Consider the following 72,089-nt stretch of genomic DNA (forward strand, 5'->3'; position numbering starts at 1 on the left):
ACATTTTCTTTATTCATGTTTCAGTTGAGGGACATCTAGGTTGTTTACACTTTCATGATATTATGAATAAAGCTGTTATGAACATAGTTGAACAAGTGTCCTTGTGGTATGATCGAACCATATTCCCAGGAGTGGTATAGCTGGATGTTGAGGTTGATCAATTTCCAATTTTCTGAGGAACCACAATATTGATTTTCAAAGCGGCTGTACCAGTTTGTACTCCCACCAGCAATGGAGGAGTGTTTCCATTCTCTGTTTAGACCTGTGCTCCATTTTTAATTGAATATTGGGCTTGTTGATATCTAGTATTTTATGTTCTTTATATATCTTATATATTAGCTCTTTATTAGATATAGAGTTGGTAAAAATCTTTTCTCGTTTTGTAGGCTGCCATTTTGTTCTATTGATGGTATCCTTTGTTTTACAGAAGCTTTTCATTTTCATGAGTTCCCATTTATTGTTTATCTTAGTGCCTGCACTACTGGTGTTCTGTTCAGGATGTTGTCTTCTGTGCCAGTGCAGGGTGATGCATATGGATCTATTTGCATTCTTCTACATGCAGTTAGTTATCCAGTTTTTGCAGCACCATTTGTTGAAGATGCTGTCTTAAATTTTAAACTTTTATTCAAGGATAGACATTCTCCAGAAACATTTTTCTGTAATAGAGAACTGATGTTTGTGTCTGTCTTGCGGCTGCTTGCTATTTTCCCATGAGTTTGACTTGAGACTTGTTTGTTCACAATGTATAATTTTGGAACACAATCTTTCACTTGTGTCATTAACGACCTTGGGACACAGTAAAACCTATGATGTAGTCAGTTTTGTGATAAAGATACCTTTTTACTTCCAGAATAGGATCTTTGGGTTTTACCAACTCCAGGTCATTATCAAGATAGTACAAACTAAAACCCCAAACCTGTTTGAAAACAGGGTTTTCTTCTTTTCTTTTATTTGCATGTCAGTTTAGTCATAAATGACTCACTAGGAAATTAATGCTCATTAAATTCTTAATTCCCAAAGGGTGTGATGCACCTGACCTGTTCACTGCTTGCCCTAATCAACCCAAGCAGCAATAAACTGATTGCTAGTCACCCAGCCTTTCATAACAGTAAGGAGGCAGCAAAGGTCAGCCCCATAGATACTGCCAGAATGGTGGGGATATGCATTTTGAAGTCAAATATCTGCAAAAAGTTACCAGTTATTTGCAAAATTTAACTATCTATTACTTTTTTTGATATAGTTGTAGGCAGTTGGGATGTGAGCAATGAAAATAAGAGACACAATAAAGAATTAAATAAATCTTTATGCATTATTTTTGTACAAGAAAATGACTTTTTAGTTCTCATGTGGAATCAGGTATCAATCACCCACTTTAGAGCTGAACTGCATCTCTCTGCATCCTCTTTGAATTACAGCAACCAGAGCCCACATGACAAGTCATGAGACAATGTTCTGCTCTGGTCGAAGAAGCTGTTCTGGCTCACCCGGCTTTGCCATGCACTGCCTATAGCACACAGTCAGAAAGCTGGTACACCTTACAGAAGATAGCCAGAAGGTTTTGATAATTATTTTTAAAAAACAGTGACAAATTTCATTTTAGTTAGGCCTTGCAGCTCTCATAAATGATCATTTTCTTCATGAAAAATTACTTTTAATATCCCAGTGTCAGTGAAGAGGAATTATCTAGGGGACCCTTCACACTTCTCAAGTATTTAGAGTCTGTGAGCAGATAAAAACAAATGTATGAAACACTTAGTGAGCTGTTACGTTTGAGACCCAAAGTGATAGCTGGATCAGAAAACAAAGATTTGTGGTAATGGGGGCTGCTAGAGGCTTCTCCATGAAGTTCAGGTTAGGTTTGACTTGCATCTATGTTTGTAGAGAGCCAGATGATGTCCAGAGACCAATGGACATTTAATTTTTCTCTCAAATTTGCTCATAGAGGAAGGACTATAGCCACATCCTTTTGGAAGAGAATCTAGGCTTGCTTTTGCCAAGATAACCCACTGAGTTTTTGTCTTGATTTTGAAGATTGAGAAGACAGAAGAAATACATGACCAATTCCAAAAGCTTTTGACTGAAATAAGCAAATTCCCTAATGATTATGAACTCAACATAAGCAACAGGCTGTTTGGAGAGAAAACATACCTCTTCCTTCAAGTAAGTTCTGTTGTGCATGCCACATCTATGTGTGGTAGCAACAAATGACCAATATCCCATTTAGGACTGAGTTCTTGGGCCATGCGCCAAGTTGGCTGTTACCATGGTCCTGTTTTACTAGTCTTTCTGGACTGCTCTCCAGACATGCAGTTCCTTTTTGAGTCCAGAGAGCCTATACCTGACTTTTGCCTTAATCACATTGCCCCTGAATGACAGTATGTGGAAGCAATAAGAACCATCTTCCTAGGACCTAAACATTCACATTTTGACATTAGTTTTCCTAATGAACAGACACATTTATTAAGAGGTATTTGTACCTGACAAATTCTTCAATCTCTTTCTATTTCTTCCCCATCTCTCCTAAAGAAATACATAGATTATGTTGAAAAATATTACCATGCATCTCTGGAGCCAGTTGATTTTGTAAATGCTGCAGATGAAAGTCGAAAGAAGATTAATTCCTGGGTTGAAAGCCAAACAAATGGTAGAGTATGGATGGATTTTTCACCAAAAATCACACTTCTTGATTACCAGCTATGACAAAAGTCTTGGGCTTGAGGCTTCATAGATACCCGATGAATGAACTTTGGGAGGAGCTAGAGATGGGTTCAGGCAAGGATAAGCATAAAGGTTGGATAGGGTACTGCAAGGGATGGGATGGTCTTAGCATATATGGAGAGAAGCAACAGTGGAAAATTGTTTGCACAAGCTGTGAGTCACACTTACCAGTTCCAGGGCTGGCATCATGTTTATCGTTACTTTATTCTTTATATAATAGACTTCCTCTCTGAGTCTGGAGCCCCAAGTGTGAATGGCATAGAGCTCCCACTCTCTTTGTTAAGTGAGGCATACACAACTTTTTCACCAAGACTTGTCTGTACCTACAGCTAGGATTACTCAGGCCTCTTGCCCACTTGAGCATCTGGTAGGCATGATTAAATCTTCAGACACCTCCACTGTAAAGATTTGACGACTATCTTTCCCATCCTCCTTTCATCATTCTCTAAATATATTAGAAATAGTAGAGAAACATTGAGAAGTAGATAGTGTCTACCATTTTCTAGTACCACTATTTGTGAGATTTGTCATGATGTTGAATATTTTATTCTTTGTATTTTATTTAAAGAAAGAAATTAAACAACCAGAAAACAAGGGTATATTGAAAGGTTGGCTGAACAGAATTTTTCAGTATTTAGTGTAATGTGAACTGAATAAAATGCAAGTTTCTGGTACTGAGGAGATGCCCAAACAACATGAATACTACAGTTTGGATTCCCAGAGTCTTTGTATGTAGTCAGAGACTGCTTGTTTGTTTCTTGGCCTCCTAGACCTGAATATTCCCATAGAAACTATTTTAATTTGACTGGTGTCTCAGGTGTATTCCTAGATAACTCTTACATCTTAAATTAACCCATTTCTATTATTTTATATTTTATTCCTACGCTCATGGTTTGCTAACTCTTGCTTCTTGGGCAGCTACATGGAGTATGCCTTCTTCGGCAGCTACATGGCATCTCCTTGACTCCACATACTCTTTCTCTATATCTCTTCCAGCCTGGCTATATTCTGTCCTGCCATAGACCTAAGCATATTTGTTTATTAACCAATAAGGGCAGCAATATACAGAAGGACATCCCACATCACATATAAAAGCTGAGCATAGTGGGATATGTCTGCAATTAGCATTGGAAGTTACAGGGTGGAGAGAGGTTGGCCAGCTAACCACTTGAATTGGTGAGTTCCTTGTTCAGGGATCACCTTTATCAAGGTGGAGTGTGATAGAAGAAAACAATTTAATGTTGAACTTGGGGTGCACAGGTCAGTACTCCCTCTCATACATGCACTTTAAATCTGTTTCTTTTAAATAACTTCTGAACCACAGGTGAGGATTCTGTTGAATAGATAAGAATAATAGCTAAAACAGAATGCTTAAAATATGCCAGGTAGTGATTATAGGTCCATATTAAACCATGTATTCATTTCAACAATGCCATTAGGCATGTTCTATTTCTGTTTGATAACCACGGAAACTTGTCACTCATAGTGTAAACAAGTTGCCTAAGATTTCTTAGCTGATAATAAGTACAACTGCGTGGAAACAGAGACAATCTGAGAATTTCCCTGCTGACTCTGTCAGCAAATCCTTGGTGCACAAGGCCCCCGGGTGTTGACGTGGCTGCAGTGTCAATGGTTCTCCAAGTCCACCCGCATCCATATCTGTTACACTATAGTCTGTGATTTGCAGGACAGACCACTCTTTTCTGTTTCTCTGTTTTCAGAAAAAGTCAAGGACCTGTTTCCAGAAGGCTCCTTCAGCAGTTCCACCAAGCTGGTGCTCATTAATACAGTTTATTTTAAAGGCCTGTGGGACAGGGAGTTTAAGAAAGAATATACCAAGGAGGAGGAATTCTGGCTGAATAAGGTATGGTACTTTATATATGTGTCTGCTTACTTCTGGCATGTACAGTCTCTAGAGTCATTTGGCCAAATGCCTATTCAGTAGCTCAGACTTTGTGGTTATATTATTTTCAAGAGCTACTTGGGTGCCATATGATTTTCTTAATGTTTTTATCTCTGATTATTTGTTGCAGGAAACAAGTAAACCTGTTCGGATGATGACTCAGTGCAGCTCCTTCAGTTTCACCCTCTTAGAGGACCTTCAGGCCAAAATTGTGGGGATTCCATATAAAAACAGTGATCTCAGCATGTTCGTGCTCCTGCCCAATGACATAGACGGTCTGGAGAAGGTAAACCTTGATACCTCGTACCTATATCATTTTTTAAGACTCTGTATTGCATCTCTTGTACCCGGGGAGCCTGGGAACATGGCTTCTGAATAAAATTTGATGCCTGGCTGTGCCACTTTGGAAGTATTTCTCACTTTGTGCAGTGACTTCCTACTGATCTCTATTGAGAAAGAGACTTGTTGAGAATAACTAGAATGCACTTGTGTTGAGATGAGCTAAATGAATATTTTAAGTTGTATGGGGGTGTTTCTAAAGAGTCTCAACCATTCTGAGCAGTCATTAGTCTCTATGAAGTCTTTGCGTGGAATAAAACATATATGCATGAATACAGAGCTTTTGCATGGAATTCAGTAAAGCCCTTGGATTTTGCATTTCTTCTTTTGATCCTTTTTTTTTGATGTAGGTCTATCCACTTTCTTTTCAAAACAATGACAAGGCTAGTGTTTTGGATCCTGGACACCAGGAACGCATAGCTTCAAATACTTATTCTTTAAGATGTTTCCCAACCATAAATCCTCCAAACTGTCTGTTTCTCAACATTCACATCTACAGCACTGACCTCCCTGGGACTTGATGTGTGGCATTTTGTTGTGTATGGAAATGCAGCCTAGATGTGTGGAGGACACAGAAACACTCGGTAAAATTATAAATTGAAAATATTTTGGAATAACGTGAAACATGTATTGAAGCTTTACACACACACACACACACACACTAATACAAAAGCCCCTTTCTGGGCAATGCTGAAAGGAAGTGATTCAGAAGAAAATTGGCTTTGTTCGCCAAATCAGTAGTTCCAACACTGAATACAGTAGGATGCCCAGTTTGAAATTTATAGTAAATGTTAATTTTCTATCTTCAGAATTTATGAGCATATATTATAATGCTTTAAACATATTAGTCTGTAAGGGAAATGGATAATGTTGACTGTTGTTGAAACATAACAACTTGACAGAAGTGTTATCTAACTTTATCAGTTTATGAGAGATGTGGTGTGAAGTTAAATACATATAAAATTGACATCCACTGTGAGTAATTACATTCATGCTCATATAGAAACCAGAAGGGAGCAGAAACTGAAATGCAAAATTCAAAATACCTTGCTTTTAGTTTGAAAAAAATCAGTTCATGCTATATATAGATAATATAATACAGGCAAATATAATAGAGATCTTTTTCGTAGACAACAGACAAATAAAAATTCTGTTTATTAGTAAAAGTAGTGCTTTCTGTCTTTCTGGGGTCAGTGTGAGGCTTTTAAAATGTTCTTGGATTTACCTTTCCTACCATAGATAATCGATAAACTGTCTCCTGAGAAGTTGGTAGAATTGACTAGCCCTGGACACCTGGAGCAAAGGAAGGTGGACCTGCACCTGCCCCGCATGCAGGTGGAGGAGAGGTATGAACTGGAGCCCGTGCTGAAAGGTATGGGCATGCTCAGTGCCTTCAGCGAGCATGCGGACTACTCAGGAATGTCTGCACGCTCAGGGCTGCACGCCCAGAACTTTCTGCATAGATCCTTCCTGGTGGTGACCGAGGACGGTGTCGAGGCCACTGCGGGCACCGGCATGGGCTTCATGGTCTCGTCAACTGCAGACTGCGAACTTGTGCACTGTAACCACCCGTTCTTGTTCTTCATCAGGCACAGAGAGTCGGACAGCATCCTCTTTTTCGGCAGGTTTTCTTCTCCTTGAGATGATGAAGCTAGGACATGGCTTCATCAAGCGGCACTCGGGGTTGACAGACCATGGAATTCATTCATGTGCTCCAACCTCAGGCACAGTAGCAGCGACAGCATATTTTCATATTTTGTTTAAAAGTGATCCCATCGTGTGTGCCACGCAGAAAGTCCAGTTTAGTTCTCCCCTGATTTCCTTCGAAGGTCCATCAGTACCAGGAACATTTTTTTTTTTTTGATAAAAAGGGTGGACTCTATGGAAAAATTCAGGGTTCATCTAGTTCTAGTATTCTGGCATATTATAATACATAAGTAAAATAAAGTAATAACTTACTCAATTAACGTGGCATTCTTTTTTCCTTTCCTGATAGATACTGGGGACTTGTACTCAGAAAACAGAATTTAGAAACATGTGAATGGAATATACCTCACATGCCGGAACAAATTAAACAACAGTATGCCAGACAGAGAGATTTCCTTATTTTCATTCTCCATGCTAACATTATATCCCCCACATTCGTTTCAGAATCAATCATTTTAGTATGATTGCGAAGGTAAATGTACCTGATCAATACTGCTACCCAGTCTTTCTTTCAAGCTTTGGAAAGTGAATATTTGGACTCTCCTTTAGAAGAGTGGCCCTTTTCTTTCTTTGTCTTCTTGAATTTTTCTGTTGGATTCTTGAGTGAGGGATGGCTTTGGCCAGATAATATCTCCTTTAAATTTTTTTTTCTTCTTTAATTCTTGGGATTATAATACAGTATTTCTCCCTCTCTTTCCTCCCTCCAAATACTTACACATACCCCTTCTTACTCTTTTTCAAGTCTATGGCCTCCTTTTTCATTAATTGTTGCATACATATATGTGCATGTACGTAAATACACATTCCTAAATACAATCTGCTTGGTCGTTATAATGCTAGTCCTGTATGTTTTCGTGGTTGTCCCTTGGGTGCTGGGTAATCAGTTGGTGGGCTTCCCTCAGAAAGGTTATTTCTAGCACTCCCAGCATTCCTCCCTTGACTGGAGTTCTTTAGGGCTGAGGCCTCGTGGGCTTCTCCAGTCCATCGCCTCCCGAGTGCCTGGATTAAAGGCATGCACCACCACTGCCTGGAGACTCTTTCTATTTCTTTGTCCATTAACTAACAGAAGCAATCATTCTGTGTCTATTCTACGTATTTGTCTATTCTGGATATGTAACATAACACTGTGTAATAGATGGTCTTTTGCTATATGATACTTTATTGCTTACCTCAACAATTTAAGATTCTCCCAAGTCATTGCACATATCAGTGCTCAGTTCTGTATTATGTTTAAAATTTCATACAGATGTATTATGTTTTGTTTAGTCATTCATCAGTTAATAAACACTTATTTTTGAGTTATTAACCATTATTAATAATACTGATAAGGACATTTTGTGTATACTTTTTCCCTCATGGACATATATTTCCATTTCTCTTGGATTATGCTGGGTCATATGTTATCTTTATGTTTACCATTCTGAGAAAAGGCTGAATTACCCTACTTTACAACCCTGAAACCAACCATGATAGATATAATCTGGGGATGGTGGTGCACATCTTTAATCTCAACATCGGGTAGGTCAAGGCAGGCAGATCTCTGGGAGTCATGGCCAGCTTGATCTACAAGTAAGTTCCAGATCAGTGGGACACTATCGAAAGAAACAAAAACACAAAATGATTTAGTTTTCCTACAATATTTATAATCTATAAATTTTAACAAGTCTATTTCAGTGAGTGTGACATTGTATCTCACTACAGTTTTGTTCCTTCTTTCCTTCTTTCCTCCCTTCTTCCTTCCATCCCTCCTCCCTTCATCCCTCTCTCCCTCCTTCTTCCTTCCTTTGTTCCTTCCTCCTCCTTCCTTCCTTCCCTTCTTCCTTTACTCCTTTGTTCGCTCATTCATTCCTTCCTTCCTTACTTTCTTCTTTCTTTCCTTTTTGTCCTTCCTTCTTTCTTCCTATTTTTGAGACAGGGTCTCTCAACATACCATTGGCTGTACTCACATGTACTCACATGTACTGGGATTAAAGGGATGTGCCACCATTCCCGGCCTGTGGTTTCAAGTGTGATCAAAGACCAGCTCATCAGTGTTATTGCTTGAGATTACTTGTTTGGTATCACATCTAAGGAATCTTTTCCTAACCAAACAATGAAACATTTCTTTTTGCTTTATTCCAGAAGTTTTGGTTTTAGTTCTTCAATCTAGGTCCAGCGTTGATTTGCAGTTTTTGTATATGTGCTGTAGGGGTGGGATTAGGGCCTCAGATTGCTTTATTTGTTGGACATAGATATGAAATTGTTCATTTTTTAAAAGGGTAACCACATTGACATGGAACTTATTTTAAAAATCAACTGATTAAAAATATATTTTTTTGCTTCTATACTTTTAGTTCTATTCCATTGATTTATATTGCTACTTGTCAGTAGTGAGTCTTCTAATCCATGAATGTAAAATAGTTTTGTTTGCTTATTTAGCACTTTCATTTCTTTGATGAATATTTATAAGGGATAATATGTATATTCAGCATACATATCGTCTGATACTGTCAGAGGTGACATTTCTTAATTTCTCTCATTGATTTTGTTAACTTGTAGAATTGTGAAATTTTCACAGATTGTTCTTATCCTTCAATGTTGATGTACTCATGTACTATTATAATTAGTTTATTGTGGGTTTCAGAAGATTGAAAGTTACTTTTCTAAGTGCTCCTTATTATTTTCTTTGCTATCCCTATTTTGTGGGGATTTTAATGATTTTTTTGTAAAATAATTTCCCCCCTCTATTTATATGCACATTGGATGTTAAATAAAGCACCCATTCCTGGGAAAATACACTGATCATAGTGTGTAATGTTATTGGATTCACTTAACTACTACCTGTTGGTGGATATTTGCATTTAGGCTTGTAAAGGATGAATGCTCTATTTACATAAGGTTCTGAATCATTGGGACCACACATCTTCTTAGGCTAAGCACGAGAAGGTTAAATCAGGTCTGCTGCTTCTACCATCCACATGGTAACCTTTTCCCAGCCTATTAAAAAAGGCAGGGAGGAAGGAGAGGGAGTGATTCATCGTCATTATTAGTAATCAGCCTTTACAAAGTGTAGTAACTCAAAATGCAATAGGGACAGGCCAATAAGTAAACAGATGTAAGTGGACCGTTGCCAGCTGTGCTTCTGTCACTGCTCTGCTGACAGCTACACATAAAGGCTCTCTTCAGTCTACACACACATTTATATTTGGGTTCCCTTTCTTTGGGTTTCCAAGTGTCTTCAATGGATATGAGCATCTCTGTAAGTTGTAAACAAGTGATTTTGGAAAACCCCAAGTAATATAGTTTGACAGTATACTACCTGACAAAATCAGAGGACTTCTTGTTGCACAGATGTGGGTATCAGCTGGTACTAAGCTGGTTATGTTGCTAATCATACACAGCAAGGCTCTTGGCTGGTCAAGGCTGCTAATTCTTAGCAAGGCTCTTTCTTGATTGATCAAGGCTGATTATCACAGCAAGGCTCTCGACTTGTCTATTTGACCATTGTAGTCATTCTACTTCAGAGGTGGGAATGGGCACTGGAACTTCATGTGATGATTATGGGAGAAAAAAAATTCTTTCCTTGGGGTTTCCAGGTGCAGCACAGTAATGTTGACTAAAACTAGATATGCTTTTTCTCATCATTGAAAAATCTTTTCTTAATACAGTTGATGCTAATTGGTATGGAAAGAACACCACAAGGAGCATACAACCTCCCTAGATAAGTCTTGACAACATGGGAACATTCTGGGTGATAGCTGAAGTTCTAGCAGCTTGGAGCAATTAATAGAAAGCAGATTTATATGTAGAAATTACTGGCATGAGTGGCAGAACTAAAAATTTAGAGAATGAAAGTCTTAGCTTCTATTTTTTACTGGGCATAAACCATGTACACCCACAGATGGAATAAAAGCGGGAAGTCATTTTCAAACTAAACCTCAAACATTTGCAAATTAAGTGATGTTTTCAAATGAAAATTTTTGCTTGCTTCCACTTAAGACAATTTACATTTTGGACACTTCACATTTTCTTCAAAATAGTCTTGTTTGATTTGCAGTGAGAATATAGGATGAATTTGGAAACATCTCCTGAAAGAAACACACTACCTAGATGTTACTTTGTCTATGACATTTTTCAAAAGTTCCTCTCCCTGATCCCTCATGGATACAGCTAGAATTGTTCCTTCTTTATTGGTGCATAGTTCTTTGCTTGTACATTTTTACCTCCTGGGACACAGGCTAGTTAGTAGTATGTTTATCCCTTGACAGACTACTATGCTCTTGAGGCTAATAATCATGTCTTGTTCTCCATTTCCAAATACTTGCACATGGTAAATAGTACCAAATTATCCTTCTGACACTGTTTGCTAAAGCCCATGAAAGAGCGTTGTTTAGAAAGGATTTATTGCAGTTTGTCCAACTTTATGGATAACAATATTCTTGTAAAGGAATATAAACTCATCCAAATGAGCTCTGAGCTTCATAGAGAGAAATAAGACCCATGGTGACTGAGGAATGTTCTTCCTGCAAGTCGATTTAAAATAATGTGTCTAGGTTTGGGTGGTGACGAGTCACGCCCAATTTAGAGAAGTATTTGGGTCAAATATAAATGACTGGCCATTTTACATTCTTTACAAGTTAGATCCTTCTGAGAAATGGGCAGAGTGGCTTAAAGAATTGGGTGCTTTGGAATGGGAGGATTATGACTGTGAGACAGGATGAAGATATGCTTCCAAAGGAAGATTCCAGAAGCTTATTAGCCAAGTCTGATTTCTAATTCTACCTCTTACCGTGTGTCATATCATCTAGTAGTATGTCTCAATTTTGACATCCATAAAATGCCAATGACTCTAAAATAGCATATAGGGCAGTTTTGGAGGTTAAATAACATTATTTTCTCATAAGTATTGTGACTCAAACATGAGCATTTTCCATAAGATCATGTATTTGAACACCCGATCCCCAGCTACTGTTGCTGTTTTGGGAGGGTGTGGAGCCTTGAGGAAGTGGGTCCTCACTGGAGGAAGTTGCTGGTGCTGAGCCTTGAGGTTTGATAGGCAGACCCTACTTCCTATCTGTAGTCTACCCCCGCCCCATGGTCTCAATGTGACATTCCCGATGCAATGGACAGTACTGTTAAACCATCAGGCAAGACAAACCCTTATTCCTAGAATTTGTTTTTAGTAGGTATTTTTGTCTGAGTAACAGTAAAGGTAACTAATACAAAAGGGCTTCAGAAACCTTTTTTAACTGCTTGGATGCCAGGCCTCATAAGAGTTCCTGCAGCCCATTTCTGTATTAAGATGCCTGTATGTTTTAGTGGACTGTTTTGCTACAATGGCTTTGTTTTATTGGGAAAAGGATGGGACATAATTTTAAGTGTTATTGCAAACTTAAGTAACATTAAAATCAAACAAGATACTTCACTTAATATCAAAAAAAGTGCCTTGGAATTAATAAATACTCAAATGTTAATTGCTACCTTCCTCTTTCATGTTACTTCTTGACATCTTCACCATCTCCCTTGCTCTGTTATTGGCTATAAAAAATTAGTTTAGTAAAGTCTATTAGTTTGACTTCCAGAAAGAAAACATAATCAACCAAGGTGTTAAAGTAGAATTTAGAGCATAAACATTTTATTTAGATTATCTTAGAGTTGCAGATACAGTACAACCGGTTGCCAAACACCACCACCTACTGTCCCTTAATTATTATGCTATATTTAGCGGTATATAAGAGAGCATCATTTCTAGATTCCCCTGGCAGACAGAGTTTTAGATCGAACTCTAGGCTTCAGGCTTCTTCCAGTTATTTAGGCATGTGATTACCTAGCCATTACTGACCAGGGGTTTTGTGAAAGTAATTAACATCCTGAGCTAATTATTCTTAAGATAAACTATCAGAATGGGATACAATCTTCAATTACACAAACTCTTTAAATATGGGTTAGACTTCGGAGTCAGGAGATTTGGCATGAGTGAAATCCCCTTGCTACCTTTAAAGACAGCACTGTGCCCTCTGTAGAGGTGTTGTATCCCATGGATTTTGTCGCTTTCATTACTATAGTGAAGAATTCGAACCAATCTAGTTGTCCATCAACAGATGAATGTGTAATGAAAATTTGAATGTATATATATATATATATAATCATATATATGGTTTTACTTTCTTCAAAGTGTTGTTTTGATAAGTAGTTTTAAATTTTGTGAAGTCTAACTTTGTAATTTTTTGTTTCACAATGTCTACTTTTCCAAATCTTACCTAAAATTTTTTTTTTAGCCCATTTCAACTTCACTATGACCCATGATGTTTTGTTTCTAGACATCCGTAGTCTCACTTTTATGTTCAGTCCTATGGTCCTTTTGTGGATATTTGTGAAGGAAGGGTTAAGATTGTTTGCCTTCCACATGGATATCTGGTTGCTCTAGTCTCCATGATTCAAAGGAATTTCTTTGAATGGACAGTTGCCTTGAAACTGTGTGACATGTGAAATGTGAGGTCATCTTTGGCATGACTAATGCTTTTATTGGTCTCTGTTATTCAAGTTCCACCTCATGTCTCATCATGATAGGGGTTGTTCTAAAGCTGTTTGACCTCTATCAGCAGCCATTCAGGCCTTTGTTTATGAGTGTTAGAATGATAGGTATCTTTTCATGTTTTGTTCAGGATTCACATTTTACCTCATGTTTATTAGGAAAAAATATACTTGGATGCAGTGATGACTCTTGAAAGTTGAAAGATTCTAGCAACACAAAGCTGGTGGGATGTGACTGCTGAATGACGCTTCACATGGACCACGAGGGTGTGAAGAGATTGTTTTATGCTGAGGGTGTATGGGGAGAACATAGACAGGCACAAGAACATTTGAGAAGCTCAATAGGGCCAACTGGTTTTGACTTCTACTAAGGTTAAGGTTGGAACAAAGGTGAAGTTTTTATTTATTTATTTATTATTGTCAAGACTTGCTCGCTTTGAATTTTTCTTGGCTGCCAATTGAGGAAGCTCCAGTGTTTTCTTACCAACATTATGAAAAAAAAAGGTTGAGATTAGAGCCTTCAGTAATGCATCAGAAAGTGGAATCTGTTGTGGGTTTCTGCATCTGCTCCCATCAGGTGCTGAATGATGCCTCTCTGATAACAGCTGGGCTAGGTGCCAACCTATGAGTATAATTTCATTATTAATAATATTTTTTCCAGCTGTGTTTGTTTCTATGTAGGATCTCTGGGGCTATTCAACCTCTGGTTCCTGGCCTGTCAGGCAGTATCAGGCATGGGCTCCCTCTGGTGGTGTGGGTCTCAACTTGGACCAGTCATTAGGTGGCCACTTCCACAAGTTCTGCTCCGCCATGGCTTCAGCGTATCTCACAGGCAGGCAGATTTTGTGGCTGGGTTGATGTCTCCTTCCCACTGCTGGAAGCCTTGCCTAGTTACAGAAGATGGTGGGTTCAGGCTCCTAGGAGTCTTCGGTAGGCTGACTAGGGCAGATTCCAGGGACTTCCCACAACACTCCTCCCAACTCTAATGTCACTCTCAGCACTCTTTCCCTGCAACCCACATTTCCTACCCCGACACCTGATTCCTCCTGGTTTCATCCCCACAAAATCCATTTTATTTCCTTTTCCCTGGGATATCTATGCATAGTTCCTTGAGCCCTTCTTGTTTCTTGACCTATCTGGGTCTGTGAACTGTAGCATGGCTATCCTTTACTTAACAGCTAATGTTTACTTACAAGTGAGTACACACCATGTTTATCTTTCTGAGTCTAGGTTACCTATCACTTAGGATGATTATTTTATATTTCCATCATTTGTTTGCAAATTTTATGATGTCATTGTTTTTAACAGCTAAGTAATACTCCATTATATAAATGTATCACATTTTGTTTATTCATTCTTCGGTTGAGGGACATTTAGGTTGATTCCAGTTTCTGGCTATTAAAAATAAAGTCACTATGAACAAAGTTGAGCAAATGTCCTTGTGGTATGATGGAACATCCTTTTTTTTTATATGCCCAGGAGTGGTCTTGAGGTAGATTGATTTCCAAGATTTCTGAGGAACTGCCGTATTGATTTTCAGAGTGGCTGTACAAGTTTTGCCTTTTACCAGTAATGGAGGAGTTTCTCTTGCTCCACATCCTCTCCAGCATAAGCTACCATTTGTGTTTTTGATTTTAGCCATTCTGGCGGGTGTAATATGGAATCTCAGAGTCCTTTTGATTTGCATTTGCCTGATGGCTAAAGATGCTGAACATTTTTAAAAGTGTTTCTCAGTCATTTTGGTTTCCTCTGTTGAGAATTCTGTTTAGGTCTGTACCCCATCTTTAAATTAGATTGTTTGGTTTATTGATGTCAAGGTCTTGAGTTCTTTATATATTTTGGATATTAGCCCCATGTCAGATGTGGAGTTGGTAAAAGTCTTTTCCTAATCTCTATGCTGTCTTTTGCCTTATTGACAGCGTCCTTTGCTTTTTTAATTTCATAAGGTCCTGAAAGACCCTCGGGGAGGACCTTCCCTCAGGAGGAGACCCCTGAACCCAAGGAGCAGTCTGAGACCACTGGCTGTAAATAGCAAGAGGTTTATTGGGTGTACACAGGTACCTGCAGGCGGCAAAGTCTTTCGGAGGACTTGCGCGCCCCCTGGCTGGGCAGGGGGTCTTTTATATGGAACGGGCAGGCGGAGCAGGCATATAGAAGCAAAGGCATGGATACAGGAATCCTATTGGTCAATTCGAATGAGGAGATGGGTCAATTTGGGGACAAGTTCCTCGGGGACAAGTAGATCTGATAATAATAGCTGACTTGGCCCTATCTAGGGCACATGTAGTTTTTCCCAGGACTGTTCGTTCCCCTCCTACGCCTGGTGTCTGACCATAGATATCCTGTTTGACCGCCTAGGAGTGCTGACTTTACCTTGAACTTACATCTATTTGTGTGAAAGCTTTGCAAAATGGCATTACAGCAGCTAAGCTGGGGTCTTTCAGCCCATTTATTAATTGTTGATCTTAGTGTCTGTACTAGCAGTGTTTTGTTCAGAAAATTGTCTCCTATGACAGTGTGTTCAAGGCTATTCCTGTTGGAGGAGACTGCTTGTTGATTTCTGGCCGCTTGCCCCCAAAATAGCCACACAGAAACTATATTATTTAAATCACTGCTTGGCCCATTAGCTCTAACTTCTTTTTTTTAAATTAAATTATTTATTTATTTATTAAAGATTTCTGCCTCCTCCCCACCACCACCTCCCATTTCCCTCCCCCTCCCCCAATAAAGTCCCCCTCCCACGTCAGCCCGAAGAGCAATCAGGGTTCCCTGCCCTGTGGGAAGTCCAAGGACCACCCACCTCCATCCCGGTCTAGTAAGGTGAGTATCCAAACTGCCTAGGCTCCCACAAAGCCAGTATATGCAGTAGGATCAAAAACCCATTGCCATTGTTCTTGAGTTCTTGAGTTCTCAGTAGTCCTCATTGTCCGTTATGTTCAGCGAGTCCGGTTTTGTCCCATGCTTTTTCAGAACCAGGCCAGCTGGCCTTGGTGAGTTCCCGATAGAACATCCCCAATGTCTCAGTGTGTGGGTGCACCCCTTGCGGTCCTGAGTTTCTTGCTTGTGCTCTCTCTCCTTCTGCTCCTGATTTGGACCTTGAGATTTTAGTCCAGAACTCCAATGTGGGTCTCTGTCTCCTTTCATCGCCTGATAAAGTTTAATATTCAGGAGGATGCCTATATGGTTTTCTTTGGGTTCACCTTCTTATTTAGCTTCTCTAGTATCACGAATTATAGGCTCAATGTCTTTTATTTATGGCTAGAAACCAAATATGAGTGAGTACATCCCATGTTCCTCTCTTTGGGTCTGGCTTACCTCATTCAGGATAGTGTTTTCTATTTCCACCCATTTGCATGCAAAATTCAAGAAGTCATTGTTTTTTTACTGCTGAGTAGTACTCTAATATGTATATATTCTATACTTTCTTCATCCATTCTTCCATTGAAGGGAATTTAGGTTGTTTCCAGGTGCTGGCTATTACAAACAATGCTGCTATGAACATAGTTGAGCATATACTTTTGTTGTATGATAAGGCATCTCTTGGGTATATTCCCAAGAGTGGTATTGCTGGGTCCAGAGGTAGGTTGATCCCGAATTTCCTGAGAAACTGCCACACTGCTTTCCAAAGTGGTTGCACAAGTTTGCATTCCCACCAGCAATGGATGAGTGTACCCCTTTCTCCACAACCTCTCCAGCAAAGGCTATCATTGGTGTTTTTGATTTTAGCCATTCTGACAGGTGTAAGATGGTATCTCAAAGTTGTCTTGATTGCATTTCCCTGATCGCTAAGGAAGTTGAGCATGACCTTAAGTGTCTTTTGACCATTTGAACTTCTTCTGTTGAGAATTCTCTGTTCATCTCAGTGCCCCATTATATAATTGGGTTGATTAGCCTTTTACGGTCTAGTTTCTTGAGTTCTTTATATATTTTGGAGATCAGACCTTTGTCAGTTGCGGGGTTGGTGAAGATCTTCTCCCAGTCAGTGGGTTGCCTTTTTGTCTTAGTGACAGTGTCCTTTGCTTTACAGAATCTTCTCAGTCTCAGGAGGTCCCATTTATTCAATGATGCCCTTAATGTCTGTGCTGCTGGGGTTATACGTAGGAAGCGGTCTCCTGTGCCCAAGTGTTGTAGAGCACTTCCCACTTTCTCTTCTATCAGGCTCAGTGTGTTCGGACTGATATTGAGGTCTTTAATCCATTTGGACTTGAGTTTTGTGCATGGTGATAGATATGGATCTATTTTCATTCTTCTACAGATTGACATCCAGTTTTGCCAGCACAAGTTGTTGAAGATGCTCTCTTTTTTCCTTTGTATATGTTTAGCTCCTTTATCGAAAATCAGGTGTTCATAGGTTTGTGGGTTAAGGTCCGGGTCTTCTATTCAATTCCATTTGTCGACTTCTCTGTTTTTATGCCAATACCAAGCTGTTTTCAATACTGTAGCTCTGTAATAGAGTTTGAAGTCAGGGATGGTAATGCCTCCAGACGATCCTTTATTGTATAAGATTGTTTTGGCTATCCTGGGTTTTTTGTTTTTCCTTATAAAGTTGATTATTGTCTTCTCCAGCTCTGTGAAAAATTTTGATGGGATTTTGATGGGGATTGCATTGAATCTATAGATTGCTTTTGGTAGAATTGCCATTTTTACTATGTTGATCCTCCCAATCCAAGAGCAAGGGAGATCCTTCCGTTTTCTGGTGTCCTCTTCAATTTCTTTCTTCAAAGACTTAAAGTTCTTGTAAAATAGATCTTTCACTTCCTTGGTCAGAGTTACCCCAAGATATTTTATGCTATTTGTGGCTATCGTGAAAGGTGATGCTTCTCTGATTTCCCTCTCTGCTTCCTTATCCTTAGTGTATAGGAAGGCAGCTGATATTTTGGAGTTGATCTTGTATCCTGCCACATTACTAAAGGTGTTTATCAGCTGTAGGAGTTCTTTGGTAGAGTGCTTGGGTGCGCTTATTTATACTATCATATCATCTGCAATTAACGAAAGCTTAACTTCTTCCTTTCCAATACGAATACACTTGATCACCTTATGTTGTCTTAATGCTATTGCTAGAACTTCAAGCGCTATATTGAAGAGGTATGGAGAGAGTGGACATCCTTGTCGTGTTCCTGATTTTAGTGGGATGGCTTTGAGTTTCTCTCCATTTAATTTAATGTTAGCTGTCGGCTTGTATTATATTTAGGTATGACCCTTTTATCCCTAATCTCTCCAAGACCTTTATCATAAAGGGGTGTTGAATTTTGTCAAATGCTTTTTCAGTATCTAATGAAATGATCATATGATTTTTTTTCTTTCAGTTTATTTATATGGTGGATTACATTGATAGGTTTGCATATGTTGAACCAGCCCTGCATCTCTGGGATGAAGCCTACTTGATCATAATGGATAATTTTTCTAATGTGTTCTTAGATTCGGTTTGCCAGTATTTTATTGAGAATTTTTGCATCGATGTTCATGAGTGAGATAGGCCTGTAATTCTCTTTCTTGGTTGGGTCTTTGTGTGGTTTTGATATCAGGGTAACTGTAGCTTTATAAAAGGAATTTGGCAATGACTCTTCTGTTTCTATATTGTGAAATAAATTAAGGAGTATAGGTATTAGGTCTTCTTGGAAGTTCTGGTAGAATTCTGCATGAAACCATCTGGTCCTGGGCTTTTTGTGGAAGGGAGATTTTTGATAACAGTTTCTAATTCTTCACGACTAACAGGTCTATTTAGATCGTTCACCTGGTCTTGGTTTAGCTTTGGTATATGGTACTTATCTAAAAAAATGTCCATTTCTTTTGCATTTTCCAGTTTTGTGGCATACAGGCTTTTGTAGTAAGAGCTAATGATTCTCTGAATTTCCTCTGTGTCTGTGGTTATGTCCCCCTTTTCATTTCTGATCTTATTAGTTTGCGTGTTCTCTCTCTGTCGTTTAATTAGTTTGGATAGGGGTTTGTCGATGTTGTTGATTTTCTCCAAGAACCAACTTTTTGTTTCATTGATTCTTTGGACTGTTTTCTGTGTTTCTATTTTGTTGATTTCAGCCCTCCCAGTTTGATTATTTCCAGTCTTCTACTCCTCCTGGGCATGTCTGCTTCTGTTTTTTCTAGAGCTTTCAGGTGTGCTGTTAAGTCCCCAATGTATGCTTTTTCTGTTTTCTTTAAGTGGGCACTTAGTGCTATGAACTTTCCTCTTAGCACTGCTTTCATCGTGTCCCATAGGTTTGAGTATGTTGTCTCTTTATTTTCATTAAATTCAAGGGAGACTTTAATTTCTTTCTTAATTTCTTCCTTAACCCAGGTGTGGTTCAGTAGTTGACTGTTCAGTTTCCATGAGTTTGTCAGCTTTCTGGGGGTAGCATTGTTGTTGCCTTCTAACTTTAATCCATGGTGATCTGATAAGACACAGGTGGACACTGATATTTTTTTGTATCTGTGGATGTTTGCTTTGTTTCTGAGTATGTTGTCAATTTTCGAGAAGGTTCCATGAGCTGCAGAGAAGAAGGTATATTCTTTCCTATTTGTGTGGAGTGTTCTATAGATGTCTGTTAAGTCCATTTGCTTCATTACCTCCAACAATTCTCTTAATTCTCTATTAGGTTTCTGTCTGATTGACCTGTCCATTGGTGAGAGAGGTGTGTTGAAGTCTCCTACTACTAGTGTGTGTGGTTTAATGTCTGCCTTAAGTTCTAGTAATATTTCTTTTACATAAGTTTGTGCTTTTATATTAGGGGCATAGATATTCAGGATTGAGACTTCATCCTGCTGAATTGTTCCTGTTATGAGTATAAAGTGTTCATCTCGATCTCTTCTGATTGATTTTAGTTTGAAGTCAGTTTTGTTAGAAGTTAGTATGGCCCCACCTGTTTTTTTCTTAGGACCATTTGCTTGAAAAACCTTTCCCCAACCTTTTACTCTAAGTAGATGCCTGTCTTTGTGGTTGAGATGTGTTTCTTGCAAACAACAGAATATTGGATCCTTTTTTTCGTATCTACTCTCTTAGCCTGTGCCTTTTTATAAGTGAATTGAGACCATTAATATTAAGTGATATTAATGACCAGTGGTTGTTTACTCCAGTTATTCCTATTGTTTTTGGTAGTAGAGTTCGCATGTCTCCCTTCTTTGTGTCGTGCTGGTGAAGGGTCGCTAGATGCCTGAGTTATTGTAGGCAGTGTTGGCTACATTGGATTTCTTGGGTTGTGATTTTCCTTCTATTACTTTCTGTAGGGCTGTATTCATGACTATGTATTGTTTAAATTTGTTTTTATCCTGGAATGTCTTGTTTTCTCCATTGATAGTGAATGATAGCTTGGCTGGGTATAGTAGTTTGGGTTTGCATCCATGGTCTCTTAGTTTCTGCAGTACCTCTATCCAGGACCTTCTGGCTTTCATGGTTTCCATAGAGAAGTCAGGTGTAAGTCTGATCAGTTTACTTTTATAAGTTACTTGCCCTTTTTCCTTTGCAGCTCTTAATATTCTTTTTTTTAATCTGTATATTTTGTGTTTTGATTATTATATGGCAAGGGGATTTTTTTTTGATCCAGTCTGTTTGGTGTTCTGTATGCTTCTTGCATATTCAAAAGAATATCTTTCTTTATGTTGGGAAAGTTTTCTTCCATAATTTTGTTAAAAATATTTTCTGGGCCTTTGAGCTGTGACTCTTCTCCTTCTTCTATCCATATTATTCTTAGGTTTGGTCTTTTTATTGTGTCCCATATTTCCTGAATGTTTTGTGATGAGAATTTGCTAGTTTTGCTGTTTTCTTTGATCAGTGTGTTTATTTTTTCTACGGTGTCCTCAGAATCTGAGATTCTTTCTTCTATCTCTTGTATTCTATTGATTATGCTTGTTTCTGTAGTCTCTGCTCATTGACCTAGATTTTCCATATCCAGCTGGTCCTCAGTTTGTGTTTTCTTCTGTGCTTCCATTTCAGTTTTCAATTCTTGAACTGTTTCCATTACCTGTTTGATCGTTTTTTCTAGGTTTCCCAGGGTATCATTTACGTATTTATTCATTTCTTCAAACATTTTGTTATACTTCTCATCCATTTCTATAAGGGCATTTTTTTCATGTTGTTTAAGGGACTCTATTGCTTTCATAAAGTCAATTTTTTCCACTTCTTCTGTGTTAGGGTGTTTAAGTCCTTCTGTTGTAAGATCATTGGGTTCTGGTGTTTTCATGTTGTTTTTCAGATTGTTGGGTGAATTCTTGCCTTGGCGCCTGCCCATCTCCTCCTATTGATGCTATCTAATGGGTCTTTTAAAGCAGGATCACATTTCCCTGCTGGTCAGGGGCCCCACTTATAAGATGCCCTCGCTCTGTTTCCTGGCTCCTGCCGTGGGGTGAGATCCCTCTCACCACTCAGAAGGGTCTTCAGAAACAGGACCAGGCTCCCTGTTCGCCAGGGACCTCACCAACAAAAGGTCTACCACTCTGCAGGCCAGCCACCAAAACAGAGAAACTCCCGCTGCCCTCTGTCCCAAGCTCCCGACCCAGAGCCCAAACAGGCTAAACTGGGTGATCCCACGGCCCTGCAGAAGGGAGGGGGAGTGAAGGAGGCCCCTGGGCGCAAGCTGGGATGGGCCAGGGAGAGAGAGGTCACAGCAGAGGAGGAGCAGCCCCAGCAGAAGGGATCAGCCCTCGCAGACTAACCGGAGGTTAAAGGGGGTCGGGGAATGCCCCTGCTCCATTTCCTGTGTCCCACCGTGGGCCAAGAACACTCTCCCCACCCAGGAAGGTCTTCAGGGACAGGACCAGTCTCCCCGTTTGCCAGAGGACCTTGCCAATAAAAGGCCTCCCACTCTGCCGGTTAGGCCCTAAGAAACCTACTTGATTTAATTGTAGTGGGGCGATCTGCTCTCAGTGTGGGCTTCACTGTTTCATGCTTGGACTATCCCACATCCGCCACGTCGTCTGCTCGCCTGTCTCCGCCTGGCGTGTGCATCTGCCCCTAGCTCTAACTTCTTATTGGCTAAGGCTTACATCATAATTTAACCTATTTCCATTAAGCTATGTATCGCCATGTAACTGTGACTTACCAGCAAAGTTTCAGCATGTCTGTCTCTGGGGGTGGCTCTATGACTTCTCCTTGACTCTGCCTCCTTTCTCCCAACATTCAGTTTAGTTTTTCCCACTTACCTAAGTTCTGCCCTATCAACAGGCCAAGGCAGTTTCTTTATTTACCAATGGTATTCATAGCATATAGAGGGGAATCCCATATCACCTTTCTGTTTAAATAAGGAAGGTTTTCACTTTAACATAGAAAAATTACATTCAACAAAATTACATTCAACAAAACAGGTATCAAGCAAGAATTACAGTTATAATAGTTATATCTACTTTATCTTTTATGATATCTAAGGAAAACTATAATAATAAGTTCTTCAACTCCATCAAAGACGCCATAAGTGTATGTGATACTACCTAAGGAAACAGGAAGTACATTATAAGCAACTTCCAAAACTCTAGAACTGACAGAGACATCTCGCTGCCTGGACAGTCACCCATAGTTATTCTGTACCATTGGGGCATCCATCTTTAGCCTACAGGCCCATAGTATCTAGCAGACTTTTCATGAAGCAGGAAATTTCAAAGACAGTTCCACCAATATTGGCAGTTTGTCAGTCACTTTCTTCTGTGTCCTGAAGAATGTCTAGCAGACTCTTTCATGAAGCAAGAACCCCAAAGGATTGTTTTACCTTTAGGCAAGTTTAGCAGTCATTTCTCTGTGGGCCCTGCATGTCCAGTTCACATAGGAGTCCAGGCAAAAGCATTTTCTTGCCCAAATGTCTAACCAAATCCATAAGGGGTCTCTTCGATGCCCATCATCCTCTTGAAGTAGATTGGTACTGCTAGGAGCAGATGTGTCTCATTGTCATGATAAGTCCTACAGTCTTAAAACATCTTAAATGCCATATTCTCTAGTCTTTGAAAGATTTGAAGAATACCTATCTAACTGAAATATATCTCTATATATTTAGAAAACCTAACTAACATGACAATAAACTTGACTGCTATGACTATTAACTTATATATCTTAATTATACATTACATTTTTAAATGAGCTGCACATACAGTACCTTAATCAAGAGCAGAAATACACATATAACAAAACTGTCCTTAAATTTGTATCAATAAACCAAGATCCATATCAATGCAAATCTCTATAACATATCCTCTTTTAAATATAAAGAAATATTATATTAGGGAATATGAGCTAATATCCCTGAGCCTAGGTAATTTCTCCCAACCCCCAACCCTATGCTAATTATAATCAACGCCTAAATAATGTCCCTAACACTGAGGACAAACTTTGTTGGGAGAGGGAATGTTGTCTTCTAGAATTACTTCCAGCTGTCATGGGATCCTGTGAAAGTAAAATGATGGTTAATTTTCAAGATTACTGTGTGGTATAATTGAGAATAGTCTCTGAGTATTCGGTAGGGTTTTTCCTGAGGTTTCCATTTGGAGTTCTGGCCAGAACATTGTAAAAAAGTACACCATTTCAGCTAACCAATTTAGAACCATCTTGAGCAGCTGGTACCCAAAACAGGTCTTAAAGTAGCACTATCAGCATCATGACATCATATCAACCAGGTGGAGTTGTTGTGGGGCCCCATTTTCTTCCTGGAAACTTCAAAAATCACTACAGGAAAATTCATTGGTCATTGTGGAAAACTTAAACATTATTTATATAGACATATGTATTCAATTAAAGGTACGATAGAGACAAAAATAGGTATAAAAAAAAGCAAATTTTTTTCTAAATTCTTTTTTCTTTCTGTCCTACACCTTGGCTCCTGACATGAAACAGAAATTCTAAATTTTTATTGTAACAACATGCTTGTATTTAGAGAAGGACAGGGCCATTGTCCAACTCCAAAGCCAACCTTGATTTTTAAGTGAGTCATGACTATTTTATTTAGTATTCAGAGATTCTTACCTTCAGATGATATGTCCTCACAAGTGATAATTCTCTTTGCTTGGTGATCCTATCTGGATAGTCATCATTTCCTCTTCAGGCATCTAGATGTCCAGGCTCTCTTAACATTTTGAAGATGAGTATTTTCCTGTAAAAATAAGAACAGAACCCTGCCCCAACACATATGAGGTTTTCTTACCACCTGATTGGTTGTCACCTCTGTGGATGAGTCATTATTTCTCTTCTTCAAGAGATTTCTTTTTTTCAAACCAAATCTTTATTAATTTTGATGGTATCTATAATGTTTCTTCTTCTGTTGAAACAAGAACAAAACCTCTTCCCCGACGTAGCACACCTCCTGGTTTCCATTGTGAAGTCAACACATCCTTGAAATACACCGGCTGATTTAATTCAGAAGATTTTTCTATTATCCAATCTCTCTCTGCTGCTCCCTTTCTCATTAGCATTAAGAAAATTCAAGGTCAATAAGGCATTATGTAAACTATTTCTGGGAACATCTCTCATCCTTTTCTATTTGTTTAACATATCCTTTATACTTCGATTTGATCTTTCTATAACTGCCTGACTTGTAGAATTGTTTGGTATACCTGTAATATGCTTTATATTATAATAAGAAAAAAACTGTTTCATTTTTCTTAGAGATATGTGCTAGACCATTATCTGTCTTTATTTGTGCAGGTATATCCATTATGGCCATAACTTTTAATAAATGTGTCATTACTGAATCAGCCTTTTCTGAGTTCAAAGCAGTTGCCCATTAAAATAAGTATCAATGGTGTGGTGTACATATTTTAATTTTCCAAATTCTGCAAAGAGGAAGACATCCATCTGCCAGATTTCATTCCTTTGAGTACCTTTTGGGTTACTCCCTACAAGGTATGGGCCAATTCTGTATTTTGTCAATTATGGTTTACATAAACACTGATTGGCCAGTGACCAGGCAGGAAGTTTAGGCAGGACAACCAGACAGGAAGTAGAGGCAGGTCAAACAGAACAGGAGAATTCTGGGAAGGAGGAAGCCAATTCCTCCCCAGTTTTGTCCAGACACCAAAGAAGCAGGATGTGACCTGCCCTGCTGGAAAATGTACTGAGCTATGTGGCTAACATAGATAAGAATAATGGGTTAATATAAGTTATAAGAGCTAATATATAGCCTGAGCTAATGGACCAATCAGTTTATGATTAATGTAAACTTCTGTATATTTTCTTTGGGAATTTTCTTTGGGATTTACCAGCTGTGGGAACTGGGCAGGACAGAATCCCCAACAAGCAGGCCCTTGTAACTACGTAAATGAATGCAGACAGATTATAAAAATATATACAGCTTTAATGGAGAAATAGACTTACAGGACCACAGGTTCGCACAGAGAACAGGAAAGCAGAGAAAAAAGGGCTGCTGGGAACATGCCCAGCAGATTTATCAGTAAACATTAGCCCGAGGCGAACACGCCCCCAATGGGTGCGGCTTATCCCTACATCTCCCCCTTTTGTCTAAATAAGACAGAACTAAACCAAATACAACTATATACAATAATAACAAAGAATAAATATAACAAACAATATTGAGAACAAAAGTTTTGCTAAACATTCTATCTTGAGGAGTCTAAATAACATAGAGAGTAACTACAATTATATAATCTTCAACTCCATCAAAGATCTGAGAAGGGAATAAATATTACTTAACAAACGAGAAATATCCAAAATGTGCAACAATTAACAGAGACAACTGACTACCTGGGCAATCACCCAAAGTCTCGTTTGCAATGTTGAGTCAACCAACTTTGGCTAAGGCCTAACATAACTGACATACCATTCTTAGAACTATCCTACCCTGTCTTGGCAGGATAAGACAATCCTGTTTCATCCACTTAGGGATATTCTGTATCTTTGTCAGAAGTTGAGGTATGGGCTTTTCTTAACCCAAAGGCCAGTTCTGCCAAGAAGACAAGCTCCCAGTGGAGTGTCTTTGGTGCTCAACGTTCTCTCGGGAGTAGAGTGGCGTTGCCAGGAGTAATTGTGTCTCGTTGGCACAGAAATTTTAGGTTAGATTAAAGGCCATTCTCTACAGCTCTTCGAAGAGGCTGAAGATCATACTATCTACACTAAATATAATCTCTATGTATCTAAAAGACCTGATTAACCTAAAAATAAATATGACAAACATATAATTCTCAATACCTATCTAACTTGAAGACTAAAAGAATAAACAACTGTGCAATATGTGAAGACAATGATCTTCAACTGTAAACAATGTCATAGTATCAGAGGTAGAAATGTACATTGTAATATGGTAGATGTATCAATACAATATAGACAAAGTTATAAGCATACTCATACAAAAATAGAAGTAGGAACATTCACATTCAATATTCAATATATCAATATACAAGAAACAGTACCAATACAATTTTCTATAAACAGTAATTCACAAATACCAATCATCCCATAAAACCAGTTAATCCCCCTTCTTCTTCTTCTTCTTCTTCTTCTTCTTCTTCTTCTTCTTCTTCTTCTTCTTCTTCTTCTTCTTCTTCTTCTTCTTCTTCTTCTTCTTCTTCTTCTTGAAAATACCCCTAAGTCCATAAAAATATCATCCTGTCCCCTCAACCCTAAACCAACCACTAAAAGATGTCCCTAACCCTGAGGGCAAACTCTGTTGGGAGAGGGGATGTCGTCCTCTAAGATTGCTTCTAGCTGACATGGGGGTGACGTTCTTCTTAGGGGATCCTGTGAAAGCAAATGATGGTAAAATTCCCAATTTAACCTTTGACCTAAGAAAATTGTAACTAGTCTTAGAGCGTTTTGAGAAGGTCCGGCCAGAGTGTTGTCAAAAATGTGCACCATTCGAAATTTTCTCGTGTAGTTGGTACCAAAAAACAGGTCTAATATTAGCGCTTTAAAAAAAAAAATTTATGATGTCATAAAAACCAGATTGAGTTGATGTCGTGGGGCCCCATCTTCATCCTGGAAACTTCAAAGATTACTGTAGGAAAATTTGATACTTGTTATGGGAAATTTAAACATTAACAACAAGGACATATACTGACATATAAAGAAAGACATAGATATGAGGAAAGGAAAAGAAAGTTTAAGACATATATATATATATATATATATATATATAAATTAATACTTACAGAACATGTCCCTCCATCAGTAATTAAATATTCAGGGTCCCTTAAATTCTTTGAAGATGGGTATTTTCCTGTGGAGATAAGAAGAGAACCCTGCCCCCAACCTATCTGTATTACTTACCAGCAGTATGATTGTCATCCATGTGATTGAATTGTTATTTATCTTTCCCAAGTGGCTTCTCCTCATCAAAATGAACCTTTATTAATTTTGACGGTATCCACAATTTTTCCTCACCTGTAATGACGTTTTCCTGCCAGTGGTGGCGATAGAAATGCACCTGAGTCCACGTGGTCTAAGCCAGAGCCGGTCTGAAACAATTAACTCAAAATGAAAATTATTGTACTGCCTGAGAAGTTAGATTGGTCGTGGAAGGGATCACTTTGTCTGCTGTTGTGGCGGCTTTTGCTTCAAAACCTCAGGTGCTTCCGTTAATTCAGGCAGTGTGGCTTAGCCAAGCCAAACAGGGAGTGGTTAACTGCTCTGGCCTGAGTAAGTCTGAAAGAAGGGGCAGGCCCACCGGCTAAGCGGCTAAGCATAAGGGGCCAAGTGGGGGTCACCGCTCTGTGACTGTATCGTGGCCTGGAGTGGGGGAAGGGAAAGCGAGCAGGGAGCGTGCTGTGAAAGCTAGCAGGCTATGCTCGCCCAATCGCACTTTGAGCTCCGGTAACTAACTTGATCACAAAGGCTGGGAAAGATGGAGCTTGCGCCCCCCCCCCCCCCCGTGCCAGGGCTGGGGCAAAATAGCCCGATGTTGGATGCCAAAATGTAATGACGTAAATGAATGCAGACAGATTATAAAAATATATACAGCTTTAATGGAGAAATAGACTTACAGGACCACAGGTTCCCACAGAGAACATAAAAGCAGAGAAAAAAGGGCTACTGGGAACATGCCCAGCAGATTTATCAGTAAACATTAGCCCGAGGTGAACATGCCCCCAATGGGTGGGGCTTATCCCTACAGGCCCTCATGTTACACCTTCAGGTAGCAGTGTTTGATTATAGAAAGAGAAAGTAGGACATTTCTTTATAATCTCCTTAGCTTGTTGTCATGTAATAAAAAACTCTTTAAACTTTTTCAATTTACATAATGTTCTTAAGAAATTCTGAGGCCTTCAACATACTTCCTGTAGTAGGAGAGAAGGCCTGCTTTTAGTCCCAGCTGCCCCACTAGCTTAACCCCGGAAATAATCACACAGAAACTGTATTCATTTAAACACTGCCTGACCCATTATATCTATCCTCTTATTGGCTAACTCTCACATATTAGTTTAACCCATCTCCATTAATGTGTATCGCCACTTGACTGTGGCTTACCCGCATGAGTCTAACCAGTGTCTATCTTACACAGGAGAACCATGGTGTCTGCCACACTGCCTTCTTCCCAGCATTCAGTTCATCTACTCCACCTATCTAAGTTCTACCCTATCAAAAGGCCAAGGCAGTTTCTTTATTCAACCAATGAAAGCAACACATAGACAGAAAAACCTCCTATACCAACTTCCAATCAGTAATAAATCAATTTCTGCATTACCTAGTGCTAGAGGACCTTGTAGACCCATATGGGATCAGATGTGTGTTATGTATATGTGTCAGAGCCTATTCCTGATTATATCTTGAAACTGTATAAATAATGAAGTCAATTCTGTATCATCTGGTATAAATTCAGAGGTTTCAATATGTAAGTCAACTCTTTCTGCATGTTGTGAATCAGTAATTATATTAAGAGGTTCTTTAAAATCCCTTAGCACCATGAGAATAGCATATAATTCTGTCTTTTAGAAAGAATCATAAGGGCTTTCTTCCATCTTACGTAAATCTTCTGATTTGTAACCCGCCATTCCCAATTTATTTGCATCAGTATAGAATGTAAAGGCTCCAGTTATTGGTGTGTTCCATACAATGCAGGGAAGAACCCAAGTAGTTCCCTTTATAAAGTTAATTCTATCACTTTTGGGATAATTGCTATTAAAAATTAACATAAGCTTTTTGCCAAGGTTCATTGTCTTCCCATATTTTTTTTATTTCATCACTAGTAAAAGGCACTATAATCTCTGCTGGGTCTATCTATACCTGCTAGTTGACAAAGTCTCAATTTTTCTTTTATAATTAATACAGAGACTTTTTGACAAAAGTTTTTAATTTTTTACTTGGTTTATATGGCCAAAAGATCCATTCTAAGAGAATATCTTCCCTTGGCATTAAAATTCTTGTAGGGGGAATTCTGGAAGGCAATGTGACTAAAATGCATTTAAGATTTATATTCACTCTGTCCACATGTGCCTCCTCTAAGTTTTCTTCATCTATAATCAATTCCATTTCTGCTTCAACTGTTAATTCTCTGGGACTAATTTGTCACCATCTAAGGTTTTCTTTAAATAAACTATTAGATCAGGAGTTTTCTCAATAGCTGGTCATAGACTGGAAATGTCTCCTAACAATCTTTGTAAGTCATTCAGAGTCCACAATCATTCTCTCCTAATTTGTGCCTTTTGTGTTCTAATTTTCTGTAAACCTATTTTATAACCTAGGTCATTGACAGAATCTCTTCTCTGTGTTTTTAGGAGCAATTTCTAATCCCCATTTTGGAAAAACTTTCTTTACTTCTTCAAAAATTCTTTCTAAAGTATCTATGTTTGAATCAGATAGTAAAATGCCTTCCATGTAATGGTAAATTATATATTTAGGAATCCAATGGCTGGCTTACAAAGTATTGGCACAGGATGGGACTATTGAACATTACCTGGGGAAGGATAGTCCACTGGTATCTCCTAGTAGGTTGAGAATTATTATAAGTAGGCACTGTGAAGGCAAATTTTTCTGTCCTTTTCTTGTAAAGGTATAGTGAAGAAACAATCTTTTAAATCAATAACCACATTGGGTGCCAATTTGTTGGAGGAAACTGCTTGTTTGTTCCTAGCTGATTGGCCCCACAATAATCACACAGAAACTATATATTTAAATCACTGCTTGTCCCATTAGCTCTAACTTCATATTGGCTAACACTTACATCTTAATTTAACCCATTTTTATTAATCTGTGTATTGTCATTTTGCTGTGGCTTAACAGCAAGTCTGTTTCCAACAGCAGCTCCATGACTTCTTCTTCTTTTTTTTTTTTTTTGGTTTTTCAAGACAGGGTTTCTCTGTGGCTTTGGAGCCTGTCCTGGAACTAGTTCTGTAGACCAGGCTAGTCTCGAACTCACAGAGATCCGCCTGCCTCTGCCTCCCAAGTGCTGGGATTAAAGGCGTGCGCCACCATTGCCCGGCTCCATGACTTCTTCTTGACTCTGCCTCCTTTCTTACAGCATTCAGTTTAGTTTTCCCTACTTATCTAAGTTCTGCCCTATCAACAGGTCAAAGCTGTTTCTTTATTCACCAATGGCATTCACAGCATACAGAGGGGAAACCCACATCATATTCCCTAATTTTTCTCTTATTGGTTCAGTGTTTCAGGTTTAATGCTGAGGTTTTTGATCTACTTGTACTTGAGTTTTATGCAGGGTGATGAATATGGGTCTATTTGCATTCTTCTACATGCAGACATTCCATTAGACTAGCACTATTTGTTGAAGATACTTTCTTTTTTCCATTGTATATTTCTGGCTTTTTTATAAAAAATTAGGTGTCAATAGGTGTGTAGATTTATGTCTGGTTTCTAGATTCAATTCCATTGATCAATCTGTCTTTTATTATGCCAATACCATTTGATTTTTATTACCACAACTCTGTAGTAGAGCTTGAAATCAGGGATGGTGCCAGGGGCACTCTGAAGAAGAAAGAAAAGATTGTAGGAGTCAGAGGGATAGAGGATGCTGCAAGAACAGGGATCATAGAATCAACTAAGCAGGACTCATAGGGGCTCACAGAGACTGAAGAGACAAACACGGACCCTATGTGGGTCTGTGATAGATCCTCCACTTACATGCATGGTTGTGCAACTTGGTATTTTTATGGAACTCCTAACAGTGGGAGTGGGGAGTGGAGGGGGTGTTTCTGACTCTTTTGTCTGCTTTTGGGATCCTTTTCCTCCAATTGAGTTGCCTTGTCCAGCCTTGATATGAGGATTTGGGCCTATTGTAACTTGTGATGCCATGTTCAGCTGATAACCCTGGGAGTCATGCTCTTTTCTGAAGGGAAATGGAGGAGGAGTGGTTCTGAGGAAGAGGAGAGGTGGAGGGGTGGTTCGGAAGAATGGAGGGATGAGAAACTAAGGTTGTGATGTAATGAATGAGAGAAGAATTAAAAAATGGAGTCAAAGCAGCTGCCCTGGGATCTTGTTTGTAGTGCAGTCTGACAGCATGCACTGTAACTTCTGTAACATGAGGGCCAGGCTTGTTGGGGTTTCTGTCCCACCCTGTACCCCATAGCCAGCAAGCCCCAAAGAAAATCACACAGAGGTCTCCATAAGATTATAAACTGATTGGTCCATTAGCTCAGGCTTGTTATTAGCTTTTGTAGCTTATATTAACCCATTGTTCTTATCTATGTTAGCCACATGGCTCGGTACCTTTCACAGTGGGGTAGGTCACATGTTGCTTTTTCGGTGGTCTGGGCTGGACTGGCAGAGGGAACTTCCTGCTTCCCAGAATACTCCTGTTTTCTTTGCTCCACCTCTACTTCTTGTCTGTTTTTCCTGCCTATACTTCCTGCCTGGCCAATCAGCATTTATTTAGAATATGATTGACAGAATACAAATAATTCTCCCATACCAACACACCAAGGTGGACATTTGCTGTGACCATTTTGTGACTGTTTGTATTTCCTCTTCTTCTTTCCTGGGCATTTTCATTACCTCTAGTGTTCACTTTCATCCTTGTCACAGCCATGACTGTGGTTGTTTAGGGATTATAGCACATTTAGCTGTCTTTAATAACACCAGACACCTTAGTTTACAGCAGTGCAATTCACCTTGGTGTCTTCTGTGTGTTGATTTTATTTCTACATTTATCATACATTCCACAGTGATGGGGGTGGTTCTTGTATTTTATCTGTTGCTTTCATTGGTTAACTAATAAAGAAAACTGCCTTAGCCCATTTGATAGGCCAAACCTTAGGTGGGTGGAGTAAACAGAACAGAATGCTGGGAGAAAGAAGCCGAGTCAGGAGTCGCCATGATTCTCCCACTCCAGACAGACGCAGGTTAAGATCTTTCCTGGTAAGCCAGCTCATGGTGCTACACAGAATATTAGAAATGGGTTAGATCAATATGTAAGAGCTAGCCAATAAGAGGCTGGAACTAATGGGCCCGGCAGTGTTTAAAAGAATACAGTTTCCGTGTAATTATTTCTGGTAAAGCCATGTGGGCGGCCGGGTGCCGGGGACGCAGCCCTGCTGCTCTTATTACAACACCACAGTAAGTACTTAACTGTTCTTTTTGCTTCAAATAGTTACTTTTAAAAACTTGACCACAGTATCTTTTATATTTGCCCACATATTTAATATTTTGTTTACTCTTCATTGTTTGAAAGACTAAGTCTTGGGAGAAATTCAGTTCACTTACTGATTAGAATCATAGAGTGACTTGGCCTCTAAGGGTATTTAGGAGGGAATCATAAGGAATATGTCACTGGAAATTTTTTTTTTCATCATTTGAAAATCTGAATTCCTGAGCTTCAACATGAAAGAACATGTTGAAGGGGTAACTCTTGCAGGGTAGCTGGCAGCTCTGAGAGATCAAATCATTGTAAAAGAACTAAAGCTGAGTATTCTGTGCTTGCATATGTTGTCTATTGGTGAATGAAAAGCCCACTGACACATGTGTAAGTTTTATTTGTTAATCATAACAATATACTTGGAAAAAATTAAGTAAAGTTTTTAAGATACAAGTTTAGAGTTATAGAAAGCAGGCTGGATGGAGGCTACACTAGCATGTTTATTATCACACATTAGCCATGTGCTAATTTGCTAAGCTCTCAATAATCACCCAAAGGTGGCTGAAAATGCAGACTCTCCCCCAGGAGAGCACCATGTGACCCAGAGGGACAAGGAAGCTAAAGGACCAAAGCAGCAGGGGAGCCCATTGTTTCAATTCCTTTGTTCAAATGAGACACAGCAGCCTGAAGACATCAGCAGCCTAACAGAAAACCTTTACATCAGTTCAGTCTGGGCTCAGGCTGTTCATCTTTAACTGGAGTGTCACGAACCTGCTCTTCCTCGCCCTCAGAACTCCTGGATTTTTCTCCCCATGGGTCAGTTAGTATTTTGTGACTGAGATACAATACTTGACAGACACAACTGAGGAGAAGGAACTGTCCTTCCTAGTCCCTCATCAGGCCATTGAGGGAATGGGGTATTGGTTGCATTTTAATTTGTCTCACATGGTGCTAAAAGTTCCTTTACAGAAATACCATAGTCTACATAGAATCAATGGATATTCCAGATGACATCTTAAAGAGCCTGAGTTTACTCATAAATTCTGAGACAATAATTCACTTGTAATTAACCACCTCTTCCAAAAACGTTGTTTTATGATACAATGTCCCATCATATCAATTTTACATAACTTTGGAGAATTTGAATGTCAGGAAGTGATAGTTTTTGACTTCGACTTGAGGTCAATAGTTCTCTAGAGATTAGCTAAATATATTCTCTGTTTTAAAACAAAACCAGGGAAGATGGCTCTTATGTTTCATGACAAGAACAGAGTGGACTATCTCCCCAGGTGAAGTTGGCCTTTTCTCTTTTTTTCTTTTCTTTTCTTTTCTTTTCTTTTCTTTTCTTTTCTTTTCTTTTCTTTTCCCTTTCCTTTCCTTTTTTCTTTTAATTTATTTTACATACCAATCAGTTTCCTGTCCTCTCCCCTTTCCTATTTATCTCCTTCTCCATCCACTCTCAGGGTTTGTGCAACACACGTTGCATCAAGTTGAGGCAGGACTGAGCTCCTCCCCTTATGTCAAGGCAGGGCAGGCAATTCCACATGGGGAACAGGATACCAAAAGTCTAAAGCTGTCCTTTTCTACTCCAGAGTTCACACTATGAACATTCAGCTATGGAATCCCATGATATATTGTGCAATTTCTGAACAAATAGAATCAATTTTATAAATACATTCTAATTCTGAATCATATTTCTTACTCCAAAGATAACTAAAATAAAAATCCCTATTATTTTTGCTTGTTTGAAATACCTACAAATGACTTATAATTCCAAAATCAAAACAGAACAAAAAGCAAATAAAATAAAAAAAATAAAATAAAATAAAACAAAACTTTCTGATGCTTATCAAGTTGTGCCCAGATAGCTGTGACCTCTCCCATGTAAGATCTTATTCTCTTCTAAGCAAGTTTGCCCCCGACTCTGCATGTTCCTACTACATGTAGAATTTTCAGAACAATGAACAGAAAGTTGGATTTCTACTGATTTTGAAAGTCAAAGTTTCCCTGAACCACACCACGGAGGAGAGGGGTAAACCTTTGTAACCAGACAGATTCATCAAACCTAACACCTTTCTGTAGCCAGTGAATGTGAGCTGAAGAAAGTGGGACTCCTTTCAAGTTTAGAACACAGGATGGGTGGATAAAAGATGAGAGGAAGGATTACAGAAGGCAAGCAGGTTTTTCCTGCTCTGTCAATTTGCATCCAAAGTACATCAAAAGAGATGACTAGCCTCTTTTGCCAAAGCACTGTGAGAGAGAACATGCTCATTTTCACTGAACCCTGAACATCAGGGGAGCTATCCCAGATTCTTTATTTCTGTGTGCTCTGTTGGGTTGCTGTAGTTTAAGTATTTCTCTACAGATAGGGTCTATGTATCCACACTGGTACAGGCTACTATTTTTTTCTTTGTAAAGACACAAACTATGCCACATTCTACACACTCCTTGGCTTTTTAAATGAACTCATCTGATATTGTTAAAAGTTAAAACCATTGGTTTTCTCTTATAGTTTTTGGGCTCAATGTTTCTAGTGATTCTTATTCAATCTGAGTTTAGCTTTGAAATTTGGGTAGTTCTATTTTAGTTGTTAAAGAATTAACCCCTTCTATTTTAATTTATGAAGAGCCCTTGTAAGGTACTTATATTAAATTTTGTCACATAATTTTCTAGATTATTAAGATGACCTACAGAGTGTTCTGTGGTGATGGAATTATGATGCTAGAAATATTAAAAATTGCATTGTACAAGGTACTACACGCTAGCTGTTATGTTCAAATCCACGAAGGCCCCCAAAAGCCAATAAAGAGACAGAGTCCCGTATGTAAAATCAAAGAGCCTTTATTTTATGTTAGTTTGCAAACTCGGTCTCTCCGCATGTCTAACATTAGAATAAACAAAGAGCCTTGAGCTCACTTAGAGTTCGGTTTTCATAGTAGTAAAGGTGGGGGTGAGGGGTTTCTGAGGTTCAGGACCCCTGATTGGCTGACATTTGTCTAGGGGTGTCCTGGTGAGTGTGTGCTCACAGGTGGTCCTATCTACAGCGACTGGAATGCTAGGCATTTCCTTTGGATGGTCTGCTCCTGGGTGGTGCTCAGGTAATCTCAGTTTGTGGTTCCTCCTGCAGCCAGGTATTGCTTCAGGGTACATATTAACTAGTGAGATAAGAAAATGTACTAATTTTGCTTAATGTGACTTCATTTAATTTGTATGTGGCTACAGCTGGCTAATGATTATTACATTGGACAATACAGATCTCTAGGGATCTCTTTCCAGGGCTGCTGATAAAGTAAATTATATTAATATATTCCTAATTTATCTTTGCTAAAAATATTCCTTTGCATTGTGGTATTTTAAATTTTCTTTGTGTTGGATCCTTGGTTCAATGGTAGAGAACTTATCTAGTATGTAAGGCCTTGAGTTGAATTTTTGTACCACAATAAACAATAAATTCATGAAGTTTTCTTACTATTAAAATAAAATAAGTATATATCTGCATACCATCCCAGTTTAGCATAGCTGTTTTTAATATCTCCTTACATATGATTAATACATTTCTACCTTATATTTATTATGTATGATTAACCTCTTGCAATTGAAAATACAGTAAAGTAATATAAGTTGAAAAAATCATTATTTTATTGATAATATTTTCTATAAAATCACAAAATTTAGAAGCATATGAAGATCCCAAGATATCGCTTAAAGTCAAAGAAGTGTAGGTGTTTTTAGTAATCAGTTTAAAGAGAATGCATAGTTTCCTTTAACTCATTTAAAAACAGCTCATGAACAGATAGATGTTAGTTTAAAATAAACAGCCCCTCATCTTTTCACTGAACATTTTTTTTCAGAGAATGCTTATATGTGTATATATATATAAAAAAATAGAGGCATTCTGCTTTAACCACTACATTCTCAGTGATGATTCTGAGATGGGAAAGCAAAGCAAAGCAAAGCAAGAGAAACTGTTATTTCCAGGTCTCGATTAACTACAGCACTTCTGCTAATTTCCCAGAAGTATGGTAGAGCTACAGCCTTAAGGAGAAGACATTCTGCCAAAGAAGAGGATGCTGTTGGTCTTGTTTTGCTTGATGAAGAAGAGGAAAGGGTGATCACAAGAGAAATCTTCAGTTATTAATGCTGATGTTAAAGACACTTCTACCCCCGTGGCAGCTGCAGCTTCTGTCCCCTCTTCATTTACTTCTACAAAGGACTTGTGTAAAACTTTAGACACCACGAGATCTCGATTGTCACTGATGCCTGAGAAGTCGGCATTCTGTGCACTGAAAGCATCCACCATCCCCATGTGTTCCAGTGGAGTCGGGAGGTCATACTTCTCTTCCACTTTGAATCGAGGTAAGGATAAATACAGCTCTATCATGTTCATATTCTGTGGGCTTGTCCACTCTATTAACTTATCAGGGGTGAGATTATCTTCAAGCTATAAAAATAGAAGAAAAGAAAATGCTGTGATTAACTAAAAGCCTATAACTCACATGAGCAATGAATTAAAGGAAACCTTTAGCAATAAGTATTATGAATTCTGTATTATATAAATACAATACATACTGATGATTTAGTATAGATATTATTGATTTAGATAATTTAAAATTAGATATTATTAACAAAATTCAAAAACAAGATCATCATTTTGTATAGATTATTGTTTATGCTACTAGCCACCTATGTTACTTTTAATAGATGTATCTTTATATTTTTCTGACATCATTACCATCTATAGTTAGTATATAATACTCTAGGTTTTACATTTTTATTCAAAATATTCACATTTTTATTCAAAATATTCATAAACATTCTCTACATTGTGATTTATTTCTTTCAACAAAATTTGACTTGTTCCTTATTATTGTCATGAAGTTGATATTTAATGTGTATAGCTCGACTTAATTACTAATTAAGCAATTCCTCAGTGTGTTTCAGGTTGTAATACAAGATGAAACACAATATCTCCTTTAAAATTTTTTATTATTTTCATGTTTAATTATTTTCATTAGTGTCTTGTTTAAATTTGATAGCTCAGGAGGAAATTAGGCAGCAGAAGGAAGAGTAGGAGACACAAGCTTTACCTTCTTCAGACCATCGGTTTCATTTGGTAGAAGGATAAACATGCTCAGCTCTTTGCCTTTGTATGGTATTTCCACAATCTTGGCCTGCACATCCTCCAGTCTGTTAAAGTTAAACTCGTTTTTTTGTTTCATCATCTGGACAGATTTACTAGTATTCTGTAACAAATCAATGCATCAAACACATTCAAAAAAGACATAAAACAGCATAGACAATATTGTTGTGATACCAAACACATCAACATTCTCTGAAGAGATAATTCTTACATTTTGTGAAGTCTAAACCAAAGTTTCTTTAGTTGTCCTTAGTTAAACAAAGTTACAAGAAAAAAAAAAAAACACAAGACCTTATTTTATTTTGTACTTTCCATGGTATCATTTTCATTTGAATTGAATTATATACATATCACTATATGATATTATATAAATAAACTGAAAATAGTACCTTATTAAGCCAAAATTTTCCTTCTATAGTATGCTTTTCATCAAATTTGTGATCCCATTGTCCTTTGAAATACACTGCATTCACGAGAACCAGTACAGTGCTACTGCTCAGGCTCCCATTAGGAAATAAGTCTTTGATTTTTCCTGCCAGGGAAAGAACAAAATGCCTATCACTAAAGTAGAAGGAACTTGTCTGGAGAATGCTCTATAAGAGTTCACCATTGGTTACTTATCGCTTATTCACCCAAATCATTAATTAAAGGACTCACTGACTTGTTCATAAGACACAGTCTTCCTCTCTGTGCCTTGTAATTTATTTGGGATGGACAGCTCTTGTCATAGGGAAGGCATTTAGGCTATCTGGGTGATTATGGCCAACTCACAGTGAATACTGACAAGCTGTTTTGATCCACTCTACCAACTCGTCTTTGTTCCTTCCTCTCTCTGTAACTTACTTTTTTTTTTTTTTCGATTTAAGGATTACTACCCAAAGTGTTATTCTACCCAAGGCCTGATTGTTCTTTTACACAAATGAGAAGAACTCTATTGTCTGAAGTGCATTTCTGATAATGCCAAACACTACTCAAGGTGTTGTCTGTTCACTTTCATGTTGGACTTCCTAAAGGCTTGGCCTACCAAGAGAGTGAGCTATGGGATAGATGTCTACAGAGAGGAAGCTTTGTTGAGATTTCTGCTCCACCTGCTGAAGACAGCATGAGAAATCCTTTCAAGAGCTCAAGGTGCAGACACGCTCTGAAAGGAGGAGAAGTAAAAGAGAAAGGGACTTCTTCCAACACTCCAGAATTGGCTGTGACTTAAAAAACTGATATATCAAAACATGTCCTGGTGGAGTCTTCAGATTATCTAAAATACCACTAACTAAATTAATGCAAATGATTCTCCTGTGTCCTCTGGTTGGCTTTCTGCTAATTTCTCCATGCTTTATCCTGGCTCACTTCACATTTATGGAGACCATCCCATCACCCCTGGTACTTTCTCCAGTGACCCTCCAATACAGTACCATTTGTTTGACTTTCTACCCAGGAATTAATCTTCTTTTCGCTTTCTCCTGCAGCATGTACAAAATCAAGTGATTCCACATTGGCTTGGTAAAATTTCCTAATGTCTTCCAAAAATTCCTTTAAGATGTGAAGGAACCAAAAAGAATTAAGAACAATTTAGATTTCAATATTTATGATACTCCTATAATCTGATAGCAGACCCTGACCATATCTGCTATTTTATGAACACACAGATTTTTTTTTTGACTAAGGTAATAATATATAGAACAAAGTAAGAATGTCAGTGAAGGACAATCCTTTTTGGTAAAGGAAGACAGAAAAGATTTCATAGTAATGAGAGAGCTGACTTATTCCTGAGCTAGCCTACCACTAAGTTCAACCATTACATTTCTCATCTGATTATATCTTCAGTGCAGGAAATGCTATATTTCCTGATACCTCCCAATTCTCTCCAGGGTTTCCCCAAGCCTGCCCATTACAGAAACATTCCATTTCCCAGAAATCTCCTGCTGTACTCTCTATGACTGAGTCAGCACTGGTTCACTACTAACATCTCATGACGAGATCCGCTGACCTCCATTCTTTTTTATGGGGCTGTTCCTCAGCCCATGCTTGCTGCATACAGCTCTAGACTCTTGGTCAATGCAGTGGCTTAGAACTGTGACTATGGGGCTGGTGTTCCCTGGGCAAATGTTGCCTCTCTGAATCTGCCTGGTCTCACTCTTACATATGGCCATTCAGACATGTGAGACCTAGCATGCAGATTAAAGGTATGCAAAGCCAGATGCAACTTACCTGGAGAAATGGGAACTCCTTTGCTCCATAGATACTGTTGGCAGCCTTCAGGTCATAAGCACCGTGGGATTTGTTTAGTTGAGTCATAAGCTTTTGAAATTGGTGATGGACATTTTCTGATGTTTCATCCTTCAATGTAAAAAACGGGTATTCATTGAATCACTCTGCTAATGTAAGTACTAAATTCAAAATAAAGAGCCAAACACCTGTAATCTCAAAGACAACTTTTGAATATTCTCTGATAACTATTGCATTTTATCTTAAATATTCCCAATTTATACTCAACTTCTTCCAGAAATGCCTTTCTTCTTCTTCTTCTTCTTTTTAAAAAAATATTCCAGTCTGCTACTTTTGAACTAAATATGCAGTGCTTTTAAGCTGTCTTGACTTAAGTTGTCTGATGTTTGAAATTCTTTGCATTTGTAAGATAGTATGTGCCCACTGTTCATTTAAGGACTGGACTACATGTTAGTAATCTAAGACTGAGTGCAATCCAGATGAAAACAAAGAGGTGCAGAGAATTTAATGACCTCTTTAAAGAGATGCTACACAGTCAAATTATGAATCTAAGTATCTTTGAATCAGGATAGCTTTCTTTTCCAGTTAAGAGGTTAGCATGGTTAAGGTTCTAACCCCATATTGTTGTGAAACAATAATTTTCCAAGATGTACTTGAATATGTGATTGTTAAATTATGATAAATTGTGATAATGACAATTACTGTTATCTTACAATAACAATAGCTAATATTCATTACACTTTATTATTTATTGTAGGTCAAAGATTTTTGTAGGTGTTTGCTTGGATATATTGAGCCATATTCCTTTTTATTCTACTTTACTAGATTGTGGTCTCAGGGATTCAGGTCGTTTGTGCTTGGCTCATGTTCTCCATTTGTGAGGTGCGGAGCTAGAGCTGAATCCAGGCAATCCTACTCTAGATCCATCGCTGACCTTCTGTGCTTAAAACAAAATCATACACAGGCTGACTACAGAAAGAAATGTGGTGCTACTGTGTGTTTTTATCTCTTTTGTTTGGAAATTCCCTTACAGATTGATTTTTTAAGTTGTGAAATGCCCATTTAAAATTATAATGCTTCAAATTATAAACACAAATGTTCTCTTTAAATCATCGTGTTAGAAATCTGCATCTCCTCTAGGCACAAGGTGCCTTGGACTCACGTGACAGTCTGGAGATTTTTTTGTTGTCTTTTTTGTGGCTCCGTTGAATTGAAGAACCTGGAAGAGATAGCAAGTGGGGAAAAAAAAACAAACTTCACTGAAAGTTCTGTCTAAGTCCAATGAAACAAAAACAGAACAAAACCTGGAAAAAACAGATGAAAAAAATGAAAAAATCCTCTAAACTTTAGTACAAGAGTTTGTACGAAACACCAAAAGTTGATTCACCAGTCATGTGAATAATGCCTATTTGCTTGTTGCCCAGGAGACACCTCAGTTCACCCCCTCAGAATTGAGAAAATTCACGGCTTTCATCAGTGCTCTCCACAGTTTATGCTCACTTCTAGCTGTTGGGCACATGAAGGCAATCATCCTCACCAGCACCCAAAGGCTGTCCAGAAAGTGTCTGGACCATGTTTGGGAAGGGTGTGTCCCTCCCATAGTTCTGTGCTCATCACCATGGCAATGACTGTTGAGCATCTTGTTCTTCATCTCAGACCTCTGGCTTTATAATCATCTATCTGCACACTGACAGAGTGATGGAGAGACAAGTTCAAACTGGTCAACGAAATGAAGCTTACACCTACCTTCTCAATTTGCTGTCTAGTGTTTCCTTTGGCTCCAAGCTGGAGCATTCCTAATGCTGTCATGATACTGATCGGGGAGTAGAAGATGTTATTCTCTGTTTCCCTGAGCTGCCGGTACAGCTCAATTGTGAATTTCGTAGTTGCTTCAGCAAGCAAATGCATTGTGATCCTAAGGTCCTAGAGCAGCATAAAGTCAGTGAAAGTTTAGAATGACTCACTAAATGGAACTTCACTCTGTAATGAACATTTCTTAAAGGAAACGACACATCTGCATTATAAGATTCTGGCAAATAAAATAATTAGTATTATTTTTTAAGCCTTCCACAATGTACATATGCTAATCTTCCAATTAGAATTCAACAGTGTCTTTAAGTCTTTTGCAAACAGCTAACAGGGAATCTTTTTGTCTCTCATTCCTCACTGGCTGTGCTCAGTCTTGGCAAAAAGGTTTTATAATGAATTCTAGTATAAAGATTTCTGTGGCTAGCATCCAGTTAGCTGTCTAAAATCACATCTCAACTTTTCCTTTAAGATGCTGTAGTTGCCAGACACAGTCCTTGCATGCTCGAGACAATACATATGTTCATTTGAAAATAAATAGGATATACATGTTTACTTGGAAATAATTATTTTTAGATAAATAACAAATTAAGAGAAGGAGGCATTTAACTTTTTCTTAGCAGATCAAGAGAATTAAAACCGAGAAAAATATCACATACACATGAGATGAAACACATCATTGTTATCAAATTACCTCAACGGCAATTTATATTGTTTAGCAATCGTGGCTGGAAAGCACTTACTTGTGTTTCTGAAGGAAGAAGTGGGTCTGAAGGATGCGTCTGTGTGTGGCTGATCCTGAGATCTGAAATATATAGCCTGTCTTTTTGCCACTCCTGCCTTGTCATTTCAGTAGTACTTCAAGTAAATCAACTTCAGATTTCGTAACCAGGTTAGCTTTTCAAGCATGCAAATTTGTGAGAAAAGCCTGGCTTAATATCTTCCCACTCTATTTCCTTTCTCCACAGGACAGACTGGGGATAGAATTTTAACTGTTGTTAATCACTGACTCATCAGACTTGCACACAGGTACTTTTTTTGTGGCGATGACATTACTTTAAAACTTCAACCTTGCTGTGTTCCTGACCACTCTGTTTTTACATGTGACACCCTCTTCAATTATTCCAGTAAAACTATCTTTTATTTTAGGTTGCTGAATTGCCTTTAGGGCACACTTTGGATACCAGATAGCTAAAATGCTTACCTTAGCTACCTTTCCTTCATGAAAGATTCATTATTCCTGTTAACTTCTTGAGTAATTATTCTGTGCAAAAAGGAAAGTAGTTCTAACTCTAGTCTGAGGAAATGCTGAAGAATCTGGAGAGCAGGTTTTTTTTTTTTTTTTTTGTCTTTTTAAATCTCTCCATGATACTCTGTCTTGCTACTGTCACTTTCTAAGCCTCCTGAAGCCACTCCGGACTTTTCTATTGCTTAAGGAATGCGAGAAAATTATTTGTCTTTTTTTTTTTTTTCTGAGAAAGGGTTTCTCTGTAGCTTTGGAACCTGTCCTGGAACTAGCTCTTGTAGACCAGGCTGATCTCGAACTCACAGAGATCTGCCTGCCTCTGCCTTCCGAGTGCTGGGGTTAAAGGCCACCACCACCCGGCTCATTTATCTTCTTGTACTGATATTTCAGTAAGTGGAAGAGCAGTTGAAACAAATGAGTCCATTTGAATGGCAATTTTCTAAAGTTTTATGTAAAAAAATCAACAGCAGAGTGAGTGCTGTCTGCTGGAGCGAGTTGTCTTGAGTTGTCTAGAGATGAAATCTCTCCCTCTCACTTCATTGATAAGACACTGATTTAGCCTCATGGATGTCCACATCTAAAGCATGCATGGAATAGTGGAAGACACTGAAGTGTATTACTAAGTTATTTATGTGAGATGTCACTGATTATTCAATGTAGATATTTGTAGCTCTAAACTCAAAACAACTCTCATTGTATTCTAGAGAGCCTAATATGTTGTTTTTCAATTCTCATTTGATAGTATGGATTTTTAAATCTACAGAGTTTAATATGTTGTTTTTCAATTTTTCATTTGATTGTATGAATTTTTAAATTTCTCTCTTAAATTCTTTGGCAATCTATTAGTAGTTCAAAAATGTTTTATTCAACATCCACATGTTTATGTATTTTCTATCTTTTTCATGCTGTTGATTTGCAGCTTTATTCAACCATTATTCAACAGAATATAAGAAGGTATTTTAATATGCTTGCATTATGAACTCTGACTTTATGACTTCTTTTGGAGGAACTCAATGGGTGCACAGAATGTGCATTCTGTAGCAATTTCTTTAGATATCTGTTAAGTTTCATGAAGCAGTTCCAAGGTCAGCAGAAGAAATAACAAAGAGTTGAGTTAAAATCAACGAAATGGAAACTGAAAGAACAATGAAAAAGATCAGTGAGACAAAGATTCGGCTCTTTGAAAAGACAAACAAGTTTGACAAGCCCTTGCTAAACTGACCTAAGACAGACAGAAGACTCAATACAATGTCAGTGATCCCGCTGACCTCCGGATGATCACTGGGAATGTTTTAAAAGCTTAGTGTCTTAGAATTTCTATTGCCCTTGTCCCGCCCCCCCCCCCCCCCCACCACTGACAGCAGGAACTTCCTTGTGGTCTGTAACTGACAAGGATGTTTGTGTTCTTTCTGACCTGTGGGTCTTCACAGAAGGAGTAGAGGTATAAAAGGTTGCTGGGCAAAATAAAGGTTGCAAAAAAAAAAATTCTATTTTGATAAAACACCATAACCATCAGCAATGTGGGACAGAAAGGTTTATTTCATTTCCACGTCCGTATCACAGTCATCATCGAAGGGAGTCATGGCATGGATGCCAACGAGGCAGGTGCCTGGAACCAGGGGCCGATGCAGAGGCTGTGGTGGAGTGCGGCTTACTGTTTTGCCTTTATCCTGGGGTTGCTCTACTTCACAGCTTCTACTGTTTGGGATCATTATCCTATCTTACTGGCACTTCCAGGTTGCTGGGACCTTCTGCTGCTATTGGATTTCACTTTTACCTGTACCCTCTCCTGGGATCTCTTCAGGTACTCTGATCCTTACACATGGTCCTGAGCCTCGAGTTCTCTCCACAGCACCTCCAATCACGGCCTTCTACTGCAAATGATGCTGTGTCTTTCCCAGTGCCAAGTCTCAGCTACTCTTCACACACCTTTGTGCCTTTAAAACCAGTACCTGCTGAATGATGCTTACATATTACTATGTTTGGTTGCAAGCAGAAGATGCATCATTGTCTCCTTCTTGGACTGCAGTTTATGTGTGCTGACCCTAAGGAAAAATACCCAAATTTATGATCCTCAGTGATGCTGGTCTCTTAATCACAGTTAATTCTTTCAGCTACAGCTAAGCATACAACACAGATTTTTAATACAAAGTATCACCCAAACATCAAAACTTCACTTACCAGACCCCATCTCTCAGCATTACCATCTAAGTTATTACAATAGCTGATTAAGCTCTGAACACTCAATGATTTTCCAATCCAAGTTCCAAAGTCTTTCAACACTGACATTCCAAGACACTGGAAAATTTAGAAGAAATAGGTAAATACCACACACACACACACACACACACACACACACACACACACACAGAACTTACTAAAATTGAACAAGAAGATTTAAACAACTACCTAAATAGATCAATTATAAACAATGAGATTGGAACAGCAATGTGGAGTTTCTCAACAAGGAAAATCTTGGGACTTAAATATATATATAAATAACCTCTACTATTCCAGAAAATAGGAATGTTCCAGGGGTTGAAGAGATGGCTCAGTGCTAAAGAATGCTGGCTATTCTTCCAGAGAACCCAGATTTGATTCCCTTTTCTCACATGGTAGCTCACAACCATCTGTACCTTCCATTTATGGAAATCTGAAACCCTAATCTGAATTCTGTGAGTACTGGGTAAATAGTCAAAGGATCTATACACGTAAAATAAAAGTAAAATAAAATAAAAATAGAGAATATTTCAAACTCATTGTATGAAGCCAGTATTAATTACCCTGATATAAAGGCTGGGTAAGGACAAATACACACACACACACACACACACACACACACACACACGGTGGAGAGGGAGAGTCTCACAGTAAAAACGTATACTGCATATTCCATGTAATAACTGTCAAAATTCCAACAATAGTATTCAAAGAACTAGAAAAAAGATATATGGTAAGATTCAAATGGAAGTATAAAAAACTCCATAAAAAAGAAATCATAAGCAAAAACCACATCAGACAGAGGGCTGATCTCCAAAATATACAAAGAACTCAAGAAATTGATCATCAAAAGAACAAATAATTCAATAAAAAATGGAGTACAGACATAAACAGAGAACTCTCAACAGAAAAATCTAAAATGGCTGAAAGACACTTAAGGAAATGCTCAACATCCTTAGTCATCAGAGAAATGCAAATCAAAACAACTCTGAGATGCCATCTTACACATGAAAGAATGGCCAAGATAAAAACACTGATGACAACTTATGCTGGAGGGGTTGTGGGGTAAAGGAAACACTCCTACATTGTTGGTGGGAGTGAAAATTGGTACAGCCCCTTTGGATTTTAGTATGGTGATTTCTCAGAAAACTAGGAAATAATCTTCCTCAAGACCCAGCAATACCAGTTTTAAGTATATATCCAAAAATGCCCAATTGTACCACAAGGACATGTGTTCACCTATGGTCATAGCAGCATTGTTTGTCACAGCCAGAACCTGGAAACAATCTAAATGCCCCTAGATTGAAGAATGGATAAGGAAAATGTGGTACATTTACACAATGGAGTACTACACAGCAGAAAAAAATAATGTCATCTTGAAATTTGCAGGCGAATGGATGGATCTAGAAAACATCATTTTGAGTGAGGTAACCCTTAATCCAGGCCCAGAAAGACAGTTATCACATGTACTCACTCATAAGTCGTTTTTAGACATAAAGCAAAGAAAACCAGCCTACAATCCACAATTCCAGAGAACCTAGACAATAATGAGGACCCTAAGAGACATACATGGATCTAATCTACATGGGAAGTAGAAAAGGACAAGATCTCCTGAGCAACTTGGGAGCATGGAGACCATGGGAGAGGGTTGAAGGGGAGTGGGGAAGAAAAGAGGGGGAAAGAGAAAAATGTATAGCTCAATAAAATCAATAAAAAACCACAATGGAGATATTGTAATACCATATCTTTAAAAATATCAATAGCAAAAACCCAGCATGGTACTGGCCTAAAGAGCAGACATAAAGGCCAATACAATAGAACAGAGGATTCAGAAATAAATGCTTGCAGCCACATCCATTTGAATTTTGGCAGAGGTGCTAAAGACATACTTGAGGAAAAGATACGTTCTTTAGCAAATGGTGCTAGGAAAACTGGAGATCCACATGCCCAAGATGTGAACTTGCCTTCTACTCCCCTGTTTGAATGAACAACTCAAGCCAGATTTTATGGGAGAAGCCTAGAATCCTAGCACTTGGAGACTCAGGAGTTTAGTCCATCTTGGACCACCTGGTGAGCTGGAGAACAACCTGCATAATGAGGCCTTTTATCAAGAAAAATAGTAACTTAACATGGATAAAAGCCTTTAATGCAAGATATAAAGCTTTCAAAATACTAAATGAAAATAGAGAAACTGGGGGTGACTTTCTAAGCAGGAACACAACTGCTCAGAAGGAATAAAAGGGACCCGATAGGACAGAAACAAAAATTCTGAGCAACAAAAGAAATGATTGCTAGAGTAAAGAGATAGCAACAAGATGGGAGGAAATCTTCACCAGCTAATATTGTGATAATCTGGAAATATAGTAAGACCTCAAGACTTAAACATCAAAAAAAAAAAACCCAAATAATTTAATAATAAATGGAGACATGAATGGGGTATATAATCCTCAAAAGAGTTATAAATGGTTAATAAACATATAATTATAGCCAACATGGAAATGCAAATCAAATGAAAATTAGATTAGTCAGAATGAATGTCTTCCAAGAAACAAAAGCAAGTTAATACTGGGCAGGGTTTGGGAAAGAAGAAACACTTGTTTTGGCGGGAGTGTTAGTGGGAATGTAAATCAGCGTGTAGGTCCCTTCAACACCTACACCTCAAATTATCATGTGATCCTGCTATACTGCTCATGGATATACACATGAGGGAAACAAGGTCAGCTCACAATAGAGATACCTGAATTCCCACCTTTGCCATGGCACTATTCATGGTAGACAAACAATGGAATCAGTCTGAGTATCTAATAGTTAGTGGATGGATAAAGAAAATGGGGTACATATATGTAATGGATAGAAAGATGTTAAGGATAATAAAATTATGTCTGTTTCAGAAACATGTATGGAACTGGAGGTTATTACATGAAGTGAAATAGACTCAGCCAATATGACACATTTTCAGAGAGAGAGAGGGAGAGAGACAGAGAGATAGAGACAGAGACACGCAAACACACACACACACACAGAGAGAGAGAGAGAGAGAGAGAGAGAGAGAGAGAGAGAGAGAGAGAGAGAGAGAGAGAAAGAGAGAGAGAGAGAATGTAGGAGGTAGGATTCCCGAGAATAGGAAGAATAATTCTTGGTGACAGGAGAGTAAATACAATGTGTCTATGTATAAAATGTTGCAGTAGAATTTATTATTTTGTACAATTAATATATATTAATAAATATGCAACTAAAAGAGAAAATGAGAAAAGATGAGAATATCAGGAAGAGTCAGGGCTGTCCTTGAGTGTCACTGTGAAGTCCATTTTCTCTGGAGTCCTGTTGTCTGTATTTTAATGGATTTCCTTTTGATAAACTAATATTAGTGTTTGTTGGCTTTATTGAGATAGAGTATACATTTACTTACTTGTATCTTAGAAGTTAATAAAATAGGTGAATTGGTCAGTTCTCACTTATCAGATGGCAAACTTGAAGCAAAGAGTGATTAAAGTCTGGTTTTGTAGCTATGGAATTGCTCATGAATATTTTACAGTAGGTGACCAGGCTAAGGAACCCGAATTGTCATCTATCACTGTACACCATGTAAAGCTTTCACACTTGTAAGGAGCACAGTTTCTCCTGTCCAAGTGATTAGACTCTTTCCTCAATACCCTGAAAGCTTCTCTGCTCCTAAATCTGAGGAGTCAGAAGTGGTCAAGTAGTTTGTAATTAGACCTGCCTTCTATGAAGTCACATGAGACCTGCTGGACTTGCTGATATCCTGCAACAAGTAGAAACATGGAACATGGAAAAATGAGTGGGATGGAAGTAGGATGATCTGTGAGTGTGGAGCCCAGAGCCACAATAAAACCCTGCCCAGCTGTATTCATCATCTTTGCCACTCCATCAAGACAGACTTAACAGTCTACTTGTGAGGTAAAGGGAGTTTACTCTGGCTCACACTTCTGGAAGTTCAGGTCCTACACTGGGGATTCCATTTGTTTGGTCCCCTGGTGAGGGTAGTACAGCATGGTGCTGCAAACTGCTTGAGTCATGAACCAGAAAACAGAGAAGATGAAGAGTCATGATGTTCTCTGGGAGGATTTATGCCATGATCTAGAGACCTCCTGAAAGGTGAACATGCTAATGATTCATGGTACTTCAGTTACCACCGTCACAGAGATGAGACTTACATACAGACCTTACAGAATATTCACCCTTCAAACTATACTACCAGTCTTTGTTTCTACAAAGCTAGGATGTAGGAAAAATGAGAAACTTTAAGAGGGAGGAGTCATATGGGAAGGAAATAGCAGTTTTCTTGGGATATTTTATAGCTGAATGGTGCCTGTGGCCAGGAAAAGGTGTTTTCATTGGGGGTAACTCAGTAGCTCATTGACTTATTTAGGATGCACTTCCCTGAGATGTAATTGCTAGACCATAAGACTTGTCAGTTTAGACTGTGTACCTTGGTGGGCCCTGGTATATTCACAAGGTTAAGGGAAAAACACAATGTCATTCACAACAATTTTATCACCTCTGGGAAGAAATCCACATCTTATTCTTACTGCTCCCTGGGTGATAGAGAGCTCTAACACACTTCCTGTCTTGTTTTGCTAATTCTAAACAGCTAGTGCACACAGGATTGTGTAATATTCATTCTTTTAGGACCAGCTTCTTCTACTTGCTGTAACTTCACCTGGATCAGTGTATTACTCTTTTATAAATAGATTTCGGGGACATATTTTTTTTTTCTGTGAATACTTAAAAACATAACTGCTGGGTAGATGGCTCAGTAGGTCAAGTGTTAGTTGCACAAGCTTGCAGATATGAGTTCAGGTCCCAGCAGCTATGCAACAGTGGGACTCTGTGGTGTTAATCCCGAAACTGGGAAGATGGAGACAGGTACACTCCAGGGCACAGTGGCCTGCCAGTCTACTCAAAGTGGTGAACTCTATGTTCAGTCAGAGAATGTCTCAAAAATCTATCTGGAAAGCAGTAAAGGAAGCCTTGACCTATGGTCTATTCTCATGCACCCAAATGTGTTGACAGAGGTTTCTGTCTTGCCCGGTCCCACAGTCATTCTATTCCAAAGAAACACACAGAGGTCTACATTAATTATAAACTGGTTGGCTTATTAACTCAGGCTTCTTATTAACTCTTATAACTTACATTAGTCCATAATTCTTGCTTGTGTTAGCCACGTGGCTTTGTACATTTCATTAGCAAGTCATTTTCATCTTGCTTCCTCTGTGTTTGGCTTCTTCTGTGTCTGGGTGATGACTGCAGACTGAGTTTTCGCCCTCTTGGAATTCTCCTGTTCTCATTGCCCCACCTCTACTTCCTGCCTGGTTGCCTCACCTATACTCCCTGCCTGGCTACTGGCCAATCAGCATTTTATTAAAAATAGTACAAATGACAGGATAAAAGACCACAGCACTTCCCCTCCTTTCTTTTTAAAAACAAGAATTCTGAATTTAATAATCTTTGTTTATCTTTGTCCAGACTGTAATCCATAACATATTGTAACCAAGACTCTAAACAAAGATAAATATCTATAATCCATTTTTTTTGGGGAATGTGGACATAGTTTTCCAGGCTACTTCCAGCTGATTAGGGGTGCTGATAATTTTAAGGAAACCTAAACAAAATTTAGAATTATGGTCAAGTCGTGACTGGAATATTATGTGGGGCTTGATCATCTCAACCAGCAGTCTTGAGGCTGTTCTGGATGTAGAACTCAGACATCTGTGCTATTCGCTCCTACCAGAGATTTCTCAGGGGTTCTTCCTTGATCAAACCTTATTTTTCTTAATCCAGAATGAACCCACAGACTCTCGTTTCCTGTGGAAACAAAAGCAGAACCTCTTCTCCAAAGTTTTGTCTTTAATTTTGAAGTCAAGACATTTTCAAAATATATATGTTGGATTAATCCAAAAGCATTTATAATTATCTTTTCACAACGTTTGCTCCTTCCTCAGTCATCAAACAATTTAAAGACAATACAATAACATAAAGTATCCAGACTCCCTCTGTATTTTTCATCTTTATGTGGCTCTATTTTAAGCTCTGTTTCTTTTGTTTTTATTTTTAATTTTTGGCTTTTTGAGACAGGATTTCTCTGTGTATCTTTGGCTGTCCTGGAGCTCACTCTGTAGACCAGGCTGTCCTTGAACTCACAAAGATCTGCCCGCCTCTGCCTCCCAAGTGCTGGGATTAAAGGTATGTGCCACCACATCTACTCTTCTTATTTTCTATTTTAAGGACTTTATCCTTTTTCTTTCCTTTCCCAAGCCTACATATATTTTTAAACACACTGTATACCATTTAGAGTTTCTTTATCTTTAAATCTATCTTTACTGTATATCTCTCTTTTCCCAACCATATAAATCTTTAATTTGCTAAGTGATATGGCTTTGACGGCTGGGCTGGATCCAACTCTTTCTTTAGCTTTCTGAGACCCTCGCTTCATGGTGGAGGTACTGGCTGGAGCCATGCTTATTGCCACAACTCTATGGAGTTCCAAGGTCCCTGCCACTACCAAGAAGCATGCTTTAGGCTAGTCATAAAAGCCATTTAAGTGTTTGGTGGTGGGACCTCTTAAAAGAGCTGCAAGGCTTTTGCAGCCAAAGCTGAATCAAGAAGCCTCTCTCTTAAATGAAATGTGCTTGTCTCTAGCAAATAAACCCCACCCGAGAAAACACTGCTACTAAGAAGCCATGCTTAGCTCTGCTCTTTTCGTGTCTATAATTACTTCCCAAACTCTCTCAGGTTTTAAGTGAATTTAGCTGTCCTCATTGGCACCATTTGTTGGCTGAGGGTGCCAGATGATGGTGGAAGATACAAAATAATCCCACACTAGTTCAGAATTATGTATAATAATGGGTTGTTTCTTTAGGGGAAACTCACAGATTCACTGTCCTAGATCACAGTCCTCTGAATGAACAGGAACAGAGTCTAGCAGCTGGAAGTGAGAGCCAGAAGCAAAGAGAGTGAGCACACACTTTACAGCTGCATTTATAGTATAAGAGACCATGCCCAAGTGGACTGGTATCTTAAAGGCTACTGGCTGAAGGAGCAGAAGGAGCTCCCACAGCACACATGGGTGTGTACAACCATGCACCTACACACATGCTTGTAGGCATACCACACACACGCACACTCACAAAATATAATAATTAGGTCATACAGCAACTGCGTTTATAAATATTTCTTAAAAAGTGTTATGGTCTTTCCTACAATAGCTGAATCATATTTTAAAGTTTTAATTTTGAGATTATTATTGCAACTATTTCCCTTCCCTTTCTTTCACTCCCCCCCACATATTCCTATACACTCTTTTTCTAATTCATGGTCTATTTTTTACTAACTGTTATTGCAGGCATATATGTATATGTATAAACACATATGCTCCTAAATATAAACTGTTCAGTCTGTATAAAGTTCTCTATATTGTTTTCAGGTATGACTGGCTTTTATATGGTGAACACCAACTCTCCTGCTCCCACTTTCACCAGTTGCTTTAGTTCTTTGTGTAGGGTTGAGGCCTTATAAACTTCTCCCCAAACATCCTTTCCAATAGAGATTTCTGGTGTCTACACATTTCATCAAGATTTTTTTAGTATCATACACCCTTTGAAATATCAGCAGTGAGAGTGTGGCCTTAGCATGCCACAACACTACAGAAACATTCATATTCACACACACACACATACACACACACACATACATACACACAAACTTTGAAGAATGTTGATTGGACTTGGGGGACATAAAGAAGAAAGGTAGTAAGGTTTTCAAAATGAAACATTTTATCTTTTTGCTTATTGAAATCCCAAAATATGTTTTCAGATCTAATTTATCAATAAATATGTGTTAAATCCATGAATTGGGGCATGGACTAACAGAGTATAAATTAACTAAAGATTAGTCCAAAAATGGAAGAAGAAGAGGAGGAAGAGGAAGAAAATGAGGAGGAGGAGAGGGAGGAGGATGAGAAAGAGGAGGAAGAAGAAATTTACCCAAGACGAGGCATTCCACACAGGAAGAATATGCTCTTAACCAAGTAAGTCTCCATCTACAGTTACCAACCACAAGATAAAAACGAGTCTTCTTCTATGAAGCAGGATGAGTTTACCCGAATCCAAGAGAGAAATTGGTCCAACTTTGCCACAGTACAGAAAGACACAGTTAGTCTGGAAACGGAGAAAATACTAAAAAATAAAAAAAAATAAAAGCTAAAGTAAACTGAGGCTTTGAGGTGGTCAGTCTATGTTAGAGATAGAATTGGAAGAAATACTACTAATGGTGAATGTTTAGGGGTTTTCATAAATTTAGACAGAGCTGGCTTAGTTGAAATGAGAGTTCACCGCATGTAATTCTTTCTTCCCTGGACTGCTTCTGGGAACTACAGACAGTACCGTGATCCCGATGCTAGCACAGCAGACTCGGGCTCTTTTGTGTATGAAGAACTGCCAGTTTGTGTCTACTGCTATTCCGCAATCTAGCTTCACTTACTTGGTTGTAGGAATCCAGGATTATTAAAAGCTACAGGCGTTGCATGTTCAGGATCATCTTACATTGTGACAAACTGCTAGGTTGGCTAAGAAGTGTTTCCTAGGTTATTTGGAAACTTTCCAGTGAAAGGTGTGGAGTGTTCCCAGCATTGTCTTTTGCAAATCAAATTTACGACTTCCTTCATATGGGAATGTGCTAAGGCCTGTCCACCAAGAAGTGGCAGAGGTTCTAGAGGCACTGATGGAACCTTGTCAATTACTGCCCTCATAGGTCTCTCTCCAGACATGGTTTGGGCATGGGTGTAGACTGACTCCAGCCAGATCAGTTAACTTTCTTTTTTATTTCCCTCAGAGGGTAAAGAACATTAGTAAACTGAAAGGGAATTAGAGAATTGTGGCTCTAGGCTGAGCCCTGGTAACAAAGGAAAAAACCTGACTCCCAGGGTGATTTTTCACAGTTCTGACACTTTATTTATCTTTATTTTGTGCATAGGTCCTGACTTTCATGCAATCTTTTCCATATATGTGTAACTTTGCTACAGGAAAGGTGGAGAAAACATTTCTCTTATCAGTTATGGCAAGACTGCAAATAAAATGATTTTCTTTTACTGATTTCTGCCTTCTAACTTCTTTAGAAATACAGAGAGCTAATGTGGCAGGTTCAGTCCCACATCTAAGTTTCTGCTAACATTTCTACTCACAGTGCCGTGGAGAGCAGACTTGCAGCTAAATCCAATGCCTCATCCTCTCTGACTGACTGTTAATCCTTCCTTCACTTCTCTTGACCCTTTTACTGTCAAGAACTACACTCCTCCTTCTTAAAGCTCTCTTTCATCTCTGATTTATATGAATTTACCTCAGGAATTTTGTTAATGTCTCTCTGTGTCACTGTCCATGTGCCAATTATCCAGGAAACACAATGTCATGTAGCTATTTCCTCAAAGGTGCAACATTCTCTTCTTGGGAAATAATAGAGGCTTGGAAGACTCAGGGAACTAGTAGAATTTTCAAGGCCCAGGAAACTCACTCATAAAGACTGATGCAAAAATACTCAATAAAATTTTTGCAAATCAAATCTAAGAACATATCAGAAAAAATTATTCACCATGATCAAGTCAGCTTCATTCCAGAAATACAGGGAAGGTTCAACATATGAAAATCTTTCAATATTCATCATATAAACAAACTGAAAAATAAAAACCACATGATCATCTTATTAGATGTTGAAAAAGCCTCTGACTAAATACCATATGCCTTCTTGATTAAGGTCTTGGAGAGATCAGGGATACAAAGAACATACCTAAACATAGTAAAAGTGATATATAGCAAGCCAACAGCCGACATCAAACTAAATGTGGAAAAACTCACAACAATCCCACTGAAATCAGGAACAAGACAAGGTTGTCCACTCTCTCTATATCTATTCAATAAAGTTCTTGAGGTCCTAGCTAGAGCATTAAGACAACAAAAGAAGATCAAGGGGCTACAGTTTGGAAAAGAAAATGTCAAACTCTCACTATTTACTGATAGTTTACATAAGCAACTCCAAAAATTCTACCAAGGAACTTCTACAACTCATAAACACTTTCAGTAATATAGAAGAACAGAAGATTAACTAAAAAAATGAGTATCCCTCCCTTACATGAATGATAAATGGGCTGAGAAAAAAAATCAGAGAAACATCACTCTTCACAATAGTCACAAATAGCATAAAATATCTCAGAATAACTCTAACTGAACAAGTGGAAGACCTGTATGACAAGAACTTTAAATCTTTGAAGAAAGAAATTGAAGAAGACACAAGAAAATTGAAAGATCTCCCATGCTATTGGGTAGGTAGAATTAACACAGTAAAAATGGCAGTCTTACCAAAATCAATCTACAGATTCAATGTAATGCCCATCAAAATCCAAGCAAAATTCTTCACTGACCTTGAAGAAACAGTATTCAACTTCATATGGAAAATCAAAAAACCCAGGATAGCCCAAACAATCTTGTACAATAAAAGAACTTCTAGAGGCATCACAATCCCTGACTTCAAACTCTACTACAGAGCTATAGCACTGAAAATAGCCTGGTTTGGCATAAAAACAGAGAGGAGGACCAATGGAACTAAATTGAAGACCAGGAAATCAATCCACATACCTTCAAACACCTGATTTTTGACAAATTAGAAAAAATTATTAAATGGAAAAAAGAAAGCATATTGAACAAATGGTGCTGGCATAACTGGATATCAATATGTAGAAGAATGAGAATAGACCCATTTCTATCACTATGCACAAAACTCACATCCAAATGAATCAAAGACCTCAATATAAAGCCAACCACACTAATTGAACCTCATAGAAGAGAAAGTGGGAAGTCTACTTGAATGCAGTGGAACAGGAGACCACTTCCTATGTATAACCCCAGTAGCTCAGACACTGAGAAAAATAATTAATAAATGGGACCTCCTGAAACGGAGAACCTTCTGTAAAGCAAAGGAAAAGTCAGCAAGATAAAATGGCAGCCTAGAGAATGGAAAAAGATCTTCATCAACCCCACATTGGATAGAGGGCTGATCTCCAAAATATACAAAAAACTCAAGAAATTTGTCACCAGAAGAACGAATAATCCAATAAAAAATAAAGTACAGACCTAAACAGAGAACTCTCAACAGAGAAATCTAAAATGGCTGAAAGACACTTAAGGAAATGTTCAACATCCTTAGTCATCAGAGAAATACAAATCAAAACAACTCTGAGATTCAATCTTATACATGTAAGAGTGACCAAAATAAAAAACACTGATGATAACTTATGCTGGAGAGACTGTGGGGTAAAGGGAACACTCCTCCATTGCTGGTGGGAGTGAAAATTGGTGCAGCTCCTTTGGATATCAGTATAACGATTTTTCAGAAAATTAGGAAACAACTTTCCTCAAGACCCAGCAATACCACTTTTGGGTATATATACAAAGGATGCTCAATCATGCCACAAAGACATGTGCTCAGCTATATTTATAGCAGCATTGTTTGTCATACTCAGAACCTGGAAATAACGTAAATGTCCCTCAACCAAAGAATGGAAAAGGAAAATGTGGTACATTTACACAATGGAATACTACACAGCAGAAAAAAATAATGACATCTTGAATTATCAGGGAAATGACTGGAGCTAGAAAATATCATTTTGAGTGAGGTAACCCAGACACAGAAAGACAATTATCACATGTATTCACTCATAAGTGGTTTTTAAACACAAAGCAAAGAAAACCAGCCCACAAATCACAATCCCAGAGAACTTAGACAGCAATGAGGACCCTAAGAGATTCATACATAGATCTAATCTACATGGGAAGTAGATGTCCTGAGTAAATTGGGAGCATGGGGACCTTGGGAGAGGGTTGAAAGGGAGAGGAAAGGCAGAGAGGGGAGCAGACAAAAATGTAGAGCTCAATAAAAAATAGTTTTGAAAGTAGAATTCAACAACAACAACAACAAAAACAGTGAAGAAGACTCCAGCTGAAATGAACGTGGTATTGGTACTGACTATCCTAATTAGAAAACTAAGATGGAAGCCTTGTTGGGGGAGGCTGATTGTTTGTTTCCTGACTGCCCAGACTCTCAAAATAATCACATAGAAGTTGTATTACTTAAGTCACTGCTTGGCCTAATAGCTCTAGCTTTTTATTGGCTAGCTCTTACATCTAAATTCCACTAGGAACTTCTAGAAAGAACAACTTCAGCAAAATGACAAGGGACATAAACAACTTATAAAAATCAGTAGTCCTTTCATATTGTATCAAGAAACACACTGAGAAAGAGATCATGGGAATAATACACCCTTTTACAATAGCATCAGACATAGTAACACCTTGGAATAAATCTAACTAAGTAGGTAGAAGACTTCTAATGGCCGGGCGGTGGCGGCGCACGCCTTTAATCCCAGCACTTGGGAGGCAGAGGCAGGCGGATCTCTGTGAGTTCGAGACCAGCCTGGTCTACAAGAGCTAGTTCCAGGACAGGCTCCAAAACCACAGAGAAACCCTGTCTCGAAAAACCAAAAAAAAAAAAAAAAAAGACTTCTAATGGGAACTGCAAGTCTCTGAGGAAAGAGGCTGAGAAAGCCACCAGAAAATAGATAAATATTTCATGTTCATGGTAGAACTGGTGTTATGAAAATGACCATCCCACCAAAAGCAAAAGCAATTTGTAGACTTGTTGTGGGACTCTTTATGAAATCAGAACTGAGACTGGAAGAGAGGAGATGTATTCACTAGTAGATTGAAACTAGGGCAGCTCCTGAAAGACCACAGACCCAGATCTAGTTGGCATTCTCCTTTTTTTTTTTTTTTTTTTTTTTTTGGCATTCTCCTTTTATATTCTAAATTTACAAGGCAAGGTGAACAGGCAGACAAAATTTCACAGAAGTGTACATGCAGTCAGCAGGTTGTTTTGAATTTATATATTATAGGTGACAGGTGTAGGCTTTTGTGGTCAGGTTGTTAAGGCCAACAGCTCATTGTTGAACCTTTTCCTCTAGGCCATTCTGTTTTAAGTAGCAAGTGAAGTCATGCTTAAAAATGGGCAGTACAGTGTTTTATGTAAGCCACTAAATAAATCATCAAATCAACATTTAATAACTTGTCTTTTATGCCTTATTCTACTTCAGACTCAATAAAATCCCAATCAAAATGCCCATGCATTCTTCAGAGAAATAGAAAAAAAAATCCCCTAATTTATATGAAACCAAAAGACACTACAAATAACTAAAGTAATCCTGAGCAAAATGGAGAAGCCTAAAGGGACTGCAATTATTAGCTTCAAGATATGTCAGAGAGCTATAGAAAAATTTAAAAATAATGTACTGGTAAAAAACCTGAATGTAGACCAATGGGATAAAACAGAAGACCCAGACATTAGTATTTGCCATCTGATAGTTGACAAAGAGGCAAAAACATACACTGGAATGAAAGACAATATCTTGAGCAAACAGTACTTGGGAAACCAGATGTCCACATGCAAAAGAATAAATTTATACTCATATCACCTTACACAGAAAGTAGATATAAATGGATTAAAGACTTCAATTTGAAACTTGAAAAAACAAAACCACTAGAAGAAAACATAGTCAGTACCCTACAAGAAACAGGTTTAGTAAAGGACTTTCTGAACACTTGTCCATTAATCAAGGAATAAAGACCAATGACTCATAAGAGTGAAAAGTTTCTGTAGAATTAAGAAAACAATTAAAAGAAGAGGAAGCCCATGGAGTGGGGGAGATGCTTCTAGCTATACATCTGTGAGAGGATTATATTCAGAACATAGCAAGAACACAAAAACACAAAGGCAAGGAAATTCATGCCCCAGCTTCAAAATGTGCTAAGGATCGAAACAGAGAGTTCTCAATAAAAGAAATAAAAATGACTAAAATCTACCTCAAAAAGTGCTCCTTGTCATTAACAATTAGGGAAATACAAATTAAAACAACTCTGAAATTTCATCTACTTTGTTTGGAATGGCTAAGATCTACAAAATAACTAACAATGGATGCTGGGGAGGTTGTGGAGAAAAACTAACCCTTATTCCTGGTTGGTAAAATGCAAGTTGTTATAGCCACCACGAAAATAAGAATGAAAATTCTCAAAAATTACACATAAAGTTATTATATAATCCAGTTATATTATGCCTTGACATACTTCCAACAGAGTTGGTATCCCACCACACAACAGCCAGTAATGGGAATAACCTAAAGGTCCTTCAACAGATGAATGGATAATGGAAATGTGATTCATTTACAGAATGGAATACCATTCAGCTGTAAAGAAAAATGAAATTTGTAGATTAACGACTGGAACTAGAGAATATTATATTGAGTGAGGTAACTGAGAAAGACAAAGTCTCATGTTCTTTTTCATGGTTCTTCACTCCAGATCCTTAGATGTGGGTATAAAATATTGAGTAACCAAAGAAACCAGGAAATATAAAGGAACTACATCTTGGGAGGTGGGAGGGAGGGGAATACTGGGATATAGGTGATATGAAGTGGGAAATGGAATAATCAGGAGGAGCTTCAAGTGAGGAAGAAAGAGATCAGTAAGGAAGAACAGGAGCAAATGATACCAAGGTTATCTGATAAAGCCTCATGGAACCACATTATTTTATATTAACATAATACATTATATATATATATATATATATATATGTTTGTATACAGACAGACACACAGACACACACACATTCACACACACACACACACATTCTTTAAATTAAGTTAAGCCATCCGGGCTGACAATGTTCCTTACAAGAACCATAGACTAACAGAATCCTTAGAGCTGGGTCTAAGAAACCTCTTTGAATGGTTGGCCAGGGCAGTACAAGTGACTCCCCAAATAGTATAGATTATTATTTATTTATTTTTGGATTGAGAGGGCAATCCAGTGAACACTGAATCTGCCCACGTTTATTTTCCATATGCTTATAAACTCCAATCTGAAAGAGAGTAAGAAAGCAAAAGACTTTTTTTTTTCATGATACAAGGAACCAAGTGATTACCATCTTACTACCAAAACCAACCACACCTTAGGTCAAGATATCCTGTTAGTAGCTACACCTTAAGTTAAATCTCCTGTCAATAACCTGTCAATAATTCTTGAAGTAACAAGAATAGGCCTGAACTCTCTAACCTTTGGTCAAGGTGTAATGGCTTCACTTTTGTGGGCTCCCACATAGTCTTCCATTTTTAAATATATTTATAAATGCCTATGCTTCTGCTATAGGACAGATGACTAAGTCTGTTTTAGGGCCTCTTCTTCCACTTTCCACACTTACCCATCATTGGTAAATGCATTCCCTCATGCATGTCCTGTCTTGGGATACTTGGAGGGAAAAAAACTTATTCATCATTGACTACTAGCCTCTATTAGTAAATATTAATGATAAGGTTAATGGAGGATGTACAGCTAGACACTGTGTATCTCTGAGCCAATTTTCCATTGAGAGGGTTCACAAATAACTAGATAATCATAAGCAAGCAGATAATGATTTGTGATGCAATGTGATATACGCCCACAATATTTACCAGTACCTCATCAGGGAGTAAATCCTTGAGGCCTGCTTCCTAATAACTTATACAAATGGATGTTATTCGTATTGCAGAATTTGGCAAATTAAGATATGTGCATGTGACAATTGATACATATTCAGGTTTCTAAATGTCACTGCACAGACTGGAGAAGTCACTAAGCATATTAGTGAAAAACACTCATTGCTTAAAGTGTTTTTCATATATGGGAATTCCTAAAACTATAAATATGAGCATATTAGCAAGGCATTTCAGCAATTTTATTCCCAAGGGAATATTGAACATAAAACCGGCATTTCTTATAATTCTCAAGGACAAGGAATTGTGTGTGCCCATGGCTCCTTAAACACAACTTCAAAAGATAAAAATGGGGGAATTATGCCCTCAGTCTGCACATAATGCTTTAAACTATGCCCTTTTTACTCTAAATTTCTTGAGTGTGGATACCTGTGAGCAATCTGCCATGGACAGATTTTTGGCATGATGACACAGAGTGACCTTCACTAAAGCAAAATGGAATGACCCTTGTACTGGATTATAGATTATAGTTGTATAACATGGTTGCTTCCCAGGGGTTGAGGGTGGGCCCATATTGTTGAAGATATGGCATACTTAGGATATAGGACTTAGGATGTTTAAGCTGGATCTCTCTTTCTCTTGTGATCTAGCTTCCATGATTCCAGAGAATACTATGCAATTAAACAAACCTATGTAAAAGAACCATGGCAAGCTCACAACCATCTGTAACTCCAGTTCTAAGGGATCCAACACCTTTTTCTGTCCTGTGTGGCCACTTGACTGCTATTCCAGAATTTTAGAAGCTGAGGCAGGAGAATATTGAGTTTGAGACCAGGCTGGGATACATGATGAAACCTGTCTCAAAAAAAAAAAATCAAAATAAATCACACCAAAACAAAACAAAATAAATCAGAGAAGACCTTTAAGTTTTGAAGTATAGTAAACATCCAAATGTTAAGGAGCTTTATATCTGTTTTAACATCATGGATGTGATATGGCTTGATTTACTTGATGCTGTAGCTTTTATTTAAAATGGTAAGTTCACAAAAGTCATGACTTCTGCAATTAGAATACTGACAAAATCTTAGAAGTTAGGCAATATGGATATATATGTATGCATATGAACACATTCTGGGTGTCTGATGTGGGATTCCCCTCTGTATGCTGTGAATATGTTTTATTACCTTTGGTTATGAAGAAGCTGTTTCAGTCAACGGCTTAGTAGAGTAATGTCAGATGGGAAATCAGAACAGAGATAGATAGAGAGACTAGGCGGAACTAAGGAGACGCCACGTAGCTGCCAAAGAAGACAGAAGCTTGGAACTTTACCCTGTAAGTCACAGCATTGTAGTGATACACAGATTGATAGAAATGGATTAATTTAAATATAAGAGCTAGCTATAAATACACTTGAGTCATTGGCCAAATAGTGTTGTAATTAATAAAGTTTGTGTGTGATTATTCAGGTCTGGGCAGATGGAAAGCAAAAGAGCAGTCTCCATTTACAAGTGTTCTTATATGTATGCATGTGTGTGCATATGTGCATATGAATAAGTTCCAGGTATCCTTATGTGCATGCGTGTATGTACATGTATGCATATGAATAATAAGTTGCAGGTGTTCTTTAGTGAAGGCTTATAGATCACTCACACTGGTTTGTCCTATGCAAGGCAAGAACAAGTTTCTATCTCCCTCAACACCCAGATTGGCGAAAAAAATCAGGCCTAACTTAGAAGCACTGAAAGCCAAGATTCAGTTTTTCTTCTAAAATTGTTTCCAAATATTTTATTGACTGAGTTAACTCTCTCTTTATTCACTCCAAAAGTTTTGTCATCTTACCTCTCTCTCAAAGTACTTGCTCATCTCAAAACTTTCTCATCGAAATTTGACATTCTTGATGCTTTGCTAATTACAGGGAACAAAGGAGTATTTATTTGTTTGGATTTATTTGGGTTCTTGCTGTCATCTAATCTGTAGCCATGCATCTTGCATTCTCCTTGTTCTTTTGTTTGTATTTTCTAGATTTTCAGGAATCATACCTTATTGGGTATAAACCGCCTTAAAGTTGTATTTTCATCTTTAGTGTAAATCAAAGGATTCCCCAGTCTTCAGATAACCATCCTACCAAACATTCTTTTAAACTGCTATTTGTCCCTTATCATTTATAGTACTTCTTGTATCATTTAAACTCTGAAAGTCTAGAATCAGCACCTCTTCTTTTTACTGTTTTTACTTGACCTCTTCCTCAAACATTTAATGAGCCTTTTCTCCCCAAATTCACCATAGAATTCCTGAAACTACAAGGTCACAGCCATTTCACAATGTCAGGAAATATTTGTCTTATATGTTTTGAATTTGTGCTGATGGTCTTGAAGTGGTGGGTAGAACCACTGGCAATGTAGTATGAAGCTGAACTATGGCTCCAAACTGGATCAATGGCCATGGGTTCTTCATGATCACACATAGTACATGAAGTGTGATTTTCCTCTCTGGCTCATGGTGGAGTATAAGAAAATTATTAATTTTATTCAAATTCAACTCCATTTTTACATTTATATGTTGGTTATTTTTTTGTGTCAAGTTAATATTTGGATAGTAGAACTCTCAGCTGAGAAACTGCCTTCATAACATTACATATAAACATATGTAAGTTTTTCAAGCATTTTCTTAATTAGTGATTGATATGGGATAACCTAGTTCATTGTGGATGGTACCACCTTTGGGCTGGTGGTCTTGGGGTATATAAGAAAGCAGATTAAGTGAATCATGAGGAACACGGCCGTAAGCATCATCCCTTCTTGATTTCTGCTTCAGTTCTCACCTCCAGGATTCTGTCTTAAATTCTTACCAAGACTTCCTTCCATGATGACCTGAAATATAAAGTGAAAGCAATCCTTTCTTCTCAGGTCATTTTTGGTTGTGATGTTTTGTCACAGCAATAGAAACTCCACAACGACCATACATACATTACAGTAAGAGGACAACTTGCAAGAGTTTGTTCTCTCTTTCCATTGTGGTGTTCCCAGGATTGAAAACAATTCAGAATTCTTTGAGCCATTGCACTGGTTTCCAAATGTTGATAAGATGAAAATGTAGATAGCTGTATGTTTCTTCTTCAAAACTTTGAAATACAGATCCACAAGAAGTTGCTCAAAGCTGTGTAAGGAAATCTTATGTACTTGTCTATTAGACTTTCCTCATAGCAATGCTTTGTATAATTAAAAAAAATAAGTAACTGATGATGTTATCCAAAAGGCTCTTCTGAGGAAGAATATGGGAAACCTGGAGTTAGAGTTCAACAGGTGGTTAAGTCTGGGAGGGGCATGCATTACAGAAGAGAGAAAAGTAGTGTAGATTGGGTAAAGAGAAGAAGGAACAATGATTCCATTCAGCTATAAACACAGGAAGAAATACTCAGATGGGAGATGAGGTTATGAAGAGCATATTTTCCAGTGACAAATATGACCTGTGTCTTGGTGAGGGTTAGTTGTCTTCTGGAGCATCAGGGCTATTAAAGGATTTGAACAGGTGGGGATCTTTTCCCATCTGTAGGTTGTTGTTTTGGCTTATTCATCATGTCTTTTGCCTTACAGAAGCTTTTCAGTTTCAGGAGGTCCCATTTATTAAAAGTCCCATTTATTGTTGCTCTCATGTCTGTGCTACTGATATCATATTTATGAAGTGGCTCCCTGTGCTACTTCAGTCAAGGATACTTTTCACTTTCTCTTCTATCAGGTACAGTGTAACTGGATTTATGTTGAGGCCTTTGATCCACTTGGACTTGAGTTTTGTACTTGGCAAAAGATAAGGAAGGATCTATTTGCATTCTTGTACATGTTGACCTCAAGTTATGCTAGCATCACTTGTTGAAGATATTTTATTTTTCTGTATTGTATCATCTTGGAATTATCAAAGATCAGGTGTTTATAGGTGATGTGGGATTTCATTGGTCAATAAAGAAACTGCCTTGGCCCATCTGATAGGGCAGAATTTAGATAGGTGGAGTAAACAGAACAGAATGCTGGGAGGAAGAAGAAGTGAGCTCAGATGCCAGGCCGCTGCTCTCCAGGGCAGACTCGATGAAGCTCTGACCCAGGATGGATGTAGGCTAGAATCTTCCTGGTAAGCACACCTCGTGGTGCCACACACATTAATAGAAATGGGCCAAGCAGTGTTTATATGAATACAATTTGTGTGTTGTTATTTTGGGGCATAAGCTAGCTAGAGGGCTGGGAGCCAGGTGGCAGGAAAGCAGCTCCGTAGCTCCCTTCAACAGAATGGCACCCAGACATGGATAATTGTATCCACATAAAGCCTGAGACAGCTTGGGAAGTAATTCTAGAACAAAATGAAAGCATTACGACTGCTTTCTTGGTAGCAACACTTTCTCGGGTCTGCTCTGCTTGCTAGAAGCAAGCAAGTGCTCTCATCTAAGAGAGGCTTCCTGACTCAGCTTTATCTGCAAACCTTGTAGCTCTCTTAAGAGGTCCTGCCATGAAACACTTAAATGGTGTTGATAAAAGCCGACTGAATGCTTGCTTGTTTTCAGCAGTAGCAGGAAAACAGCTGAGTTGTTTTAAAATGCCAGCTTTCTGGGCCATCCTGACTGTTTGAGGCAGGAGGGCCGGCTGCAGAGAGAGGACTTGAGTGTTGTCTGTGGACATACTGTTGCAGCTTGTTTGCTGGCAAGGACCTTAAAATGCCATAGAGTTGTGGCAATAAACATGGCTACAGCTGGTATCTCCGCCATGAGGCTGGAAAGCTAAGGAATGGGCTGGATCTAGCCGGCAAAGCCATGGCTTTAATCCTACCCACATTGCTCAGTAATTTAAAGGCTCATGTGGTCAGAAAAAGAAAGAGAGATACAGTAAAGAGATTCAAAAACAAAGAAAATGTTTAAATGATTTACAGTATGTTAAAAATATATGCAGGCAAAAAGTTAAAGTTCTTAAAGTAAAGAAAGAAAGAGAGTAGTTGGGTGTGGTAGTACACACCTTTAATCCCAACACTTGGGAGGCAGAGGTAGATTGACCTCTGTTACCTCAAGGTGTGGCACAACACACCTTTAATCCCAGTGCCTGGGAGGCAGAGACAGACAGATCTCTGTGAGTTCAAGGTCTGGTAGCACACACCTTTAATCCCAGCACTGGGGAGGCAGAGACAGAGGGATCTCTGAGAGTTCAAGGACAGCCTGGTCTACAGAGATATTCCAGGACAATGATATACAGAGAATGCGTCTCAAAAAATAAAAGTAATAAAAACCAAATAGAGGTTAAAATAAAGCTGCACAAAGATGGAAAATACAATGAGAATCTTGATACTATATGCTATTATGCTCTCTTTGAATTGTCTGAATGCTGAGGAAAGAGCAATAACTGCTAAAAGATATTTGTTTATAAATGCTGCTGAACTAATCCAAGATAGATATTTTGAAAATAACTTGACTTTAAAATTTGAATCTAAGGACAAGATGCTTTGGAAAGGAGTTTCTTCTTTTGTTTTCACAGAGGATGAGACCCTGTGGATTGCTTCTATCCCAATATGGTATGATGAACCACGCCCTCCTGAAGGGTTGCTGTGAACACCTTCAAAAAATTACTTCACTTGACTGCTGACTGAGATGAATCTAGCACACAGGTTATACCATGAAAGACCTGAATAACAGCGCCCCCATACAGCAGGAAGCAGTTTGGAGAGAAATAACTGTGTCCATATTCCCAAATATTGCTTATAAATGTTCTTTTACATTTAAAGGAGGATATGATAGAGGTATGAATAATTTGCATTGATATGGATTTTGCTTTAGTGATTTAAATTTAAGGTCAATTTTATTATATATATATGTGTGTGTGGGTATTTCTGATCTTGATTAAGGTATTGTGATTGTGTAGTTCATTTTAAAATGTAATGTATATAGGTTGTTAATAGATAATCATTGATAATAGTCAAGCTTGTAGTTATGTTAGTTAGATTATTTTAGATTGAAATTCTTCATATCTTTCAAAGACTACAGAATATGGCATTTAATGTTTTAATAACTTAGGGTTTTTCATGACAATGAGACATGTCTGCTCCTGGCAGCACCAATCTACTTCAAGAAGAAGATAGGCATTGAAGAGGCTCCTTATGGAGTTTGATAGACATTTGGGCAAGAAATTGCTCTTGCCTGGACTGTTGCATAAACTGGACACAAAGAACCCGCAGAAAGAGGACTGCTGAACTTGCCTAAAGGTGAGATGATCTTTCGGGGTTCCTGATTCATGAAAGAGTCTGTGAGACATTCTGCAGGACACAGCAGATAATGACTGAACTGCCTTTGAAATTTCCTGCTTCATGGAAATGTCTGCTGGACACTATGGGCCTGTAGGCCGAAGATGGATGCCCCAATGGTACAGAGGAACTTTGGGTGACTTTCCAGGAAGCGAGATGTCTCTGTGATTTTTAGAGTTTTGTAAGTTGCTTACTTCTCATTTACTTAGGTAATATTATATCCTCCTGAAGTCTTTGATGGAGTTAAAGAATAGATAGATAGTTATAGTTTTCCTTTGTTATGATAAAAGATAAAATAGAAAAAAATATTGTAACTGTAATTCTTACCTGATAACTGTTTTGTTATGTGTAATTTTGCTATGTTAAAGTTAAAGCCTTCCTTTTTTTGTTTAAAACAGAAAAAGGGGAAATGATGTGGGATTTCATTGGTCAATAAAGAAACTGCCTTGGCCTATCTGATAGGGCAGAATTTAGATAGGCGGAGTAACCAGAACAGAATGCTGGGAGGAAGAGGAAGTGAGCTCAGATGCCAGGCCGCTGCTCTCCAGGGCAGACTCGATGAAGCTCTGACCCAGGATGGATGTAGGCTAGAATCTTCCTGGTAAGCACACCTCGTGGTGCCACACACATTAATAGAAATGGGCCAAGCAGTGTTTATATGAATACAACTTGTGTGTTGTTATTTTGGGGCATAAGCTAGCTAGGGGGCTGGGAGCCGGGTGGCAGGAAAGCAGCCCCACAGCTCCCTTCAACATATAGGTGTGTGAATTAATTTCAGGGTCTCCAGTTAAATTCCATTGGTTCATGGGTCTGGTTTTATGTTAATATTAAGCTGTTTTTATTACTAAAGCTCTGTAGTAGACTTTGAAGTCAGGGAGGGTGATGCCTCCAGAAGTTACTCCATTGTACAGGATTGTTTTAGTTATTCTGAATTTTTTGGTTTTTTTAAACAAAGTTTTTTACATAAAGTGTTGTTCTTTCAAAGTCTGTGAAAAATTATATTGGGGTTTTCATGGCAATTGCATGGAATCTGTAGAAATTCATTTGGTAAGATTGCCATTTTTATTATGTTGATCCTACATATCCAAGAGCATCTAAGATCTTCCCATTTCCAGAATGGAAAAGGATCTTCACTAATCTCACATCTGACAGATGGTTGATCTCCAAAATATATAAGGAATTTAATAAAGTAGACATCAAAATACCAAATAACCCAATTAAAAAATGGGATACATATATAATCAGAGAATTCTCAATAGAAGAATCTGAAATGGCTGAAAGATATTCAAGGAATTTCTCAACATTCTTCATCAGGGAAATGAAAATCAAAATGACTCTGAGATACCATCTTATACCTGTGAGAATGGCTAAGATAAAAAATACTGAGGACAGCTTATGTTGGGGAGGATGTGGAGTAAGGCGAACACTCCTCCACTGCTGGTAGGAGCACAAACTTGTACAGGCACTTTGAAAATCAGAAAACTGGGACTCAATCTACCTCAAGACACAGTGAATCCACTGGGCATATACAAAAATGATATTCAATCATACCACAGGGACACTTGATCAACTATGTTCATAGCAATAGTGTTCATAATAGCCAGAACCTGGAAACAACCTAGATGCCCCTCAAACAAAGAGTAGATAAAGAAAATTTGATATACTTACACAATGGAGTATTACTCAGCAGTGAAAAACAATGACATCATGAAATTTGAAGGCAAATGGCTGGAACTAGAAAAAACCATCCCAAGTGAGATAACCCAGACTCAGAAAAACAAACATGTATGTACTCCCTCATAAGTGGATACTAGATGTAAAGCAAAGGATAACTGGACTATAATCCACAGTTCCAGAGAAGCTAGGTAACAAGGAAGACCCTAAGAGGTACAGATTGGTCACGTTAGGAAAGGAAATTAGATAAGATCTCCCGGGTAAACTTTGGGTGGCAAGAAGAGTGGTAGTGGGGAGGGTGGGGGACGAGAACATGAGGGAATGGGATGACTAAATTGAAGGAGGTACAGAGTGGAAGAACAATGAAAGAGTTTCTTAACAGAAGAAGTTTTTATGGGGTTAGGGAAAAACCCGGTGCTAGGGAAATTCCCAGGAATCCACAAGATGATCCAGCTAAGACTCTTAGCAGTAGTGGACAGGGTGTGTGAATTGTAATAGACTGGTGAATATCCCAGCTGTCATCACTGAGCCTTCATCCAGTAAGTGATGGAAGCAGATGCAGAGATCCACAGCCAAGCACCAGGCCAAGCTCTGGGAATCCAGTTGAAGAGAGGGAGTAAGGGAGGTCAAGATCATATTGGGGGAAATCTACAGAGACAGGTGAAACAAGCACACGGGAGCTCATGAATTCTAGACCTTCAGCTTTGGAACTTCCACAGGACTGAACTAGGCCCTCTACATGTGGGAGACAGTTGTTTAGGTAGGTCAATCTGAGGGGCCACTAGCAGAGGGACCAGAATCTTTCCCTGGTGCGTGAGCTGGCTCTTTGGAGCCCATTCCCTATTGTGGGATCCCATGCACAGCCTTAATGAATAGGAGAGGGCCTTGGTCCTGCCTCAACTTAATGTGATAGTTTTTGTTGACTTCCTATGGGAGGCCTTACCCTATGGGAGAAGTAGATGGGTGAGGGTGGACTGGGAGGGAGGCTGGCAGGGGAGGAGTGGTGGAATGGAGAACTGTGGTTGGAATGTAAAATGTAAATAAAACACAGGTGGGGATATGAATGAATCTGCACTTTGGAGTGATAACTGTAAATGAACTTTGAGGATGGAAGAACCAGTAGCAGCAAGCCTGTTGGGAATGTTTGCAATAATGTGGACCAAGAGATGCTGATTTAATGAGGTTGATAGAAGGAAGAAGAGAACTTCCAGAAATGGAAACAAACATTCCCAGACTGGGTCATTAATAAGGTAGGCAGAAGAGTAAGGAACTCCTAGGGTTTGGCTGACTCAGGTGGCAGGATTTAGTGTGCATATGATTCACACACTTCATTTCGGGGTATTTGAGCTTTGGGTCTGAATACATACACAGTCTTAGATGGCTGGCATTACAGGACTAGAATGTGGAGAAGCAGTCATGGAAAGATACAATTTTGAGTGCTATCTAGCTGGAAAATTATTAAAACAACGTAACAGTTGAGAAAAAATGATAGCAGTATTAGATCAAAGTGTATAAATGAGAAGTAAAGCAGGTGGCGGAAAGAGGGGACAGAGTGAGAACAATATACAGAGAACCGTGAGAGAAGAGAGCATTGAACAATGCAGCATTGTGTGTTCAGGACACGCTTAGTATTAGGGATCTCAGGGATACTCTGCATGCTTGTATTTTTCTAGTAAAATATATTGTAGTCAGAACTTAAGCAGAAAAGTTAATTAGAGCTGTATTAATATATATATAATATAGCATGCTAATTTTGAGAAGGGTCTCATGCAGCCCAGACCAGCATGGAACTTGCTGTACAGCTTAGCCTGACCTAACTCACAATCCTTCTTAGCCTCCTAAATGTTGGGGTTACAGGTGTATGCCACCCCACCAGACGACAATAACATGTCAACACTAGAATAACACAAACTTCTTGTGCATGTAAATTATATATTTTAATACAAAATATGCTCTCTCAAACCAAAAAATGTAGTAGTAAAAGAGGCATTGACTTATATTCTTATAAACTCTTTCTTATGCTTTACTTAGTACCTCTGAGTTGACACATATGCATGCTCATCCAGTCTGCTGTAGTACGTTGTTTTAACTGAAATACATGAGATAAGCTGGCTTCACAAACCATATAATGAGAAAATATTCACAGCCTTTTTAAGTATGTGTTATAGTTCATATTTTCTAGTTCAAAATATTTTTTATTAGTAAATGTTTGTCTTTTATCCTTTTATACATGTACATTATATATTTTGGGCTCTTTCTCCTACCCTCTTTCATTTCCTCCCTCCTCGATCATCCTTAAACCTTTCTTTTATTCATTTTGTTTTTATTTATGTTCCAGAGATTTTAATCAGGGTCTTCTGTATGATCCTGAGTTTGGCACTGAACAGCAGAGCTTGGTGGACTATATGAATTAATATATGGTATATGAATTAATGCCATCCAGAATACGCTAATTACCAGAATATCAATAGTATGTGATAGACCCCAGAGGGTAACTTTTCCCTCCATACCTGACTGTTACTACTTCATTAAAACTCAAATTGATATAACTGAGTAACTGCATAAAACTTCAGTCCTTACTGGGACAACATGCTGTCAGAGTGTTTGGTTAGAAAAATAACTTAGTTGCAATGAAGAGAGACTTTTAAAGGAATCATGATTTGGGATAGTTTCTAAAGAATAATGATTAATAATAGTAATAATAATGATGATGCTACAGCAATAAACAATCAATAATAAATTATAACAATGGGTCTGCAATTTCACTATCAGATATACAGCATCACAGAATGTCTGTTTTTTTTTTTTCCCCCAGTGGTTTGTTTTTCAAGACAGGGTCTCTGTAGCTCTTGTTGACCTGGAATTCTTTATGTAGACCAGGTTGGCCTTGATCAGAGATCTGCCTACTGATTCAGAGATCAATCTCTGGAGTGTTGGAATCAAAGGCATGAGCCATTATTGCCTGACATTCTTTTTTAACATTGTTAATGTTTTAAATGAGAAAGACCAGTATCCCAATTTTCTACAGGTGGTGTTTGGTTGGATACAGGCATTATTGAAAATAAATAACGTCTTTTTCTCAAAAGAAAATAGAGGGGTCATAGATCTGGGGGAGAGGAAGGTGGTGGGAGTATTTGGGGGAGGGGAAACTGTGATTGGGATGTATTGTATGAGAGAAGAATCTATTTTCAATAAAAAAAAAAAAAGGAAGAGTGCCTATACAAACACAGGGAGCTCCAGTGGTTGTGGTGGAGTCCTTACCGTTGCTTCCCATCCTAGCTCACCCCCTAACCAACATATTTGAT

The 72,089-nt window shown here is 38.3% G+C and overlaps 2 protein-coding genes across 4 annotated transcripts in view; one reads left to right on the top strand and one right to left on the bottom strand.

The window, feature by feature from the left end:
- The window catches only part of Serpinb13 (serpin family B member 13), a 14,331-nt gene extending 7,730 nt beyond the window's left edge, over positions 1-6,601 (top strand). For both annotated transcript variants that reach the window (XM_057770808.1, XM_057770809.1), the window contains exons 3-7: positions 2,032-2,160; positions 2,527-2,644; positions 4,440-4,582; positions 4,752-4,907; positions 6,200-6,601. In XM_057770808.1, the coding sequence (XP_057626791.1) occupies positions 2,032-2,160; positions 2,527-2,644; positions 4,440-4,582; positions 4,752-4,907; positions 6,200-6,601 (948 nt within the window). The remainder of the gene's footprint in view (positions 1-2,031; positions 2,161-2,526; positions 2,645-4,439; positions 4,583-4,751; positions 4,908-6,199) is intronic.
- A 30,057-nt stretch (positions 6,602-36,658) lies between these two features.
- On the bottom strand, positions 36,659-41,893 carry LOC130875013 (serpin B4-like). 2 transcript variants are annotated; one of them, XM_057770629.1, is made up of 7 exons: positions 41,732-41,893; positions 41,148-41,204; positions 39,968-40,096; positions 39,172-39,289; positions 38,152-38,294; positions 37,710-37,802; positions 36,659-37,063 (listed from the first exon to the last, which is right to left on the bottom strand). In XM_057770629.1, the coding sequence occupies exons 1-7, from the start codon at positions 41,891-41,893 to the stop codon at positions 36,659-36,661; spliced, it is 1,107 nt and encodes a 368-aa protein (XP_057626612.1). The 2 variants fall into 2 exon arrangements, with proteins under 2 accessions (XP_057626612.1, XP_057626611.1); XM_057770628.1 differs by having other exon boundaries at positions 37,710-37,865.
- Positions 41,894-72,089: the final 30,196 nt, after the last annotated feature.

This window comes from Chionomys nivalis, chromosome 5 (assembly GCF_950005125.1).
Source record: "Chionomys nivalis chromosome 5, mChiNiv1.1, whole genome shotgun sequence".
NCBI classification, from domain to species: Eukaryota; Metazoa; Chordata; class Mammalia; order Rodentia; family Cricetidae; genus Chionomys; species Chionomys nivalis.

What these genes read in the sequence shown, in the direction of transcription:
- LOC130875013 (XM_057770628.1), bottom strand. Translation starts at nt 41,893, where the DNA reads ATGCATTTGCTTGCTGAAGCAACTACGAAATTCACAATTGAGCTGTAC. An exon ending in CTAGACAGCAAATTGAGAAG is followed by an intron (nt 41,205 to 41,731) that starts GTAGGTGTAAGC and finishes TATCTCTTCCAG; the next exon opens with GTTCTTCAATTCAACGGAGC. An exon ending in AGGAGTTCCCATTTCTCCAG is followed by an intron (nt 39,290 to 39,967) that starts GTAAGTTGCATC and finishes CACATCTTAAAG; the next exon opens with GAATTTTTGGAAGACATTAG.